This window comes from Equus caballus, unplaced genomic scaffold, assembly GCF_041296265.1.
Source record: "Equus caballus isolate H_3958 breed thoroughbred unplaced genomic scaffold, TB-T2T unassigned-0002706, whole genome shotgun sequence".
Lineage (NCBI taxonomy): Eukaryota > Metazoa > Chordata > Mammalia > Perissodactyla > Equidae > Equus > Equus caballus.
Window position 1 is genome coordinate 73715 of NW_027222387.1, and position 60948 is coordinate 134662.

Sequence of the window (60948 nt, forward strand, 5' to 3'; positions counted from 1 at the left end):
CTAAGCCAGGAAGGTGTTGTATAAACTCTGCAGATGAAGAAGCCACTGCCTCAGGGACTGTTGTTAATACTCCCACAATTTACCCCACTCTGAGTAAAAAGGCTTCTCCTACTCTTTCACTTGCTGGGGCTGCTCCTGCTGGCATGGCTGCCATGGTGCACACTCCAGTGGCTATTCTTTGCTAATCCCAGATAAACCAATTTTTGCCAGAGAAATAACTGGCTGTCTATTTCATTTAAGGGCTTAGAGACTTGTGAATAAGCAAGAGATGTAGAGAAAACATTTGATACAATCCAACTCCTGTTTGTCATAAAATTTTCTAGCAAGTTTGAAATAGATGGAAACTACTTTCTTGTTGAAGGTCATCTACAGAAAATGCACAGTTGACTTCATGCTTAACAGGGAAAGACTAAATGATTCTCCCCACAATAAGGAACAAGGAAAGGAATACCACTTTCACTACTCTTATTCAACAAAATACTGAGGCTTCTGGCAATAACCGAAGTAAAGGAAATAAAAGCCATAGAGTTTAGAAAGGAAAAAATGTAACCATTCCTAGTTTCATTGTTGTCTGTGTAAAAAAACTCTGGGAATCTACAAAAAAAAAAAAAAAATCAAGAACTAATACATGAGTACAAAAAAAGTTCACCAAGTACAAAGTACAAGATCAACACACAAAAGACAATTTATTTCTACAACTAATGATGAACCTGCAGATGATAAACTTGAAAATGCTGTATTATTTAAAACCACTCCGAAGAACATGAAATATTCAGGCACCAATTCAAGAACATGTGTACAGGATCTGATGCTGAAAATTATAAATACCGATTACAGTGATTAAAGAAGATGCAAATAAATTGAGAGCCTTACTATTGTCAGAGACAAATGCAGCAGAAATTAGTTAAAGTGGTGAAAGCAGATTTTATTCAGTAACAGCTGACAGAAGCTGAGCTGCTACTCCAGATTTGTACGGAAGTGAATCTAGAATTTTAAGGAGGGAATGAAGGAGCAGGGTTCAGGGCTCAGTAGAGTCAAAGAAGTGAAAAAGTACAAAGGTTGGTCAGTGTAACTGTGATTAGACCCACTGTGTTCGTTACTTTGCAGTTATCAAATTAGGATTCTATGCCTCACTCAGAAGTTGAGAGAAAGAGGCTCTATCTGTCTTAATGATCGTATTTCAAAGGAGTGGCTCTTAGGTCCTTTAGAGAATTGTGAGAGATACATATCTACAGTTGTAAGCCCTCTTTAGTAAATACTCTAAGAAGGGGGATCAGAGGCCTATAGACTTGGGTGTTGACTAAAATAAATAGCAAATTTTTCTGTCAGCTTTGAGCTCTCAGGAAGGCATTTTCATGGTGGGCTGGAGTCATTCAGTTACAGACTTATGCAGCTAAGTCCGCCAGAGTTTGGTTGAGTCTCCTCCTGGTGTGGGGGTTTGGAAGAGTTGTTATGTGCTGAGAATTCTGCATTCTCCTGCTGTTACTGGATAGAATAATGAGTACAGGTCTCAATTATCCCCAAATTGATCTATAGGTCTAATATTATTCTAATAAAAATTCCTACAGTTTGTGACAGAGACACCTTTTCTAAAATTTATATAGAAAGGCACATAGCTGAGAGTAGCTAAAACAATCATGACAGGAATAATGCGGCAGTAAACACTTTAACAATATTTAGTATTGCCTTGTACATACTGTAATCACAGCATCATCATTTTCATTGTAGGACAGCTACATAAATCAATGGAACAAGAGTAGAGAATCCAGAAAGGGACCACAGAGTTATACCTTAGTGATCTCTGACACCAAGAGTGAACCTTAATGTAAATTATGGACTTTGAGTAATAATGATGTGCCTATGTATACTCATGTTATTAATTCTATTGAAAAGTATACTACTCTGACGAGGGATATTGACAACAGAAAGGTTATGCATATGTAGGGCAAGGACTATATGAGAACACTGTGTATTTCATTAAATTTTGCTGTAAACGTAAAACTGCTCTAAAAATAACATCCATTGATTTTTTTTAATAGGCAATACAAGAATACCTTGTAGTGATAAAACTGGTCATTATTTTAGCTGTGATGGATACAGAAACTTGCACATCTGATAAAATTGTACAGAACTAAATACACAGGAACAAATTAGTACAAATAAAACTGGAGAAATCTGAATATAAGATAGTGGATTGCATCAATGCCAACAAGCTGGCTCAGGTATCGTTCTATAGTTTTGCAGAATGTTATCATTGTAAGGAACTGGGTAAAGTGTACACTGGAACTTTTGGAGTTATTCCTTACAGCAGTGTAGGAAATCTACAACGATCACACTATAGATTTCAATTAAAAATAGTTGGCAAATGGAAAGTCAGTCTATGTTTTAAGTTAGGAAGTTTCATTAAATGGTCAGTCCCATTACTTTATAAATTGAATACAATGCCAATAAAATTTTAACGAGCTTTTCTGTTGAGTTAGATGAAATGATCACTGTGGAAAAATAAACGCATAAGCTAAGCTAGGAAAATATGGACCAGGAAGAACTCTGAGGAGGAGCTGCTCTATCACACGCTAAAAATATTGCAGAGACTGTAATGCGACAGGAGAGGATTGTTGCATGCACAAGAAGAGGAGAGAGAGAAAGGGAGAGGAGAGAGGGGTGGCAGGGTCGGGGGAGTGGGGGAGGGGTGGCCTGATTGGAAGTTGTTGACATGGGGAAGCCGGAGGTCACTAAGTAGAAGGCAGGCATCCTATGTGATGGTTTAGGGAGCATATGTGGCTTTCTCTGGCGGTCCTGTGTTGAAAGCAGAACAGAGTTTTGGAAACTGGCAGTTACTGACCAAGTGCTGACTGTTCTGTGCTGAATGCTGCAGGGGCTGTGATTTGGCTTCTTGGGATGTTTGCTTCCCACGTTGGGGGTCAGAGTTATACTGTCATATATGATCTGGCCTTTGTCCATTTGTATATTCAGTCTCAAAAAAACAGTTGGTGCACAAATTCATCAGTTAGCTCGTCATTAAAAAATAGTCTCTTGGAAAGTTAAACCTTCGAAAGTTAAAAAGATGAAAATGGTAAAAAGATGAAAAGATGCCAAATAAGTTTTATAGATAAATATGAAGAAATTGAATAAGAATCTCAAAATAAAATGTCCAGCAGTTAAGTATATTTACTTGAGAATATATCATGCAAACTATGTTTCAGTAGAAGGAGTGTCATTTTTATTATCAGCATAGGAGAAAAGATGAGTTATGGAAGGGATTCTGCTCATGCTCAGTTATTTCCTTTTACTTAACATTAAATCTTGAATAAAGTATAATGTCAAGCTGACTCATTTACTCCTTCATTTTAAAGCTGAAAATTCTTTCCTTGGTTTTTAGTAATGAGGTGTAAAGGAGGGGTGAGGTGTTGAAAATAACTTCCACTGAGATTGACAGTAGCAATTGCTCTTGATTTTTTGAGAGTCGTGGGGTCACCCATCAAAGCAGGAATGCTATTTATGTTCAGAAATTAAGAATCTGAATTTTATTAGAAATTTTGACTTTTATACACCCTCAAAAAGTAAACTTAGGAATTTATTTGAATTTTTAGCTCTGTTGAGGTATGAGTAATAGACAAAAAATGCACCGTTTTCTATATGTGTATTGGTTAGTTTGGACATATGCATACACCCATGATATCATCCCCACAACCAAGTGCTGGACATCCATGACCTCCAAAACTTTCCTTGTGATTTTTGTGTGTTTTTTAAGCTTAGGAATTTCATGGATTTTAACCTAATGCTCAGATAAAAAGAGGGAGAAGATGAGGTGTACATTGTTTCATTATGGTACCTTAAGACATAGACTTTCAACATACACATGACTTCTGAAAAGCAACATTTATTACTTTCACAATGAAATATTTTCTCCTATTTCCTTCAAATATATGGCCTTCTTATTCTACCCCCCACCCACTTCCTTTTTGAGTAGGGACTCAGGAGAAATTTCCAATGGTACTAACAAACAGGGTCAAGGGGTGGCTGCCCCTCAGCCTGCAGGCTTTTCCCCTGTGAGCGACCACTTTGCACGTGTGTGAGCCAGTGTGGAACAGGACAGAGTATGTCTGCAGACTGGTTCAGCCTGCTGAGCCCCTTTGCTGCTTCTAACCTATGGCCACGAAAAAGGCTAAATGGAGGGAAATTAAACTTTGATGTGTTGATGATTGAAAAGGAAAGTGCCTTGCTTTCTAAGGGATAAAGTCATTTGGAGGAAAATGAAATAACTATCATAGTTATTTTTTTCCTATCTTATTTTTCCACTGAAGCCACTAGATATTTCGTCTTTCTGACTTCCTAACAGAATCCAGTAGTACTTTCCTTTTCTAAGGCCAATGAACTGTTATGTAAGGGGCTTCTATTGCTTTCCAAACCCTCCCGGGATTCTGTTTATCTACTGTTCGTTTTTCACCCCCTGCTTTTCAGATTGCTTTGTTCACTGTCCTTGTAAAATAAATGTGGCTCATTAAAATAACCAGCATTAATATGTATCTCTTTCACTGCATTTTATTTAAGAAATATGCTGAAGATTTTCTGTATTCTGCATGTGAATCCTTTGCTGAATATTGGAAGTGGGACAATCTCTTCGCATCCTGTGACTTGCAAATTCCCTCTTGTAATGTGTCTTATGATGAACCGAAAGCCTAAATTTTAATGAATCCCAGTTTACCGATATTTCTTTTATGGAGAGTGTGTGTGTGTGTGTGTGTCTCCTTTGAGAAGTTTTTCTACCCTGTGGTCCCAAGGATGTTTTCTTATGTTTGTCTTCTAGAAGTTTCATTATTTTACCTTTCCCCTTTAGGTCAAAGTGTCCAGGAATTGAGTTTTGTGTATTGTGAGGGTAGGGCTCAAGGTTTCCTTTACATCCATATGCCCGTCTCTACGAGTAATAACAGGCAGCATTGGGACAGTGGACACAAGCCTGGGAGTTAGGGGTCCTGTATTCTCAGCCTTAACCTCCCTTTAAAACACCCTCTGAACGTGGGCAGGTGATTTCCCAGTTCTCCCTCCTCTCAGACTCCTTCCTTCCTCTCTTCCTTCCTCCTTCATTCCTCCCTCCCTCCCTCCCTCAATCTTTCCTTCCTTCCTTCCATCTATCCACCCAAGCATCTGTCCAGGTATCAATCTGTCCAACTGTCCTCCTGCCTGTTCGCCTGTTTGTCCTTCTTCTCTCCTTCCGTCCTCTTTCCTCCCATGTCTCAACTTCCCTGGCCTTCCTTGTCTTTGTTCTTCCTGCTTTCCCTGTGACCCTCCATTTGTCCGCTCTTCCTCTGTCCATCCAGGTATCCTATCTGTGCCTCTACTTATCTCTTTGTCGCGTCTCTCTCTTCTTCAAGCACACTGTCTCTCTTGGGTTCATCTCACTCACAGGCTCGAACATCCCTCTACTCACACAATCCCTCCTTCTGTCACTCACATTTATGGCTCACCTGTGAATGGTTGTCCCCGGGACAGCCACTGTTGGAATGCAGATGAGCCTGTGGGCTTCACCCACTGTGTGGGGTCTCTGTCTCTCCCAGGCTGACAGCCCTTTCCACAGCTCCTGAGCCGGGCAGCATGTTCCTGCCTACTTCCTCATTGCTTGAGCAACCAGAAGACACCACAGGCCTAGGGGGCCCTCTCCCTTCCCCAGAGGGCTCTCCATTGCCCTCAATGACCAATTCTTACTGGGCAGCTGGGAAGCAGTGTGCAATTCTGCTTTGAGGGCAAGCATGTTGATCACAAGGATTATACCAATATTTCAATCTGATGCAGCCCACAGAGAGCCCTGGTCTTGTGAAAGTCACAGAAAATTCTAATACAAGGTGGGATGTTTGAGGAGAAGCACCTGGCATCCTTTGGGTGGGAAGAGGGCTCTCTGGAGGAGATTTTGCTTGGTGGGGTCTTTAAGAAGGAGTAGAGGTTATATAGGGAAATAAGGTGTGGAGCATGTTCCTGGCAGAGAAATTGCATGAGCAATGGCCCTGTAGGCAAAATCAGCATAGTGTACAGGAGAATTGTAGAATTTGGTTGCCTGGCTTACAAGCCTTAACTCAGAGTGAATGCATCAATGCTGAAGAGAAGAGTCAGCAGGAGTCAGATGTGCAAAGGGCTTTGAGTGCCAGGTCAAGAAGTTTGAACTTAACCCTGAAGGACTTAGGGAGCCATGGGTGATGCTAGAGCAGGAGTGTTCTAGTGAGATCTTCATTTCAGAAAAATGCTTCTAATGTTCAAGGCAGAGAACATCCTTTAGACAATGCATCCAGTGAGCATGTTAGGGTGTTGGTTCCCGTGAAAAGATCAGACCTACCTGGGACGTGAATGAACAGAAGGAACGCATTGAGGAGCAATCTGTAAGTGCAATTGGTGTTACTGGCAGGGGAGGGAGGGAGGAGCTGAAGAAGATATGCTGGCTTCAACGGGCCAGGCACAGCATTGGGTGGTGGTTCCACTGGGAGCAAAGGCAACAGGTACTGAGTTCAGGCTTCTGGTCTGGTCTCAGGCCAGCTCTCAGTGATGGCCATCTCTCTCCCTCTCTTCTTGCAGCCAAGGGCACGACCTGAAGGCCTGCCTCAGCTCCACCCATCTCCAGTATTTGACAGACATGAGCAAGGGCTCAGCCACATTGAACTCCACTGAGAGGAGTCCTGCAGCACCTGATGAGACCCTGGTGCCAGCAGCTCCCGGCAGGGTAGTCCCAGCCAGCCATGCCCCCACCTGCTGTCTCCTGCTCGTCCTCCTTGCCTCCTCCCCACTTGGATCCTTGTTCAAGAAGAGCAGCCTGGGCCCCTTGTCTTGGGCTGTAGACTGATCTCCCTCCAGGGAAGTCCCTTTTCTGAGCATTTGAGAGTCATGAACACTTTCGGTGACCACCCCGAAGTTTTCACTCTTCCCACTGACTGCCAATTTGCTCCTCCCTCCCTCTGGCCCCCATTATCAGAGGATTCCAGGACATCTCTCTAGAGTCCCCACATTCCTCTCTCCCCGGGCCTGTGGAGGAAGGGGCAACCTCAACATGGAAGCTGTCTGCACCTACCCCACCACCCTGACCCCATGGCTCATGATGGAGAGTCATGACAGAGACCCCATGTGACAGAGAGCATTCCTGGGTGCTGAACCAGCTGATCCACCATGTGACCCAGGGGAGCCTCTACTGCCTGGTCAGGGACAGCCTTTTTGTCAGTGGTGAGTGTTCCTGCTGAGCTGGATTGACAGTGAGCGTTACTTATGCCTGTTCTGCTTTATTTCCTCTCTAACATGTCAGCCCAGGTTCTGAGTGGGGGACACAGAAACCGCATATGTATAAAGTTTCAACTTACAAACGGAGACTATGTAAATGGATTTATTTGATCCCAATAAAAAAAAAAATGTGAACTATCTCACTATTAATTTTTATATAGGTGCCTGGACAAATGGTAATATCTTGGTTATAATGGGTTTAAATATACTATTAAAATTAGTTTAACTTGTTTATTTTTACTTTTAAATGTGAGTATTTAAAAAAGTTTAAATTTCATAAGATAGAGTGTGAAATTCTACTGTTGGACAGCACTGTTCAAGACATGAAAATAAAGCCCAGAGAAGTGGTTAGAGACAATTTTTCCAAGGAAAGGAGTCAATCTGACCCACGTGGCAAGATGCAGAAAACAGTCTCATACACACATACACACACACACTTAGAAAGCAAGACCAACATCATCATAGAGTTGAACCACTACTTCTCAAGTGGCAAGAGGTTGCAGTCCTGCATTGCAGCCAAGATCCCAGAGAGGTTTTCGGTGGGTGTGATTGAAGGAAGGGGCCCAGGTAGGGGAAACTTGAGAAGTGACCTCACTTCCTTGGAGACAGGCCCCAACAGAACTTAGCACACTGGTCTCCAGGCGCCCACATTCTAGACATAGCATCTATTGAGCCCACTTGAGGTAAGGCGACACTGAAGACAAGAGGATGTTCTCCTGTTGTCTCCCGAGTTGTGGAGGCTCCGGCTTCCAGGAAATCAAGAGAAAGAGACTTTTCAGTCACTATAGACACTGGCTTGGCCCTCACCTGCACCGCCTCTGTCCAACTGGCAGGAGGAGCACTCAGGTAACACAGGGAAAGCCAACCGGGTTAGGCCACAATTGGATGCCACCCACACACACCACTTTGAGCCTCCTTGTGTGTCGGGGGGGAGTGGAGTGAGGGACAGCGCTGTGGAGCGGGGACCCACCGGCAGGCATGAGACATTTGCTTGGCCTTAGAACCCTGGCAGTGTGTCATGTTCCCAGCCTAGGTGGTGGCTAGCAGGATGGGAGGTGAGTGCTGGGGACCAAGCTCCTCTGCCCATAAGTTAGTCTGAGCCCTCCCGGGTGTCATCTCATTCCCCCCTTGGCTGGAGGTCTACGTAGATGCTGCTGTGTACATGATCTGTGCCAGGGTTTCCTCCTGTGGCCAAGTCGAGGCAGGCCCCTGAGACCTCCCCTGCCCAGCTCTCGGGCACTGTCTTTGCAAAGGATGCATGCAGGAGACGGTTGAAGAGCTGGCAGGTCTTCGGGTACTCCCATCTCCCCTGGACCGGGCGCAGCTCCACCCCGCCAACAATAGTGACCAGGGCTGCTCTGAGGTGAGAGTGGGCACAGAGGGGTCTTCCCACCCAGAACCTGAGATGACCAGGCCCGGCCCAGAATCCAAATTCAAACTCAGGTTCTCCTGCCTGTCCTTGGCCGATCATTCCCTCCATTCTCTCCTATAGAGCCTCTACATAGGACAACTGAAAACATGCACACTTGCTCCCCTAGTTCAGAGATATATGATACAGGGAGAGAGAGATGGAAACATGAGGAGGGAAGGAGGGAGGGAGCTGAAGAAAATGAGTAAGAAGGAGGGGCAGAGCTTTTGTTCTTAACCCTGGGTTGCGTGCCATCCCATCACCTTGGCTGCATTCTGTTCAGAAGCCAGTTCCTGACCACTGTGTGTTCCACAAGGATGCGCACAGCAGAAGACAGTGAGCACCGGGAGCCGTGGTGGAGGCTGCCCACCACATATGACTGAAGCCTGAGGCACTTGGGTCTGATTCTAAGTCAAACAGGAGACCATGCAAGGTTTCATGCCAGTGAATGGAAATATCTGAATTTCCCCTAATTTCCACCTCTTAAAGGTGCAGAGCTGGAACCCAGGCCTGTTTTTGAGGGCTACTCCACACTACATCCCACCCCTTCTTGTCATTCATTCATCTCTAAGTGTGTGCATCAGACACATGGTAACCAGACCACAGGTGTTGTCGCTATTGTCTGTTCTACACCTGAGGATGTCCGAGGAGATATTTCTGGCATTGTCCCCATCGTGCAGGTTGGGTGATTGAGGAGCCTAGGCCGATGGCGTTTCCAGAGACACAGAGCTTGTAGGAAAAAGAGGTCGGAACTCAGCTGCATGTCCTCAAGCTTGAACCCTGCTTTCATCACAGGGTCCTGTGTTGGGATCTGTGCTGGCTATTTGTGTACAGTTCTGGAGGTGACATGGGCAGGAGGTGAGCAGCCAAGATCCCAGAGGGTTTTCGGTGGGTGTGACTGAAGAAGGGGCCAAGGTAAGGGAACCCAGAGGTAGTGACCTCACTTCCTTGGAGACAGACCCCAACAGAACTTAGCACACTGGTCTCCAGGCACCCACATTCTACACATAGTGTCCTACGGAGCTCACTTGAGTGGAGACGTTCAACAGAACAGCATGTTTTCCTGTTGTCTCCCGAGTTGTGGAGGCTGTGGCTTCAGGAAAGCCAAGAAAAAGAGACTTTTCAGTCACTATAGACACTGGCTTGGCCCTCACCTGCACCGCCTCTGTCCATTTGTCAGGAGGAGCCCTCAGGTAGCACAGGGCAGGCCAACAGGGTTAGGCCACAACTGGGTGCCACCCGCACACCCCTTTGAGCCTCCTTGTGTGTCAGGGGGGAATGGAGTGAGGGACGGCGGGGCAGAGCGGGGACCCACCCTGGGCAGGAGCCGTTTGCTCGGTGTTGGAAGCCTGACAGTGCGTCTTGTTCCTAGCCTAGGTAGTGGCTAACATGATGGAGAGTGGTGCTGGGGACCAAACTCCTCTACCCATAGGTTAGTCGAGCCATCCAGGTATCATCTCATTCCCTCCTTGGCTGGAGGTCTATGCAGGCAGCTGCTGGGTACCTGATCTGTGCTGGGGTTTCCTCCGTGGCCCGGCCGAGGAAGGCCCCTGAAACCTCCCGGCCCGGCTCTCGGGCACTCTCTTTGCAGAGCAGCACACAGGAGGTGGTCGAAGGAGGCTGACGGATGGCTTCGGTGCCTCCATCTCCCTGGACAGGGACCAGCTGCACCATGCCACCATCAATAACCAGGGCTGCTCTGAGGTGAGAGTGGGCACAGAGGGGTCTTCCCACCCAGGCCCCTGAGATGACCAGGGCAGGCCCAGAATCCAACCTCAAACTGCTGTTCTCCTGGGACCCTAACAGGGCTGTCCCCATGAGTGTCCCACAGTCCCAAAGGAATCTGGACTTCCGCTCTTCCCCACCAGCTGCATAGGAGGTAGGAGGGCAGTCTTTGCATTTCCCTAGGAAGATTAGAAAAGGTTGTTGTCGTTGTCACTTCCCAATAGGCCCTGAGTATCTTTGAATTTTGCCTTTTTTGGAAAATGGAACCTCGACAACGAGGGTCTGCCAGCACACACACATCCCCTTTAATGTAAGAGAAATAACCATCAGCGTGTTTGGAAGTCAAGGGATTCTCAGAGTGTGTCACTGCCTTGTACACTGTTTCAGACCTGGGAGGGGTGGGGTGGCTGCATAACGTTTCCCTCCAGGTCGGGGCCACTGAAGCCTCAGGCAGTTAGAGGGGCTGGCCCTCGGCCCTCACTTTGGGCGGTTCTTAGCTCTGACCCACAGGACCTAGAGAAGCCACTTGGCATGCCTAGGCATACTGCTCTCCTCTGTGGAGAGGGGGTGTCTGTTGAGGATTCACTGGGCTGGTGCTCTGCACAGAGGGAGCTTTGTTGTCCCCTCAGCAAACAGAAATGGCCTCGAGGGAGCTCAGTGTGGAATCCTTCAACACACCCAGTCAGATTGTACTGTGAGAGCCCAGAACCTTGCTGAGTGTGGGAGCTCATGTGTCTCCTGTTGCAGATGTGTGGGAGGGGCTAGGAGTTCCTGGGTCAACTGCAGACCTTGATAATCCTGGTGGTTTGAAGTGGTGGTCCCTGACCTCATCCTCTCATCCCACCCAGAGTGAATGGAGTCCACTCTGTCTGTCACTGAGGCCTGCAGGATGCGTGCCCTCCAGGCAGGCGTGATGCAGAGGCTCTCAGAGTCTGTGCTGCCAGCCTTCCCCAGCAGAGTCCTCTGCCGTGTCCTTCCACCTCCCTCTGCAGCTACTCCCAGGCTCCAGCACAGCCCACCAGGTGCTGGACCAGCTGTTCCCCAAGGAGTGACTTCCCACCTCCTCCCTCAGCACAGTGGTGACTCTGCCCACTGCCAGCTGTGTGTCTTGCCTTACAGGTGTCCTTGGCTGCTCTCTCTGAGCCTGGAGTTGGCTCCTCTGAAACGTGGGGTGGGAGAGGATGTACTTGCTAGGCTTCTCCCAGGAATGAATGGGATCAGCCCTCCAGGTGCTGCCCTGGTGCCCGGCTCTGCAGAGAGGGTGGTGGGCCATGCTGTGGTTGCTGGTGGTGATTATTTCTCTGTTCCCCACGGAAAGTAGTCTTCGTCTCCCTTCACTGGCTTGTGGCTTTTTGAGTTTGGAAAAGCACCTGGAGAACACCCTGTCAAGGAGTTTGAGATGCCATCCAGCTGGTCCTGGTGCTTGTCCTTGGTGTAGCCACTTAGGGATCTCTAGGGCCACAGAGGGGCCACAGGCCCACTCAGACACCTGAGGTGGTTCTGGTTGGAGTTCATTTAACAATGGCTATGAAGGACGTACTGTGTGCAGGGCATCTGGACACACTAAGGGTCACTCAATAAATGAAACAGACAGCCTCCCTGGGTCACTCCCTCTCTAATCTGAGAGTCAGTCACACTTGACATCATTCCCTAGGTCCCATCTCCCCTCCATCCCGGCCGATGCCCTCATCCCCTTTGGGACACATGGAGGCAGCTTGGCCCATTGTGTGCAGGATGCTGGAAGACAGCACCTCCCAAAGTGAGTGGTCTTTGGGTGCAGACGGAGGGCCACCTGTCTCTAGCAGAACGGGGGTGCGGGGAGAGGATGGAAGGCTGTGGCCGGGTCAGGCCTGGGAGAACCCTGCATCTCACCCATCTTGTGATTCCCATGGGAGGGCTGAGTTCTGGTGGCTTCCCACTCCAGCAGGACTGGACTCAGAGCTATGCATGGGTCCCAGGCCCCTGAGAACCGGAAGGGAGGCTGGGCTGGGGCTACCCTCCTAAGACCCAATCCCAGCAGAGTCCCAGGTCCTTCTGCCTCCCTTTCTCCACATCCACCCCTTGTGAGCACCACCACCAGGTCCATAGTAGGAGGTGTGTGAGCCAGCTGCTCACAGATCTGCTGGAGTCTTCATTCCAGTGGTCCACTTGCATGGAGGGCTGGGGTGGGCTGTGTCCAGACCCTTGGGGAGGAGAGTGTCAGTAGGAACAAGAGACTCTCAGACTCTGTGTTCGGCCTGCTGGATGAGCAGGCCTGCCACTGCCAGGACAGCCAGCCAGGGCTCAGGGCTGGGATAGATCCTCTGGAGGGAGGGGATGGCACAGGGCCCAGATGCTAACAAGGCTGCCTTGGGCGGGCAGTGTTTAAGGAAAGGCCGGGCCACTGACTCTCTGGCACTCTGCCTCACAGTGCCTGCTCTATTTCCTGCTGGGGACCTGGCTGGGCCAGGACAGAATTGCAGGGAGCCCCTACAGTTTCCATGCTGGACCCTGCAGCTGGCCACTCTGCACGTCAGCTTTGGTGGCTCACATGTGGAGGACCATGCCTACCTTCTGCCAGGACACCTGGAGCACCTGAAGGCCATTGAGGCCAAACAGAAAGGTGAGGGGACTGGAGTCTGAGAAGACTGTCTGTGTTGAGGTTCATGGTCTAGAGTTCCCTTAAAGGCGGGGTGGAGTCCTTCCTATCTTTGGAAAGGCACAGAAACTGTCAGGTGTGTGGGTGAAACTTTCTCCTTATCCTGCTGCAGAGCCAGCTCCAAAGCTCCTGCCACATCCAGAGCCAGAGCCAGAATGAACCGCCCCTGGGCTACAGCCATCTCCACTTCCCAGCCCACCGCAGCGGAAGGCTGGAGCCAGCGTCACCTGCATCGGACCCTACAGGGCTGGAGGAAGGGGCACCATTAGCTTCAGCCTTAGTGCCAGCTCCTGAACTAGAGCCCACTGGACCCTGGGCTGTGACCACAGAAAGCCCAGCTGCTGGAGGAGAAGCCGAACATCTTGGACTTACCTCCCCGGCTGGTGGCAGAAGGCAGCTGACAAGGATGGAGGCAGTGAGCAGTGGGGGCTTGCAGGGCAGGGGGCCCTGCCTTCCTGTGCCATGAGCTGCCCCACACCTGCCATTCCCTGATCCAAAATCTGATGATCTGGGTTCACATTCCTGCTCCCCCGTTACCAACACTGCGACTTGGGCACTTTCTTAACCCAAGCACTTGCTGTCCCCCACGTGCCTGGCAGGCTAGTACTAAGACTTTTCCTGCACGGGGTGGCTGTGCCGATGAATGAGGTGGAACAGAGGGAAGTTGGGCAGGGTCTGGCCCTTTGGTGCAGGAGGGAGCTCACTGAAGTGCTGCCAGGTCCTTGGGCCGATCACGCGTGTGCCCAGGGGCCTTCAAATCCTCAGCACACATCAGGCATGTGATGTGTACTGACTCCAGCAGAGACAATCACATAAAGCCGGTGCTTCTCCCTGCCTCGGGGGAATGTGCATGGGAATGGGGGAGTGGGACCCGAGGGGGACTGCGATGGGTGGGAAGATGTCCCTTGGGGTGGGCTGGTGAGGGCTGTTTTCCGGAGCTTGGAGGAAGTGAGATGGGGCTGGGAGCAAATGCCCTCCCTTCTGCACAGCACTGTGTCCCAGTCATCTTGTGCTGACACCTTCAGTGGACACAGACAAAACCCAGAGTCCACACACCTGCTCAGAGATCACATCCTCTGCTTCCTGAGCTCCTGCTCTGTCCTCAGCCCGCCTGGGACTGTGGAGGACCATGGATGCCAAGCTGGGGGTGAGGCAGTGTGTGCTCCTCTGAATCTTCCTCAGGAGCTGTTCAAGAAATTGGTGCCTGCCCACTGCCTGGGCTCCATCTGGTCCAAGCGGAGCCGCAGGGACCACAAATTCCCTGGCACCCACCATCCGTGACACTGTGGCACACACGAACACCTTGGCCAACAGTGTCATCGCCATCGTGCCTCGGGGCCCTGGGCATGACAGCGCAGGACAGGGCCAGGATGGTAGAGCTGTGGATTCATGTGGCCGAGGTAAGTCATGGGAGGCCCATGGAGGCCCTGTCTGGAGTCATGGGAATTGCCTCTTGTTTCTCAGCTGTCGATATTGAAGTCTGTGGTCTGAGTCCTACTTTGGCCTAGACACTCCTGCCAGGGCCACTGACCTTGACTTGAGGTCCTGGTGGTGGCAAGCTCACACTTCCTTCCTGTGCTCCTTCCTTGTGTTCAGCTAAAATCCTTGCGCCTGGCAGTGTTACTCCTCAGGTCCCAGGTGTGCCCTCCCTGGGTTTCCTGGGCATCTGTCTCATCCAGGACAGGAGAAGTCCATGAGGGGACAGAATCCAGAGCTGGAGAGCTCCAGCCCCCACTCACAGCTCAATCTCTTCCCTTCCCTAGGGGTGCCTAGGCCTCAGAAATTCCGCATCCTTCCACACGATCTTTTCTGCTCTGCAAACCCTGCCATTAAGCGTCTCAAACACACCTGGAGGACAAGTGTCCAGGTGGGTAGGCTGCCCTCCATCCAAGCACCACGAGGGAGGTGGACCCTGCACCCGGCATTGGGTCGCCATGGCCCCGCAGTCAGCTGAGACCACCTGGGAGACAGTGAATGCCTGGGACACAGACTGATCTGGATGCATAGGTCCCTGAGCCTCTCAGGGCCCTTGGAGCCAGCGGTTCTGCCCAGGAACTCATTTCCTTCAATATCAGATCCTGACTTGAGCCCAGTTGGAGATTCTCAAGTGTTTCCTTTGCAACAACAGACATCTCCATCCAACTGAAACCAAGAGTGTTCAAAACTGATCTGTGTGGTAGATACGGGAATGGAGGCCCCAGGTGACAACAGGAGAGGCCCCTCCCCAGTCCCATGAGGGACCTCGGGGCTCAGAGCAACCCAGTGAAATCCCTCATCCAGGCCCCAGGCTGTTTGGGTCTTCTGGGATGTCAAACAAACGGGATTTGCCCTTCGACCACCCCCATAATCTTTCTTTCTTTCTTTCCCCACTCTCCCCCAGGGAGAGATCCTACACCTTTAAGAAGTGGTGCAGGGGACAGCAGCACGTGAGCAAGAGACTGTTCCTGAAGGTAACCTGGGGCTGGAGATCTGGGAGGGGCCATGCGAGGGGGCGGGGGAACATCCTGAGGGCAGCCTAGGAAGTGAGGTATGGTGAGGCCATCCCTAGGGTTAGAGACCCCTGTCGGTGGGGCAGGAAGGAGATGCCGCACGGCCACCACCAGCACCCTCTGCCCTCTCCCTCCATGTCTCAGTTTGGTTATTGTCGGGACACACTCTGGGAGTGCAGAGGTCAGGACCGTGGTCAGTGGTGGGGCAGGGAGAGGGGTGAAGGCAGCGGGGGACAGGGACCTGCAGGACAGAGACTGGCCTCTCCTCAGTGGGTCCTTGAGCAAGTCTCTGCCCCTCTGTGGGCCTCGGTCTCCTCCTCTGGGAAATGGAGGGAGATGACATGGTGCAGGCCTCACGGCAAGGTGATACCGTCCAAGGGAGGACAGGAATGGGAGGAGATTTGTGCTGGCTCCTCCTCGAGCTGAGGGGAGAGCAGTGATGACAATCAGATGACAGGAGTCCTCAGGAGAGCCCTGGAGGCAGGTGGAGTTCTCCCCACTCTTTCCTGATGAGGAAAGAGTCTCAGCCTGGGCAGGCCCAAGGTCACACAGAGTGAGTCTTGGAGCCAGGACTGGTCTAGAATCAGAGCACCCTGGAGGTGGGAACAGCATAGGCAGCAGGGGACTGGAGCCAGATGGCCAGGGTCTGAGGTCAGGGCAGGGGACATGTGGAAGGGAGCAGGGCCTCTCTGACCCTGTCGGCACTGACAGGAGGCGACCTCCGTGTTGGCCACTGCACAGAGGGGCCGCCATGGAGCCCGGGAGAGGCGGCGGCAGCAGGTAGAGGGTGCCTGGGGGGGGTGCAGGAGTCAGAGGAGAGAGTGCTCCCCCTCCCAGCTAGAGGCCTGCCCCAGGAGGGGCCTTCCTCCTCCAGCACATCTGCTGTGGCTGCCGAGCCTGATGCCTGCACTGGCAGTGAGCAGGAGGAGGCCTGGAAGGGCTGGGAGCAGGGTGGTTTTGGGGTAGGGAGGACAGGGGCCACACCCCTGGGATTGGCCACACCCAGCCCTGGGACGTGACTGGGGAGTTTGGTGTTCCTGGAGGGGAGGGGAGGAGGGCATTGTGTGTGGTGGGGGCTCCTGAGGGTCCTAGGCTGTGCGTAGGAGCCTGGGGTGGGCAGGTGGCTGGGGTAAGGGTTTCAGGGGAGGGTTCATGGGGGCACCTGAGTGCTGGAACTCATCACCATCCCCACCTTGATGGAGCAGGGTGTCATCCCCTCCCTCGAGATGATCTTCAGTTACCTGGAGCTGCTGCATGATGGGGGACGGATTATTATGTGGAGGTGAGTGAGCCTGGAGGTCGGGCCGTGGGATCAGGCTCCTGAGGGTTTGGGAGGGAGAGAGTCCTGCCTGGGCCTGGGCTCTACTGCACTTGGAAGGTCCTCTGCAGAGCCTCCCAGCCTCCTGTGGAAGCCAGGGCATCAGGCCCATCTCAACAATGAGTGATGGGAGGCTCTGCCCTGAAGCTCCTCATCAGGCTCCCAGGGCTGCTGAGGCTCAGAGCTGCCTGGCTGTGTGGCACTTGGGAGGTGGTGTCTGAGCTGGACTCAGCCTCTCCCTCTGGCCCTGCCCAAGAGGGAAGAAGTCGGGCCCCTCAGTCAGGAAGCACATCAGAGGCTGAGCTGTCCCTTCCTGCCTGGGGCCCTCAGTCTCCCCATGTGTCATCAGAGAGGGTTAGATTACAAGGTCTCAGCTCCTCTGCCCCCAGATCTGGAGCCCAGAGCCTGGCCAAGATCCAAGTCCGGTCTCTGGAAGGGCCTGCCCACTGGCAACAGTGCAACACTGGAAGAAGGGGTGGGATGGGGGCTAGTTCTGGGCTAAGGGCTGTTTCTGATGGACTTTGGCTGTCTGCCTTCAGGGCAATGTGCTCAGCTGTCGGAATGAGGTAAGGAGCTGCGGCCTCACTGTGGTGAGTGTGGGTGTGTGGGAATGAGAGAGCCCCCCTTTCATAACAAGCCCTCTAACTCAATCCTGGGGTCGGACATTTATTTACAGAGTTCAATATACAGAGCTGGGGATCCTATGGTGTTGGCGGGTGGGGAAGGGCTGGCATCAATGACCCCTTCCTGGTAGAGGATCTATTTCGGGCCAACTGTGAGAACAGGCACGTCCTGACTGGAATTGCAGGGGAAGGGAGGTTCCCAAGTTGGCAAAGGCCCCACACTGGCTCCTTGTCCCCCTCCTCACCCCCTCCAAGAGCCTTGCAGGGTCCCCCACCCAGGCCATGTCTCCATCCTGTCCTTCCTCTGTCCCAGAGATTCAAATTCATCAAGGACATCGAGATGGTCCAGAAGGCTGCAAATCTGTACACCGTGCAGCCCGATGAGTATTTGGGGGCCTGGTTCCAGGCCGTGGAGCCCCTGAGCGGAGGCGAGGTGAGGCGGGGCAGGAGTTGGGTGAGGGCAGGGCAGACTCTCTCTGCAGACCAGCTCCAGAGCCCATGGCCGTGGCTCCATGGTCAGCCTCAGATCTGGCTGCATGGCGACCCCTGGGGCCCTGGGACTCCAGCTGCTGGGAGGCTGGGAGGCACAGCTCAGGCGTGGCTCCTGGGGGCCACAACTTCACTCTGTCCTGTAGCTACAGCCTGTCCTGTCAGCTGGAGCCACGATACCAGTGGACCAGAAGATTCGACTCTTCTTCAAAGACAGAAAGAGCCAGTCATCTTCCCGCCCAGGGCTGAGTGAGTGTCTGGACTGGCAGTGGCTGAATCCAGGGGCTCAGTACAGATTCAGGCCAAGTCTGGGCCAAGGGGGAGTCAGACTGTGGTGCTGGGGCCCCAGCTCCACCGCTGAGCAGTCCTGTCACGGGCGATTCCCCTCGCATTTCTGGGACTGGTTTGTTCCTCTGTGAAGTGGGTGACACTAAATATCAGCCCCTGTGTCAGGGACATGGGGTGCTGTTGGCTGACTGAGCACTCAGCACCGGGGCTGGGGCTGGGGTACAGTGGGTGCGGGGAGGGGGAGAGTATGCTGTGTTTCTGGGGGAGGCCCCTAGGAAAGTCCTCTCTCTATCCAGACACTGCCAGGCCCCCAAAATAGAGCCCAGCGGTGGTGGCAGATGACGCTCCTGAGACCAGCTGAACTGCAGCAGGGGACACAGCAGGGACACTCAGGTGCATGGGGCCACCTCCAGAGGCTGATGTGAATGAAAACTTTGTGATCATTTCCTGGGGTCCCTGAAGGCAACAAGGGAGTGGACGATCCCCATCTCCCTCACATTTTCCCTGACGCTATTTCCCTCTTTGGAGGGGCCATGTTTTTGTTGTCAATGATAAATGCTAAGTTTGGGTATTCTATTAAATTTCTGATTTTTCTCTGGGAGTGGACATGTGATCCTTTTCCTCTCTGTGCTCATGAAAATGAGATCCAGAATCTCACATTCCTCTTGAATTCAGAAACCTCGCAGAGTCCTCCGCTCAGGGCATGTGGTGAAGGGAGAAGGGCCAGTGCCGTCCTGGCTGCTGAAGGACAGTCCCGTGTCCCCCTCCTCAGAGGACAGGATCATTGCAGTGTGGTTCACCTGGTCCTGGAGCAGAAGCGGCCCCTCCGATCTCCCGGGGCTGAGACGTTGGAGGGACTTTCTCTGTAGCAGAACAACAGCCACGGAAACAGGGGTGTCTTTAAAAGTAGCACTTGCTTGGGGCCAGCCCAGTGGTGCAGCGGTTCAGTTCCCATGGTCCCCTTTGGCCCCCTGAGAACATTTGGTACAGATCCCGAGTGCGGACCTAAGCATCCCTTGTCCAGCCACGCTGGCAGGTATCCCGCATATAAAGTAGAGGATGATGGGCACGGATGTTAGCTCAGGGTCAGTCTTCCTCAGCAAAAATAGGAGGACTGGCTGCAGATGTTGGCTCAGACCCTAACCTTCCTCAATAGCCAAAAAGCTGGCCCTGGCCTGTGCCTAGCACAATTCCTGCCCAGGACCGTGGCTGCCTTGCTGCACTTGGAGGGACGAGGGAACATTTTCCCAGTTCCTCTTGCCCAAATGAGGAACTTGTTTTCTGATTCAGTCCCTGGAATTGCATCCACTTTAAGTGGGGAAAATCCTGTAAAACCTCAAAATGTGCACGTGGAGAGAGGGCGAGGCTAGAGGAAGGCCCTGTGCAAAGGGGACTAAGGGCAGGCAGGACCCTCCCTCTCTAGGCCCTCTAGGGTCTCCCTGTTCACCTTTGACCTGGGCTTGGTCCTCCTGGGATTCCGGTCCATGACTCTGATTCCCACTTCCTGCTTATTTTTCTCTCCAAGGGGAAAGATTGGGGAGGCAGATTTTAGCGCCACAGCCAGGTCTCCCTCCACGAACCTGGTGCTCCCTGAACTAGGATTTTCAGAATCCCTGCACTTCCGCATGCAATTCTCTCTTAGGGCAGAAATTCCCTAGATGCCCCCAGCCTTTCTGTCAGGTCCATCGTGGCCACTCCTTCCAGGCTGGATCTGATGGATCCCAGGTGGGCTCTGGTTTTCCAGGATAACAGACCATCATCCTGACCAGGAATGACCCCACAGTGTTCCTTGCTGCGGAGCGGCCCTCTGGGCCTGTGAGGTACTCAGGTCCATGGTCTTGGACAATCACCAGTTTACACACTCTGGTGTAATTTGACTGGCGTTTCCGAAAGTGGTAGCTGGGCCCGAGCCCATGAAGCACGCAGCCCCTGGGGTGACTAGGGTCTTTTCCACAGTCTTGTGCGGTGGTTCTGTCATTGAGGTGTGAACCTTTCCTGTTGGGAAGTTGGAAAGATGAGGCCTAAGAAAGGTGTGAGTTGGGGGTCCTGCGAACAATGCCACCAAACTAACGTTCTGTCGGGTGTGCATGGACACAGCCTCACCAAGTATAATCTGGAAATGCTCCCCCGTGTGGAGTGTCCAACAGACATGGGTCTGGCTCAACTGGAGAGAGGCCGCCTGAGAACCAGCAGCTACGGGGTGACCACCCGGCATTTCGAGCTTCATCCCCAGGAAACACCATGTAAGCAAGGAGCAGATGAATCGCTTGTCACTTCTGAGTTATCCCCTCCTTCCTGATCACTGCAAGTGTCACTCAGACACTTGGCAGGCCGGACTCTGCCAGGAGGCTGTCTCAGGACAGCAGAAGCTGAGGATCAATCCTGGTTCCCGGCAGCCCAGGCCCTTGCTGATGCGGCACAGCCACCCAGAAAAGACTTGCCAGGAAGGTGGGGAAGGCTGTGCTGTCCCTCCAGGGGAGAAAGAGTCGTGGCAGGTCCCAGGGCTAGTCCAGGGCCAGGATGAAGGCACGGGTGTCCCACGAGTGTCTCCTCCAGGACTGGGGTGCTCCTGAGAGCTGACCCGGCAGGTAGCAACATTCAGTAAGTCACGTGGGTACAGCTGTGGCAGAGGAGGGACAATTTATCCCATCTTTGGGTTCCCAGTTGAAGTGAAAGTTTGCTGAAGTCCATGAGTAAAGCAGTTAGAAAATCTGGGTGACATGTTAATTTTTGAAGGAAAGTATGAGTTACCAAAACTGGCTTCCCAAGAGCTAACTAAAGGGGAGAAGAGAAAATAACAATGTGAATCTCTTGAAATCCCTCAGGTGCATATAGTGTCAGAGAGAAATCGTCAGAATATTTGAGGAACTGGAAAGCAGGGTTCTGTTTAAACTGTTGCAGGTGTAAGGTGGGGATGGGTGCTTGCATCTCGTCTTCCAGTGTAAGTGAAAACAAGATCACATTAGGAGTGAACTCAGTCTTTCCAAAGTGGTGTAAGACATGGGATTGTACCTCACTCACGTCCCTCAAGAATCTCTTGCCACGTGGTCCATTCATTGATGCATCTTCCATTTACAGGAGCTAACAAAAAATCTGTCCCATTGACAGCCATACCATCCAACTAAATGCCACCTCACCCACTCACAGTGTCCCGCAAGCCTCTCTTGGTGATCTGTCTCATCACAGTGAGGGATTCATGCCAGAGTATTCCAGAACCTTGGGAACCATATTCATACCACCTCAATTGCCAAGACAGGAGGGTCTCTGAATGGGAAACCTGACTCCTCCAAACACTGCCTTTCCCTTGGTTCGCCTTAGGATTTCTCCCTGAATGACATGATTGGCCCATTCACTGACTGCTGCCCCCTCGGTTTTGGTGGCTCTGGAAGAGGTACCAAGATGTACTGGCCTTTCCTTCACCATTGAGGAGACCAATGAGAACCCTTCTTGACTCCTCAACCTGCCCTTAGGTTTTGATGTGTACACTGCCTGTCCCAGTGACCACAAGACCTTGGAGACCACTCTGACTCTCCTTAGGGAATTGAACTCTCTCTAACTACAACCACCAGACTAGAGCAAAACTGGGGCCACTGTTTTAGGAACAACTTCAGCATTTGCAGCTAAGGTTGGAACACTTCTGGAGATCTACCAAAGCCCCTGGGTAAGAGGTCTGGATTCTAGAGAGATTCTGGTCTTCACCAATCAGTTCTCTCATCCAATCATAGGGAAAGGCAGAAGCTCTACGTATGTCATCCCAAGGACTTCTCAGTTTGTGAGATTATTAACTGGGTTGGGAGGGAAGATGAGGGTGAAGGAGAAGTGCCATGGAAACATTGAGACTCAGCCCAGGGTCATGCTCAAGGCCAATGCATCCACCGCAGCTCCTGGGAACATTGGCTGAGGACAGCTCACAGCTCTTTCCCTCACAGGATGTCGCCCACAGCATAGGGAACCGCCTAACCTTAGGACACAGCCCTCTCGAGGGACAGCCAGAGGCCCATGTCTGGCTGATAAGGGAATAGAAGCCTGGTCTCAATTTGGGACAACACCAAGGGCTGTCCCAGCTCCAGAGATCCTTGAAGGTTGGCAGAGACTCAGTGGCAACTGTCTTGGCCTTCAGCTTCTCCTTCAACTATCCCCACCTTGCTAACTTCCCATAGGGATATCTCCCCAGAACGCTTCCCTAAACCTTCCACATGGAATCCTCCCCCTCACAGTCTCTTTTCAGGGCCCCATCTGTGACAGGCAGTAATCAGGAGACATTAATGCAGAACACAGCAGCATGAGATTCGGCCAGTATACTGTTCTGGAAGAATGATCTGTTAGACAATCTGAGAGGAGTGAGTCCTTCCAATCTCCAGGATAACTTAGGTAATGCTCAGGTAGCAAGTGACAGTGAAATTCATGACTAAAGATGTATTTCTCCTCAGATTTATCATACATTGATAGTTGAGGTGAAGGGACCCCCTGCTTCCTAAGTCACGTGGGGCAAGGCTGATGGAGGCCCCATGATCTTGTTGGTACACCATCTGAAACTGATGCCTTCTTCAGTTGCCACCAAGGACAGAAAGAGCACCTAGGGTCTTACACCTCCTCTTTTATTCTTTGGCTTAAAAGTGATGCCATTGGTTGGAAGGTGCCACATATCCTTTCCAAAACCAAGAGGTCTAGGAAACATAGTCTTCTGTGTGCGAGAGTGAAAGCAGAAGTGGATGCAGCACCACACTCTCTTTCTTTTCACCAAAGGATATGATTGCTTTCCCTCTCACATAGAGAATTCACTCACCCTCTTTCCCAAGGAGGACATCTGAAGACCCGGTAGACTCAAAACCCTAGCCAACCCATGGGCCTAATGGGACAAAGACTTCAGGGGCCACACATGACAAAGAATACAGAACTCGCAGGAGTGGATCAGAAAATTCACTAAAGAAATGAACAAGGACTATTGTAATAAGCAGAAACAAGAAACGCTGGGGATAGGAGAACCTGACATCCTCAATTGTCACATCATCCTATTCCAAATACTCAGTCTCCTGCAAGAAGTTTGCAGAGCTTTAAAGGACAAAAGAAGGATGGCTCTTACAGAGGAAAACTTAATGATTAGAAGGGGCCCTTGAGGAAGCACTGAGGGGTTACTGCAGGAAACTTTTGTCTGCTTGTTGCTATTCACATTCCTGTGCTGAGCCTGTATGTTGTAAGCAGCCGCAGGGATGCTGAACAGCTCTGTTTCAGGGTAAGACAGAGTCAGAGGTCATGGATACCAGCACCTGATTTGTCTGTTCTCTTCTGTCTTTCTCCATGACTATATCTACTGTCTCATCTTGCTTTACAAGCAAAACCTGGGAAAACCTACCAAAGCAATTGTTTTGAGTTTTCTACCAATAGTACAGAAAATATGGCTGTTACTTTTGGTGCTGAAATAATTTTGTGGAGCAAATTTCAACCTGAATTTGAAGTTTGTTTTAAAAATAGTTAAACATAGAATAACCATATGACCTGGCACTTCCACTCCTAGATATTTACTAAAATCAAACACAGGTATACAACCAACAATTTGTCTAGGAATATTCACATCAGCCCTGTGCATAATAGTCCAAGGTGGAGTCCATCAACTGATGAAGGAGAAACAAAATGCAACATCCATGCAATGGGATATGAATCAGCCATGGAAAGAAGTGAACTGCTGATGTGTGTATAATCTTTAAAAACACTATGCTAGTGAGAAAGAAGGCAGACACAAAAGGAGAAATCTTTGTGTTTCTATCGTCTGAAAAGTCAGAAAAGGCAGATCAATAGATAGAATGTCCCTTCCTGGTTGCCAGAGGTTGGGCATAGGGAGGAATGGGGAGCGACTGCTTAGTTTATATGCGGTTTCCTTTAGGATGATGAAATCTTGTGGTCCAGACAGCAGTGATGATTGCACAGCACTGGGAGTGTCCTAAACCCCACTGAATTGTGGGTGATTCACCTTTTCACAGTGAATTTGCGTGACGTGAATTTTACCTTAATTTAAGAAAACAATACAGGACTGTTAGCTCCCACAACAGAGTGTCAAGAGCCCCTGTGGCTCAAGGATGAAGGGCTCTATCAACAACCTCATGACTACTCCAGGAGTGGTAGATTTTCATTTTCTCTCATAGTGAGAGTGTTCAATCCATTGTCTAAGACTATTCGATTCTTGGCCCCAAATGTCCAAAGACAGTGAGAGAAAATATGCCCTGTCATACCCCCTTTTCACTAGACAGGGCTTTCCTTCCCAGAAGCCCCAAGGGAACTTTCTGGGTCAGGGTTGCAATCCAGCCCATCACTAAGCTACACTTTGAGCAGTGACAGGATTACGTCCAATTCCTTCCCCACTGTTCTCAGGTGAGAAGAAAAGGTCATGTCGCCTGAGTCATGAGATGGGAAACACCCAAACCAAACTTAGGTTCTAGCAAGAGAGAAAGCCATCAGTACACAAATAACTCCCTGTTCTAGGATTTAATTTTCTTATTAATAGACTTTACTTTTTAGAATAATTTTAAGTTTACAGAAAAATTCAGCATGGGGCTGGCTCCAGTGGCATAGTGGTTAAGTTTGTATGTTCCAGTTTGGTGGCCCGGGTGTCCCAGGCTCGATCCCAGGTGCAGACCTATGTACCACTGATGAAGCCATGCTGTGGTGTTGTCCCACATACAAAATATAGGAAGATTGGCACAGATGTCAGCTCAGCAGCAAGTCTTCCTCAAGCAAAAAGAGGAAAGATTAGCAATACATGTTAGCCAGGAGTAATCTTCCCCAGCAAAAAAAAATATATATATATACAGCAGACAGCACAAAGTTCCAATATCCTCCCTCATACCCCAGTTCACGCACACTTTCCCTTGTCATCAATATCTTTTGCATTTGTGAGATACATTGGTTATATTTGATGAGCTAACACTGATACAATATAAAGTAAATAGCTTATATTAGGGTTCACTCTGTGTGTTTTATCTTTAATGAGCTTTGAAGACTGTATAAGGACATCTATCCACTGTTACAGTATCACACAGCATAATTTCTCTGCTCTAAAAATCCTCTGTGCTCCTCTATTCATTCCTCCCCTCCCTCTGCCCAAGTCCCGGTAACTACTGAAGTTTTTACCATCTCCTTAGTTTTTGCCTTCTCCAAATGGCACATAAATGGAATCAGACAGTGTGCAGCCTTTTCCAATTAGCTACTTACTAAGAAATGTGCATTTAAGATTCCTCCATGTTTTTTTCCTGGCTTGATAATTCATTTCTTTTCTATTGTTGAATAATATTCCATTGTTTGAATAGACAACAGTTTGTTTATCCATTTACCTCTTGGAGGGCATCTTGTTTATTTGCCATCTTTTCCAATAATGAATAAAGCTGACATAAACATTCAACTGTAGGTTTTGTGTGGATATATGTTTTCAATTCATTCAAGTATATATCAAGGAGTGAAATTGCTGGATCTTAGGGCAGAATATCTGGCTTTGTAAGACACTTCCAAACTCTCCTCCAAAGTGGCCGCACTGTCTTTGCATTCCCAACAGCGATGGATGAAGCTTCCTGTTGCTCCATGTCCACTTGCCAGCATTTGCAGTTGTTAGTGTTCTGGGTTTTGGCCGTTCTAATAGGCCTGTACTTGTATCTGATTGTTATTTCTAATTTGCATTTCCCTGATGGCAAGGATGTTGAGCATCTTTCTGTGTGCTCATTTGCCATCTGTGTATGAAAGGGCAGAAACAGAATGGACTGCAGGAAAAAGAGATGGCTGGGATGACAGGAAAAGTGGAGGCAGAGACAATCTTCAGAGACTAACTAGGCACTGACTATGCCCTCTGTCAGATAAATTGTGGTCTACCTAACGTGAGTTTTGAGTGAAAACTCCATAGTATCTGGTTGTGCACACATATATCTTATTGACTTGAGTTTTTTTATATATGTTTTTACTGAAAGATGCTGTAAGCCCTATGTATAAACAGGTTGCTGTACAGCAGGTGATGACAGTGTCAGAGATGATGAGAGTCTATCTTGAGTGGATGATGTCTGCCATGCAAGCAGCATGTGTTGCCTATCACCAGAGGCAGAAACCCAAACACTTCTGCCACTGCGTCTTAGTAGGTCTCCAAGGAAAACACAATGCAGCCAAGCACTGGGTGGAACAATGCTTTACTCACACAGAGGAGACAGAGCAAGATCAGTTTCAGTGGTAGGCAGTGGTCCCCCATGGCCAGTGGGTTCCTCCTGGCAGCTGAAATGGCACCCAACTGTACACACACACATACATGCTGTAGAAGAAAGACACAGCCCTCTGCAAGGGACAAGTATAGCAGTGGAGTTGGCCAGCTGCCATGTGACGCCCAAGCTTAAGCAGAACGAAGAAGGAGAACACATTGAGTCTGGAATGGGAAAAGATAGTCCCACAAGAGGCAGCAAGTCCAGCACAGGCTGTGCAGACTCCTTACCTCTTGGTGAGGAAGTGTTCCCCACCCAAGACTCCTTCTAAGTGGCCTAGTGAGGGTCCACAGACCACAGGCTGGATTGCCTCTCCCGGCAGTGTCAGTGGCAGCCAATGCCTCTCCCATTATGCATTTTCATTTTGCATTTGCCACCAGAGAGCCCTGAGAGGAGCTACATCTCTTTTATCTCCTTGGAGACACTTCATTCCTGAGAGATTTCAATATTCTTAAAAACTACAATGGGTTCATAATCTAATGATTTTTATATTTGTGTATGTAGCATGCGCAGTATCCCTCTCTAATGTTCAGTTCACTTGCAACACTGGAGGTGCTTACTATTATATTTCTATTTTAGAGCTGAAGATTCTGAGGTCAAGAAGAGATTACATAACATCTACGAAGTTATCACGTTTACTAAGTGCTGAAGCCATGTTACCAGGTCAGACAAGCTTCCTTCAGAGCTGACCTTTTAACCTCTAACGACTTCTTGTAGAAAGAAGAGTAAATGCAAGTGCTTTCTCAAGATCATTGATTGCAGGAGTTCTTTGAAAAGAAAACAAAAGCAACGCCTTCGTGTTAGGAAAAACCTTACAGTTCTCCTTTGCCAGGTGTCTCATCTTAATTTTCACACGGAACACCTCACTTCACCAAATCTGTGTGGGTTTCCCCACACCAAGCAATCCGTGGACACCAGCTGGGCGTTCTACAATTTAACCTAATTCTGACACTCTGTAGCTGGAGATAGCGTCAGATCCCACTGGTTGAGGGCTCCAGTCCCATGGCCACTGCCCCCCACTTCAGATCACCAATGGCAAGTAGTAGGTCCCCAGGTTACCCACATTTTCTGTCCAATTTAACTACAAATCAGAGGTTACCACAACTTCCTCCTCAGGTTCGATTAATTTTCTAGAGCAGTTCACAGAACTCAGGGAAACATTTATATATGTTTACCTGCAGTTTGGTGAAGGATATGACGAATGATACAGATGAACAGCCTAATGAAGAGACACACAGGGTCAGGTTGGGAGGGTCCCAAACATGAGAGCATCTGTCCCTGTGGAGTCAGGATGGATCACCCCCACTGTAGGTAGATGTGTTCACCAACCTGGAGGCACCCCAAAGCCCATAGTATTGGGATTTCATGGAAGCTCCCTCACATAAGCATGACCGATTATTAACTCGACTTCCAGCCCCTCCTCTCTCTCTAGAGAAGTTGGAGGAGAAAGGGGGATAAAATCCCAAGCTTCTAATCACAACCTGGTCTTTCTGGTGTCAAGCCTGCATCCAAAAGCCACACAGGAGCTCACCCAGAGTCGCCTAGTTAGAACAAAAGAAGCTTCTATTGCTCTTGGCACTTAGGAATTTACCAGTGTTCCAGGAGCGCTGTGTCAGGAACTGTGGGCAGAGACCTATCTATATTTCCTATTATCTCACAACGTTTTTTCCATTTCACATTACTGTCTCCAGATACTGACTGTCGATACCCAGCACATGTTTGCACCCTTCTCTGCTGTATTAAGCCTGGGTGGGCTTGACTGCTCCCAGAGGCCACAGACGGGGAAGCATCCGTAATCTGTAAACGCCTGTTCATGAGTATCTGACTACAAATACTCTGCTCCTCAGGCATATGCAGACATGGATAAGCTGCAGCCAGAGGCTCAAAATCCGGAAAAAAGAAGGGGCTATTAGAAGCTGAATCCCTACACTAAGGATGGGGGGGAAGAATTACCCTCTATTCTTCTAGGTTCTTCTGGCTGTTCTAAGAGTTAAATTGACATAAGACAGAAAAAAGGAGAAAAAAGAAAACAAGTTTAATAACGTGTATGCATGGGAGAAACCTAGGAAAACTGAGTAACTCACCAAAACTGACTGAAGCCACCACCTTAAAATTACAACTCAAGCTGAAGATGCAGGATGTGTTGGCGGTGGGGGTTTGGGACTTCAGGGTCAATTCACGTGGAGATGGAAAAGTAAATGTTTGGTAAATAATTGTTGCCGTACCTGGCAGAGACTTTGGAGACAGAGAGGACTGTGATCCACCGGGCCTCTCTGGGTTCCTCGCTGTCTGTCACACCTCGTTCATATCACACTGTAGTTTCCACGGTAGGAGCTCCCTCCTGGAACAGGCCTTTCCATCTAGAATTCTTTTAGGCAGTTATGGGGAAGGTCAAAGTCTTTGCTCTTCGCAGTCAAACCAAAGAGACACATTTTGGGGTAGCAAATTCTGCTCCCCTACAGTAGTTAGATTCATGAGGAACTGGAGCAAATGGGAAATGTAAAGTTCTCAAGGAGACCCACATTTTAGTTATCAGCATTATTACATATTTAAGTATGTAATGCATACATAGCACAACCATTCAAAAGGTAAAGGGGTCAACAAACTTTCCTTCCAGTGCTCAGACACACAGTAGTTCACTTCAGAGAGAACAGTGCTTTAATTTTGGTGTGTATCCTTGCAGAGAAGTTACTTTCATATACAAGTAGGCAGATGCTGAAAATACATACACCTACCTATACGTATATAAATATATGGGTCTATACTATGTTAATATGCAATCTCAAATACATATATGCATTTGTAGGTATTTATTTTTTTCTTCACACACATGTGGTTCCAAAATCAGTACATTAGATGTGTCGTCATTTCCCACAGCTTCAAATTAGGTCACAGTATGTGTGGCTGCACCCTAGGTTAAATAACCCGCCTTCTAGTAACACGCATCTAAGGATTTCCCTGTATTCTTACAAGCAGCGCTCCAATTATTAAACCTGCATAAACTACAGTTTTCATCTATGTAGGCTTACATGTAAGCTAAATTTTCAAAAGTGTATTTTCTGGGTGCATTTTCACTTGTGATGAGTTTTCACTTGAGTGTCTTTTCACTTGAAAAATTTCTCATGGTGACTGTACCATTTTACGTTTTCACAGCAATGTGTGAGTGTCTGTTTCCCAGCCCTCAGTTCCTACTCTGACTCCTCCATTCTTCTTGCGCTAATGCTCTACTTTCTCCTCACCTCAAATATCATTCAAAGAGACGTTTTCCCTCTCATCTGTCAAGGCTCCAGCGAGGACTACATTTGTCACTTTAGCCACATTTGTACTACAAATAGGGAGAACACTGCAATATTATTCCTTTTGTAGGTTCAGCAAAATAAAATCTCATTCACACACATATTTCTAAGATTACTTAGGGTGTTCCAATCTCTGACAATGGATAAAAACTAGGCTGAGAACATGATCCAGTACCTCTATAAAGAGTTTAACTGTTTAAAATGTTATGTTTGTGAACACTGAAAGCTCATGGAATGGGAGTAAACATGAGTTGGGAACTGAGAAGTAATAAGAAATATATATATTGATGTCTTCCCCTGGTTCTAGGCACAGAGCTCCTAAAACCCTTGTAAAACCTAAGTGGTGAGAGCAGTAGGAGCATCTTTGTCCCAACAGGTGACTCTGTTGGAGCCTCGGATGACTCCAGGATGGGAGAGAGCGGGTTACCAGAAAGACCAAGTCTTGACTAAGTTTGGAATTTTTGAGCCCCATCCTTCATCCTCCAGAAGGGAGAGGGGCTGGAGAGCCCGGAGTTAATAATTGATCACGCCCACGAGAAAGCCTCCGGAAAACCCCAACAGTACAGCGTCTGGGGAGCTTCTGGGTGAACACGTGGAGGTGCTGGGAAAGTAGCATGCCTGGAGAGTGCATGGATCTGTGCCGGTTCCCCATGCCTTGCCCTAGGCATCTCTTCCATTTCGTTGTTTCAGAGTTATATTCTTCTATGATAAACTGGTAATCTTACAAGTAAAACATATCTCTGAGTTCTTTGAGCTGCTGTAGCAAATTAAATTGAACCCAAGGAGGAGGTTGTGGGAACGTCTGGATCTATAGCCTGTCGGTCAGAAGTGCAAGTGACAACTGGGGCTTGGGATTGCACCTGAAGTTGGGGGAACTGTCTGGTAGGACTGAACCCTCAACCTGTGAAATCTGATGCTGTCTCCAGGTAAACAGTGTCAGAATTTGGGTGAATTGAGTTGCATTGTAGGACAGCCAGCTGGTCCAGGGTCCTGGGTCCAGGAACTCAAAGAGGAACAGAGAAGGAAGTGACATGAAATAGCTGTTCTTTAATAATTCTATTATAAGAATTAATAATATTATCTGAGGAAATGTGGAAATCACACAAGCCAGGGAAGGAGAGACAAATGGCCATAAGATGCTTGTACAATAAAAAGAAATGTGAAAATTTGTTTGTGTGCTATAAATTTTGCTTGTGTGTGTGCATTTTAAAGTATTATAACTTAATATACAATTATAACCCAGTTTCAGCTATCAGTATCGTAACAAAATAATTTCCCCATACAAAAAAATAAACACTTAAACATTTTAACGGCTACGAAATTATATTGAGGGTGTTTCGTTACTTACTTAACCATCTCAATATTTGGGAAATTTAGTTGTTTTCCATAATATGCGATTATAAACGATGCTGGTATTAACATATATTCATACTAAAACATTCTGTATATTTTTTTATTTTCTTACGCTAGGCGTATAAGAGAGCATGAACTGAGAAAAATTTTAATTGCTCCTAATTTATATTTCCACCAGCACTACATAAAGTTTCTTACGTCAGCATTACCATAAGGGATTAGTATTTCTTTAAACAATAATTTTGGAAAGGGAGCCTTGGAATGCAATCACAAAGGTAACCATTGCAGGACAGGAATTCTGAGTTTCCTTCCTATATAGATTTTAAGAACTCTGCCTAAAGCCAAAGAGAAGCCCGATCTTCTTTTCTTTATTTTTTTATTTTTCCCAAGGATTGGCACCTGGGCTAACAACTGTTGCCAATCTTTTTTTTTCTGCTTTTATCTCCCCAACCCCCCGTATAGTTGTATATCTTAGTTGCACATCCTTCTAGTTGTGGGATGTGGGACACCGCCTTAACTCGGCCTGACGAGCAGTGCCATGTCCGCGCCCAGGATCCGAACCCTGGGCCGCCACCGGAGTGCACGAACTTAACCATTCGGCCACGGTGCCAGTCCCTGGATCTTCTTTTATTTTATATGAATTTTTTTTTTCTTTTTACCCCTTTTACAAAAGAAAGATCCAACATCAAGTGATGGAGCCATTGGCCTCCCCAAAGATGTTCACAGATTGCTGCATCCTTTGTCTCTCTTTTCTGGGAGGGGTACATGTGATCAGGCTATGTTAAACAACTTGATCACGAATATCATGTTGAGCTAGCTGATTTGATTACTCCTTCCCTGAGACAGTGCCACAGGGACTACTGGATTTGGAAAAATGACCCGAGACCAAAGGGGATATTGGGTAGGTTCCAGAACTTTTTAAAAATGTCTACTGCAGCGGAATGAATAAGACAACAGAGAGAAACTTTATTAAGCTGGATTTCAGGGTTTCTCAGCCTAGGCTTCCACTATAGGATAAGGTCCTAGCAGAGAAATTTCTCTAGTTAATCCTAGATCACTTAGAAGAACTATTACTTACTTTTGGAGGGCCAGAACTGACATGTTGAACTAGGACATTGGAAGCGGGAAGAGTTAACAGTGGATGTCTGTGGAGTGTGCTGAGGAAAGCTTTGTCTTGCCATGTCTCCTTAATGGACACAAGAAGATTCATACATATAAGGGAACTCCATTTTCCTGTGAACATGTCCTCGCCTCATTGAAATACAGGAATTTTCTATAATTCAAAGGATGGAATGTATCATCAAGAAAATTCTGAATGAGAATCAAAGCAAACAATGCTTTATTTTGATAAAAAACAACAATAATAACAAAAACACTGAAGCAGTTATGCAGGTGCCATATCCCTCTGGTGTGCTGGGTTCCCTGCCCTGGTCTGAAGAGGAGAGTCCTCGCTACGACCTCACACAGCATTCCCTTCTGTATGTCTATGACATCTTCCATGTGTTTACTCCTGGAACACAAGGAGAGATCTCCAACTCAGTGACACCATGCCAGTTGATGCACGCGGCCATCTGGCCACTGAGGGCTCTGACAGTCTTCACTGATGGTCATGACCTCATGATGCATGGCACAAACAATCTTCTCCACTTTGCCAAGTTTTAACATCCTCCACGATTACAGTGTTTAGACAATGAGTTACATGCTTATACGTTACAGTAGCTGGGAGGGGTTTCCTTCCAACTTCTGAGTATTGGAGGAAAAGAAAGGACAACTTTGTGAGTCAGTCAAGCCATAGGAGACACACAAAGGCTGTTCACATTGTAGGAAATAATCAGACCTATTTAAAAAAAAATCAGTCTGTTGAGTGTTGAAGTCATTCTCTCCAACGTTTTGTCACTTGCAGAAATTCTTGTATGAATTCATTATAGGAGAAACCGAGTTTCTTCTGACTTTCTTATTATAATTAGAAACAGTGAGATGAAGGTGCTTAATAGGATTACTCCAGGGCAAGAGGTCCCTCTCTGAAGGGTCCTGTAGATGTGGATTTCCTATACAATAAGTAGAATGATGGGATTTCATCTTTAGTTTAAGAAGAGGTCTTTTCATTAAACATTGTTCTTGGAAACAAGAGGGCGAGATGTTTGCAGTAGCAGGGATAATGAAACTATTTTGAAATAAGCAGAACTTCAAACTGAGGAAACCTAGGGGATTTTTCCAGTGGCAATGAGGAAAGCGGGAACTGGAGAGACTATACCACCAGCAGGGTAACAGGAACCTCACAGCTCCAACGGTGATCTGTCAGCATGAAGGAGGGTTAAGTGGTCTAATCATCAGAATATGAAGAAAAGGACAAAGAAGACACCACAAGTCAACTCAGACCTAGGAAGAGACCCAGAGGCTTCACTTTGGGATCCTCCACGGTTAATAAACCTGTGTGTTCTTTCATAATTGTGAAAGGAGGCTCGCCTCCCCCAACAGTCACATTCAATTTCCATTATTAAGTTGACAAAATTAAGAATTTTTCTTTCTCCTCCAAAGCATACTGACAAATAAATGCTAGATTTGCTGAGGCAGGATTCCTGTTTTGAGATCCACAGAAAAAAGAGCCTGAGTGAATTGTAGCTCTGTGAAAATAATCTTTGAAAATGTCAGTTAAGCTTATTTTAAGTACTGAGGCAATCAGATCGTAACCTACGGACTCAGAGGTCAGTGTGAGCTGGTCATTGACTTGAAATACATTTACAAAGAACAGTTACACTTGTCCTGAAAACAGTGTTTGTGCTTTCACTTTTTTAGAATCTGAATTTGGAGAAAAACCTGATTGACCAAAATTATAACTTTAAGAACTTCATGAATAGAGAAATTTCTTTCTTTTCACCTTCCTTTCTTCTATTTCATTTTCATTGTGAAATATACAAACACAAAAATGGATACATATTAGACAAGGAGAACTGATCGGTGGTTGCCAGAAAGGGGGTAGGGGGAGGGCACAAAGGGTGAAGTGGTGTACCCACAACATGACCAACAATAATGTACAACTGAAATCTCACAAGGTTGTAAACTATCATAATCTTAACAAAAAAATGGATACATATAGATGGTTATTAAATAAACAACTGTGTGACATCAACCCAGGTCAAGAAATAGAGTACTACTACCACCAGTAGGTCTCCTGCATGCCCCCTACTGTTGCTAGACTCCTCTTGCTCCCAGGGTATCGAATATCCAAATTAGTATAATAACCCTCCTTGCCTTTCTTTATACTCTTATCATGTCTATTTCTATGCCAAAATCCATAGTCTGATTTTTGCCTGTTTTTTTTCCCTTGTGTAATTAGGGTAACATATATATACTGTTGCATCTGATTTCTTTCATTCAATATTAAGTATTTAAGATTCATACTCAGTGTTGCAAGTTAATCCTATGAATACACCATTTTGTTTATTCCTTCGATTGATGGAGGTCTGGATTAGGTTCACTTTGGCAGTTACAAATGATGCTTCTGAGACGATTCTTCTGTGTGTATATATATATATATATATATATACACACATATATATATCTGGTTACCATTCGCATGGATTTACTTATGGTATTAAGCAGGGATCATAGGGTAACCATATCTTCAGCTTTACTGGGGATATTGTCATTTTTTCTTCAAAGTCAACAAACCAATTGATAGTCCCACACTGTAATTCCCATATCTTCACATTCTTGCTGACACTTAATACTGTCCAGATTTTAATTTGAGGCTTCTGGCGGGTGTGTGGTGATGACTGTGGTGTAAATTTACTCAGCCTTTTCCTTTCTGTAATTCTGTCCCTGGTCAAGATTTGTGTGTGGGGGACAGGGTAGGAGAGAACCCGGGATTCCTACATCATCCTACGTGAAAATGTTTGTGGGGCACTGATATCATTTATTTCTTTCTTTTACTTGTGTCAAGTGCATGTCCAGTAGTGTGGCCAGGACACAAGGTCATTTCTCAAGGACCCCACGGAGTCTAAATATTAAACTCTAAATATTAGGTCTTCTTGTTTCCTTTGAAATAACTTCTTTTGTCCATCTGATAAAACAACCTCAGTACTCTTTTTAAAAACAATAATTAAGATATAATGACATATTATATTAGTTTCAGGTGTACAACATAGCGATCTGTGTATATTGTGAAATAGTCACCACAATAAGTCTAGTTAACATCCATCACTATGCATAATTACATATTTTTTCCTTCTGATGAGAAATTTTAGGATCTATTCAGCCACTTTCAAATACACAATATAGCGTTAACTATAGTTAATATAAATATAAATAGAGTCAACAAGTGCGTTACATCCCCAAGACATTTATTTATAGCTGGAAGTTTGTTATTCAACCCTCTTCATCCCTTTCACCCCCATCCCGACCCCCACCTCAATTACTCTTGAGGGAGCATAAAATCCTCATACTGACTAATCGTGGGTACTTCCAAATTATTTGTCGGCTTCCACCCAGATCTTGCATTGAAAATCTCAAAGAGAGAGTTCGATTTTCTTTCCTTCTCACTGCCTGACCTGACCGAAATGTCATGCATCGCTACTGGCCTATTGCTACATCCAGGAGAGTCACTTGAGGAATAGACAAAACTGGAGGAAAAAACACATGGATAATTTATCACTACATTGTCATCACAAACATGGAATTCACCAATGATGCCTAGGAAGAAATTGGGATCATTTATGGAATAGTGTAAAGAAAACGTGAGCGTCTCAGCTGAAGAGAAAGAAGCTACAAAAAATAATTATGAAAAAGATGGAGCAATAAAATGCATCAGGAGATTCAGGAGCATAAACAGAGTTAAGGGAATAAAATGACCCATATTTTCTTAGTTACTCATTATGGAGAGCAGGATCAATTCCTAAAAGGTCAAGTAATTCTGATTCTGATGTATTTGATGATAATATTTATTACTAATGGTAATTTGTATTTTCAACTATATCATGTAATGCTGATAATTTGCATATATAATTTATATTTCTATAGTTATTGCTACTCTCCTCTTAGACTAGTGACCATTATTTTGAGCGACAAAAACACAGTGCCTTGAGATTATCTGTCTGTTCATTACATGTGTTAAGTTATTGAATTTTGTCTTGCATCAATTTTTATTTCAATAATTGATTGTCATTTAGATGATTCGGATGTTTACACATAATTATCAAGTCAAATCTCAGTGTTATTTAGCATTTCTCTCTTCAGTTAGTTTGGAAAATCTGTCCCTAACTTAATATTACAAAAACATATGCAGGTGCATCTCCAGATCGCTTTTACATTTAATTATTCATTCCATTTTGACTATTATAGCTTAGCCTAGAGAATTAAGTAAATGTGTATTACTTCACTCCTACACACTGTTTAACGCATGACAGACACTGCATTGTACATCCCAGGCGGAGTTGGGATAACCACATGCTGTCCCCAGGCTGCAGCCGCCTGGGGGACTCGCCGGGGCCCCGCCTCAGAGCTCACCCATGGCCTTCTGCTTCCCAGGCCCCGCCGACCTCACGCGCGGCTCTGCACCAACCCTGCTCGGCTGCCTGGGCGCAGCAGCCGCCTCTGGACCGAGCACGCGCACCAGCGGCCTCCGCGCAGGCTCCGTGCCCCGCGCACGCGCCCTCGCGTCGCGCTCCTGGTGGAGACCTGCGCTCGGGCCGGGCTCCGGGCGGTTCTCGAGCTGCCGTTCCAACGGGACTTCCGCGCTTCGAGCGGCCTTTCGGACGAGCCGCGGCGCCCAGAGATGTTCAGGTTGGAGCGACACTTCCCAGAGGGTAGCGGTCACTCCAGATCTTCGGCTTCCATTCCGTGTTCGCGGTTCTCCCTCTTTGCAGGGTGAGTGGAGCTCATTTGTGGATGTGTTAGCACAGGATGCGGGAATCCTGTGAAGCGAGTCAATTCGAGCCCGACGTGAACCAGGAGGGCTGGCGGAAGCGCTCACAGCCTGGAGGCGTAGTAGGGACGCCAGTCCTCACGGGACTCTCGGGCCTGAAAGGCAGAGGACGGTGTGTGTCTGTGGGGACAGACGGGCAGCGTGTGGCGGGGTGTGTGTGTGAGAGGGTGCGTGAGTGAGCGGTGGGGCGCCTCCGTGCCGTGGGTGTGGCTGCGAGGCTGTGACAGGTGCGTGGCTGTGCTGGGGTGACGGGGATTTGGTGCATGTCCTTCACCTGTGCAGGTGTGATGGCTGTGGCTCTGTGGCTTCACTGTCTGGTGGCTCTGGGCTCCCTGGCGCTTCTTCCTCTTCTCTCTCACAGCTGCTTGGCTGCAAGAGGGAAGTAGGACATTGAGCCCTAAAGGGAGATTTCCAGCCAGGGGGCACGAGGTCAGTTTGGGAAAGCCTGGGAGTTTTCTACTTGGGAGCTCTGAGGGGCAGCTACTGTCTCAGAGCCTGGGGTTCCCAGAGCTCCGACCCAGGAACGTGCTGTAAACCCTATTCCCGTACTCAGGCTCTGTCCTCTTTTCCATCCGTTTATGTGTATGAGCAGGGCGGGTGTGGACCTGGAGAGTGTCGTGTAAGGAAGTCATTCTGTGCCCCAAGAAAAGCCTGGTGCCTCCTGACTTCCTCCTCAGTCCTGCCATCCCAAAAGAAGAACCATGAAAAGGGAAAATAATTGTTTTACACAAAAAAGTCAACATTGAGGATAGTTTTTTTTCCATAACATCATTGATTTTAAATTATTGATATAAAAAAACTTAACAAAACTTTGCAATAATATCTGATTTTAGTTGTCTTCCAAAAACATTTCCAAATACTGATTGAAATAGAAGAAACTAAGGAATCATTTTATTTCCCCACGTCTTTCTTTGCTGCTTCAGGGCACTGAGAGTCTTACTGATGTTCTCACTTATGAGATGCTTGATCACATCAGCTTCTTTGGGCAGGTTGTGATTCACAAATGTCTCTTTGATTCTGCTGCATTTCGGTGGGAGGAAATTTCCTCCTCCTCTTTTCTAGAAACTCTTGATTTATGAATTAAAAATGCATTCTCAAGCAAAAGTCCTGACTTTTTCCCTGTTTTGTGAGCATTATCAGAGCAGGGCTGATAAGCACAATTTTAATCTAAGAATAATTGTTTCTTTTATAATACCCAATTAGAGGGCATGCAATGTTCTTCAGTAAAAATATCTAACATATTTATATAGGATTACAACATGTTATTAAGTTTTTATGTAGATTATATTTCTCCAAGATATTCATGCTTAGTAAGTGATCTTCACACTCTTAGTTTTGCTGATGAACAACCCAAGGCATTAAAATGTCATGAACTCTAAGAGCAGTTACGTTTAGAAAATCTGAGAACAGAATCTGTCTTAAGTTTCAACTGGATCCCCAGTTATGAGTGCGTATTTTACACTTGGACCAGTATCATCCTGATTAATAATGCTGTACCTGCCATCATATAGCAGAACCAAGTTAATTAACCTGTTCCGTTAGATTTGTGTTTCTGGTTTTGGCTGTCATAAACTAAGTATTGAACATACTTGTACGTGCATTTCTTTATCTCAGTATTTTCTTAAGAAATGTCTAGAACTAGAATTTGGGGTAGAATAATCAGATTTTTAGTAAGTGCTTATGATATGCCAGAGCATGCCATCTTAGTATTCGGGGTGATAAAAGACTCAAATGACATAGTTGACACTTTTACATTCCTTCTGGTAAGTAAAGTAAACCCTGAATAGGAATAGATGCATCGAAGGCCACTAGGGAGATTCAGATAATGTGACTTGGTGTTTTATACGGCAGTGATGTCATTCTGACTGCAGTCACCACTGTCGGGTTGTGATTAAACTCTGATGACCTATGAGAGCACCGTGATGGTAAGGAATTTATGTTGTATTTTACATTACTTTTTAAGTTAGAGATAAGATTCATGATCATAAAATTCACTGTTTTTTGTTTTGTTTTTTGTTTTTTTGGTGAGGGAAGATTGGCCCTGAGCTAACACCTGTTGCCAGTCTTCCTCTTTTTGCTTGAGGAAGAGTGGCCTGAGCAAACATCTGTGCACATCTTCCTCTATTGTGTATGTGGGGTGCCACCACAGCATGACTTGTTGAGTGGCGTAGGTCCATGCCTGGGATCCAAACGTGTGAACCTGGGCCAACAAAGCAAAGTGTGCTGAACTTGACCACTATGCTACTGGGCCAGCCCCAAAATTCACCTTGTAAAAATGTACTCAAAAGAAAACGTTTTACTATATTCACAAGGTTGTAAAAATCAGTACCACTATCTAATTCCAAAACATTTTATCACCTTAGTAAGAAACCCTGGCCTTGTTAGCTGTCACTTCCATCCTCGTCCTCCCATACTCTGGAGACCACTAACACGTCGTCTGTCTCCATGGATTTGCTGAGTCTTGAAATTCAGTCTACGTGGAATCATGCAGTGTGTGTCCTTTTATGTCTAGCTCCTTTCACTAGCAGAGTTTTTCAAAGTTCGTCCATGTGGTAGATAGCACATTATTCTTTTACTTTACTTTGGAAAGTATACATGGCATTACATTTGCCATTTTAACCACTTTTCAGTGTACAGTTCTGTGACAGTAAGTGCATTCACATTGTTGTGTGACATCAGCACTGTCCACTTCCAGGACTTTTTCATCTTGACTGAAACTCTGTCCCATTAAACCCTAACTCCCCATTCCCCTCTCCGCCAGTCTGGCAACCACCGTTCTCCTTTCTGTCTCTATGAATTTGACTTCTCTAGGACCCTCACATAGTAGAGCAATCGTGCAAAATTTATGCTTTCATGACTAGCTCATTTTACTTAGCACAGTGTCCTCAAGGTCATCCACGAGGAGTCGGTATCAAAATAGCCTTCAGTTTTATGTCCGTGTAATATTCCCTTATATCCATAAACGACATTTTCCTCACCCATCTGTGGACATTTGGGTTGCTCCCACTTTTTTGGCTGTTAGAAATGTGAACATTTGTGTACCAGTTTTTGTGTGAATGCATACTTCCATTCTCTTGGGTATATAGCTAAGGGCAGAAGTGCTGGGTCACACGGTAACTCCTACATTACATTTTTTATTCTGATGATGGTGGTTGCTGAGTGAGACTGATGGGATAAGATAATTGAGCAGCTTTCTGGAAGACGTGACTCACAGGGTGGGAAAGGGTTCCGTACAGAAAACTTGCAGAAGGATGTAACCCGAGACCAGAAACAATACATATTAGCTATACTCAGGGACTTGACCATCTGTCTAGACAGTCATCCAACAATGAGCATGCCTAGAAACCTGAGAGGAGATTGTGTCACTGGTAACGGAAAGAAACAAAAAACATTTAGTAAAACAACCCAAATTTAGTACATTTCTCCAAGACCTACTAAAAAGAATGAACTTTCCACATTTTAGAAAACAGCTTCCACTTAACACACAACAAATTTTCACATGCATAGATATTTTAAGAAATGGCCATTGAATCAGCAAGTTAATACATACTTAAACAAAACCCCATCAGGAACAAAGATAAGCACTGTTAATATTTGAATGTACAACTTTCTAGCTTGTTTCTGTCTATTGAAGTCTGATATTTTTCAGTCATTTGATATTGAGATACACATATGTTCTTCAAATGGTATCATATTGTACCTAGTTTTATAACCTGATTTTTCTACTGACAGTATTTCTGGAATGTTTTCCATGTTCACGATATTTTTCCTGACTTCACGTTTATTACATGAATATGTCGTAATGTCTTTAATCGCAGTCAGTTTTTCTGGAATTGGAATACTGAATACTTCCTGACCAGTTCTATGTCTTTAACCTCTTCAACCTCACGGACCCCAAGGCCATGAGGTAAGGTGTGGTTGGATGGCGGGCTCCTTTTCAGTCCTGGAAGGTGTGAATGGAGGGACGAGGACCTGTTCAGGGCAGGGCTGGCAGCCTAGTCTCAGGTGCAGAGCAGCTTCCCCAAAGTGGAGGACAGGCCAGAAAACTGTCTGCTGAAGTGTTTGGGTTTCTGGGGGTTAGGGAAGAGTTTGGGGTTATCTACAATCCTTCTAATCTTTTCATATTGTGTTTGTACAGTTAGTGGTATGTAAAATGGAATGGAGGAGCAAATGTTACTTCCTTTCATGGTAACCCTAAATTATGCTTATGGTCTCTTTCCTTTCCCAGCTCTGGATTCTCTTTGTTCTTTCCCAGTAGAGGATCCCAAGGAGGACTGATCAGTTTTGGTAGGTGCAAAACCATGGTATGTGTAAGTTAGTGTTTCCTTCTCGTTGAAATAGTGAGACGTAAACGTTTTCATTAATTGTTCTAAGAACCCCATTTGATTATGTGCTTCCCAGTTCCTCCCATTCCAGTGAACTGAACAATGGTTCCAAATAACCTAGTCCTTCTTATGTGGCCCAGTCTTTTCCAGCCAGTGTTTATGTATTACTGAGATATTCTCCTATGTGCTCAACTTAGTAATATTAAGAGCTATAATGGAGGAATGAAGAAATTAAGTCCTGTCAAGAATATTTGAGCTTCCCGTGTCAGAACTGTAGCTGGAGGAGAGATGGAGATCCCATTTGGCCAAGCAGGGAAAGACTCTGACATTCTCACAGACGTGAGTTTTCTAGATACATGTGATAAAGCCCAGCAATGAACGGTCTCTGGAGGCTGAGATCCAATGCTCTGTGAGGTTTTGGAATTGAATAGCAATATGATTTAGGACTTGAAATTATATGGATCATGGTCCTTGTAAGGGATCCTGAATGATAAGTATGACTATTTTATTGCTAACTAGGATGCAATGAATTTGAATGAATTTGACACAACTCTGGATCATGCTACATTAGTATCCTCTAACTCATGAACCACAGAAGTACTCAGTCAGGGATTGCTAGTGGCCATAAAAGAGAATAAAATCATAAGTCTTAAATTAACAAAGAGCAAGAACTGAAAAGACCTTAGATAAGTTGTCCAACTTAATGTATAGCATCGTAATATCTAAACATGTTAATTCTATTATAACCATAAATTAGAGTGCTATGCAACAATTCAAAAATATTTGTCAAAATAACGAAACTACATATGATAGAATTTAACAAAGACTCTGAGTATTTAAGATATTCTTTTGCTTTTTTTAGTGCTGTTTTTCTATCTGTTATGACAAACTCTAAGTTTCAATTGGAGAATTTTATGCTTTTACATTTAATGTAATTATTGACAGTTAGATTTAGGTCATCCATTTTACTATGTTTTTCTTTTTTCCATTTGGCTTTTGTTCCCCTTTCTCTTTTTTGCTTCTTTGGGGTTAATAATATTTATTTTAAATTCCATTTTAACTTGCTTTTTTCTATGTGTGCCTATTTTTAGTGGTCACTACCTATATTTACATATATATATATATATATATATATATATATATATATGTACCTGTATATACAGTTATTTTATTGGGTCCTATTGGCTTTCAACCTTGTATACATTTCAGGTGTCTATCATTAGACTTCAGTTTCTCTTTAGACTGCATTGTGTTCATCACCAATAATTCAGTTTTTATCCGTCACCATACATATGTGGCTTTACCATTTCATCCTCCCTCATCCCTTTTCCTCTGGTAACTCTAATCTATTCTCATCTATGTGTTTGCTTATATTCCATAGGAGTGAAATCATACAGTATTTCTTTCTCCGTCTGACTTGTTTGCTCAAGATCCATCCATCTTGTCTCACATGGGATGAGTTTGTCTGTTTTTATGGGTGAGTACTATTCCATTGTATATATATACAACACTTTCTTATCCATTTGTCCCTTGATGGGCACCTAGGTTGCTTCCACATCTTGCCTATTGTGAATAATGCTGGGTGAGCATACGGGTGCATATATCTTTTTGAATTATTGATTTCATGTTCTTTTGATGAATACCCAGTAGTGGGATGGCTGGATCATACAGTATTTCTGTTTTTAAGTTTTTATACTATTTCACAGTGGCTGCACTGGTTTGCATTCCCACCACCACATGAGCATTCCTTTACTCCACATCCTCTCCAACATGTGCTATTTTTGTCTTGGTAATTATAGCCATTTGACTGGTGTGAGGTGATACCTCATTGTCATTTTGATTTGCATTTCCCTGATGATTAGTGATGTCAAACATCTTTTTATGTACCTGTGGGCCTTCTGGATATATTCTTTTGAAAAATGTCTGTTCATATCCTCTGTCCATTTTTTTGATTGGATTATTCTTTTTTTTGTTATTGAGGTGTGTTCTTTATATATTTTGGAAAGTAACGCCTTGTGAGATGTATGATTTGCAAATATTTTCTTCCCATTGGTAGGCTGTCTTTTCATTTTGATGATGGTTTCCTTTGCCTTGCGGAAGCTCTTTAGTCTGATGTAGTCCCATTTCTTTATTTTGTCTTTTGATTCCCTTTCCTGTGGAGACATGGTATTCAGAAAGATACTACTAAGACCTACACCAAATCTGTACTGCCTATATGTTCTTCTAAGAGTTTTATGGTTTCAGGTCTTACATCCGTCTTTAATCCATTTAGAGTTAATTTTTGTGTATCATGTGAGACAGTGGTCTACGTTCATTCTTTTGCATGTGGCTCTCCAATTTTCTCAACACTGTTAATTGAAGAGACTGTCCTTTCTTCATTGTGTGTTCTTGGCTTCTTTGTTGAAGATTTGCTGTCCCTTGATGTGTGGTTTTACTTCTAGGCTTTCAGTTCTGTTCCAAGGATCTGTATATCTGGGTTTTTTATGCCAGTACCATGCTGTTTTGATTACTACAGCTTTGTACTATATTTGAGTTCAGGGCATGATACATCCAAGTGTATTTTTTCCCCCTCAGGATTGCTTTGGCTATTCAGTCTTATTTGTTTTTACATATAAATTTTAAGATTCTTTTTTATCTTTTCATGAAGAATATCATTGGTATTCCATTCAGGTTTGCATTAAGTTTGTAGATTGAGCTGTAGATCAATCTGTAGATTGATTTAGGTAATATGGACATTTTAACTGTGTATTCTTCCAATACATGAACATGGAAGATCTTTCCATTTCTTTGTCTTCTTTGATTCTTTCATTAATGTCATAGTTATTGGTGTATATGGCATTCACCTCCTTGGTTAAATTTATTCCAGGTATTTTATTCTTTTTTGTTGCAATTGTAAATAGGATTATAGTCTTGACTTCTCTTTCTGCTGGTCCATTATTAGTGTATAGGAATGCAACTGATTTTGTGTGTGTGAGTAAGACTGGCCTTGAGATAACATCTTTTGCCTATCTTACTCTTTTATTTTCTCCCCAAAGCCCCAGTACATAGTTTATATCCTAGTTGTAAAATCATTCTAGTTCTTCTCTTTGGGATGCCACCATGGCACGGCCTGATGAGCGGTGTATAGTTCCAAACTGGCAAACCACAGGCCACTGTAGTGGAGTGAAATGCAAATAATTTTTGAATGTTGATTTTGTACCCTGCAGCTTTACTGTATTTGTTGATTATTTCTAATAGTTTTTGTTGGATTCTTTACAGTTTTCTGTATATAGAATCATGTCAACCGCAAATAGTGATAGTTTTAATTCTTCCTTTCCTTTTTGGATACCTATTATTTCTTTTTCTTGCCTTACTGCTTTGGCTAAAATTTCCAGTACTATGTTGAAGAAGAGTGGCAAGAGTGGGCACCCTTGTCTTGTTCCTGTTCTCAGAGGAATGGCTTTCACTTTTTGACTATTGCGTATGATGTTGGTGGTGGGTTGGTGATATATGGCCTTTGTAATGGTGAGGTACTTTCCTTCTATACCCATTTTATTGAGAGTTTTTATCAAAAATGGATGTTGGAAATTGTCAGATGTTTTCTCTCCATCTATTGAGATGATCATGTGATTTTCAGTCTTCATTTGTTAATGTGATACATCACATTGATGGATTTGCTAATGTTGAACCATTTCTGCACCCTCAGAGTAAATCCCACCTGATCGTGGTGTATGATCCTTTTTAATGTATTGTTGTATTCAATTTCCTAATATTTTGTTGAGTACTTTTGCGTCTATGTTCATCACTGATATTGGCCTGTAATTTGCTTTTTTGTGTTGTCCTTGTCTGGTTTTCATATCAGGATAATGTTTGCCTCAGAAAATGAATTCAGAAGTGTCCTGTCCTCCAATTTTTCAGAATAGTTTGAGAAGCATAGGAATTACATCTTCTTTGAATGTTTGGTAGAATTCACCAGAGAAGCTGTATGGTCCTGGACTTTTTCTTTGGGGAGGCTTTTGATAACAGTTTCAATCTCTGCTTGTGATTGGTGTATTCAGATTCTCTATTTCTTCATGATTCCGTTTTGAGGGGTCATATGGTTCTAAGAATTTATCCATTTCTTCTAGGCTATTCAGTTTGTTGACATATAGTGTTTCATAGTATCTTCTGTAATCCAATGTGTTTCTGCAGTGTCCACTGTAGTTACTCCTCTTTAATTTCTGATTGTATTTATTCGAGTCTTCTCTCTTTTTTCTAGAATCTGGCTGAGATATTGTCAATTTTGTTTATCTCCTCAGAGAACCGCTTCTTAGTTTCATTGATCCTTTCTATTGTTTTTCTACTTCCTGTTTCATTTATTTCTGCTCTGATTTCATTATTTCCTTCCTTCTCCTGACGTTGGGCTTTGTTTGTTCTTTTTCTAGGTCTTCCAGGTATAGTGAGGCTGGTCTATCTGAGACCCCACTGGCTTTCTGTTGGCTCCCATAGGCGTGGGTGCTGCTGCCCCATCATGACCGGTGATGCTTGTCCTGGGTTGTCTGAAGGTGCTGGTTGCACTGCTGCCAGGGGTGCTGGGTTCACAGGTGTCACTTTCCCTGCCAGGGACCTGGAGAACTATATGTATCTCCTGCTGCTGCTGAGCTGGTGTTGGGGGGGTGCCACCAGTGGGGGCTGGGTCATCAGTTCTGCTGTGTTTCCTGAAGGCTCTGTCACACATTCCACCTGCCAGTGTTGGGGCAAAGGGGCTGTTTGTTATGCCCAACTCCATTTGCTCACAGTTGTGTGGGCCAGGCCACCTCCACTGTGCCAGCAGTCACACAGGCCAGGGTGCCACCATCCATGCTCCACTGGCAGTCATGTGAGCTGGGCTGTCCTCACCACTTGTGCAAGCCACTGTGTGAGGATCCACAACCTGGATTGCTGCTGCTCAGGGAGGGTGGTGAGGGCTTCTCCTAGCACTGCTTACTGGGGGGTTGAGTCCACCCACCTTCAGATGTATAGATGCATGGATCTCTTAGGCATCCTCTAGTGCTGTATAGGAAATCCTCTCTTGGTCAGTGCATGTCCATTTGGCTGTAACTGAGAGGGGAGAGACAAGGGGGAAAATTCCACCATGATGCTGATGTCACTCATGTTGTCTCACTTTTTTGAACTTTACAAAAAACCAATTTAAAAAAAATTATTGTGGTCTAAATAGTTTATAATATTGTGAAATTTCAGTTGTACATCAATATTTATCAAACACCATATCAATGTGCCACTGCACCCCTTGTACCCACTCTCCTGCCGCCACAGTAACCACTAAATTGTTCTCTTTGTTCATAAGTTTGTTTATATTCTACATATGAGTAAAATCATATGGTCTTTTCTCTCTCTGTGTGGCTTATTTCTCTCAACATGATGCCTCAAGTTCCATCCATGTGGTTGTGAATGAGACAATTATGTCTTTTTATGGTGGAGTAGTATTCCATAGTATATATATACCACGTCATCTTTATCCAATCATCAGTCATTGGGCACTGGGGTTGCTTCCACATCTTGGCTATTGTGAATAATGCTGCAGTGAACATGGGGTGCATACGTCTCTTTGTATTGTTGATTTCAAGATCTTTGGATAAATACCCAGTAGCGGATAGCTTGGTCATATGGTAATTACATTTTTAATTTTTTGAGAAATCTCCATTCTGTTTTCCAAAGTGGCTGCACCAGTTTGCCTTCCAACCTACGGTAGATGAGGGTTCCCTTTTCTCCACAACACTCCAACATTTGTTATTTTTTTGTCTTGGTGATTGTAACTGTTCTAACAGGCGTAAGATGATATCTAACTGTAACTTTGATTTGCTATCTCCCTGATGATTGGTGATGTTTAGCACCTTGTCATCTGCCTATTGACCATCTGTATATCTTCCTTGGAAAAATGCCTGTTCATATCCTCTGCCCACTTATTGATTGGGTCATTTATTCTTTCATAGTTCAGTTGTGTGAGCTCTTTATATATTATGGAGATTAATCCCTTAACATATATATGATTTGCAAATATTTTCTCTCAGTTCCTGGGTTGTTTTTTCATTTTGATCTTGGTTTCTTTTGCCTTCCAGAAGCTCTTTAGTCTGATGAAGTCGTGGCCACTTGTTTATTGTTTCTTTTGTTTCCCTTGTCTGAGTGGACACTATGTTTGTAAAGATCCTTTTAAGGCTGATGGCAAAGTGTACTGCCTATATTTTCTTCCAGAAGTTTTATAATTTCTGGTCGTACATTACAAGTCTTAGATCCATTTTGGGTCTATTTTTGTCTATGGAGAATGATAATGGTCTACTTTCATTATTTTAGATGTGGTTCCTTAGTTTTCTCAGCACCACTTATTGAAGAGGCTTTCCTTACTCCATTCTATGTTCTTGGTTCCTTTATTTTTTATTTATTTATTTGTTTTTGAGGAAAATTAGCCCTGAGCTAAAGTCTGCTGTCAATTCTCCTCTTTTGCTGAGGAAGAATGGCCCTGAGCTAACATCTGTGCCTATCCTCCTCTACTTTATATGTGGGATGCCTACCACAGCATGGCATGCCAAGCGGTGCCATGTGCACACCCAGGATCCAAACTGGCCAACCCTGGGCCACCAAAGAGGAATGAGCAAAGTTAACCACGGTGCTAGCAGGCCAGCCCCTCTTGCTTCCTTTATTGAGGATTAGCTGTCCATATATGTGTGGTTTTTTTCAGGGCTTTCAGTTCTGTTCCATTTACCTGTGTGCCTGTTTTTGTTCTGGTACCATGCTGTTATGATTACTGTAGCTTTGTAATATGTTTTGAAATCAGGGATTGCGTGCCATCAGTTTTCTTCCTGTTTCTCAGGACTGCTTTGGCTATTCTGGGTCTTTGTTGCCCCATACAATTTTAAGATTCTTTGTTCTATTTCTGTGAAGATTTTCATTGGGATTTTGATTGGGATTGCATTGAATCTGTGGATTGCTTTAGGTAGTATGGCCATTTTAGCTATGTTTATCCTTCAATCCAGTTCATGGAATATGTTTCCATTTCTTTATGTCATCATCAATTTCTTCCAGTAATGTCTTATAGTTTTCATTGTATAGGTCTTTTACCTCCTTGATTAAATTTATTCCTAGATATTTTATTCTTTTTGTTGCAATTGTAAATGGGATTGTATTCTTCAATTCTCATTAGTTCATTATTAGAGTATAGAAATGCAACTGATCTTTGTAAGTTTGTATTGTACCCTGCAACTTTGCCGTAATTTTTTATTATTTCTAATAGACTTGCATCTCTTCTCTATTCTTTTTTTTTAATTTTTATTCAGTTAATGATGGGTTACAATCTTGTGCAATTTCAGTTATACATTATCGTTTGTCACTCGTTTTGTAGGTGCACCCCTTGACCATTTGTGCCCAATCTTTCCCCTGGTAGCCACTAATCTGTTCTCTTGTCTACATTTTTAAATTCCTCGTATGGGTGGAGTCATAGAGAGATGTCCTTCTATAACTGGCTTATTTCACTTAACATAATTCCCTCAAGTTCCATCCATGTTGTTGCAAATGGGACGATTTTGTTCTTTTTTATAGCTGAGTATACCATTGTATATATACACACCACATCTTCTTATCCAACCATCTGTTGATGGGCACTTAGGTTGCTTCCAAGTCTTGGCTATTGTAAATAGGCTGCAATAAACATTGGGTGCATAGGACTTTTGATTACTGACTTCAAGCTGGGTAGATACCCAGTAGTGGGATAGCTGGGGGTTATGGTAGTTCTATTTTTAATTTTTTGAGGAATCTCCATACTGTTTTCCATAGTGGCTGCACCAGTTTGCATTCCCACCAGCAGTGTATGAGGGTTCCTTTTTCTCCACAGCCTCTCCAACATTTGTTACTATCAGTTTTAGATATTTTGTCATTCTAATAGGTGTAAGGTGATATCTTAGTGTAGTTTTGATTTGCATTTCTCTGATGATCAGCGATGATGAACATCTTTCATGTGCCTATTGGCCATCCATATATCTTCTTTGGAAAATGTCTGTTCATGTCTTCAGCCCATTTTTTGACCAGGTTGTTTGATTTTTTGTTGTTGAGTTGTGTGAGTTCTTTATATATTATGGATATTAAGCCTTTGTCAGATATATGACTTGCAAATATTTTTTCCCAGTTATTGGGTTGTTTTTGTTTCAATCCTGTTTTCATTTGCCTTGAAGAAGCTCTTTAGTCTGATGAAGTCCCATTTGTTTAATCTTTCTATTGTTTCCCTTCTCTGAGAAGACATGGTGTCCTGAAGATCCTTTTAATACTGATATCAAAGAGTGTATTGCCTACGTTTTCTTCTAGAAGTCTTATGGTTTCAGGTCTCACCTTTAGGTCTTTGATCCATTTGAGTTTATTTTTGTGAATGGTGAGAAAGAATGGTCAATTTTCATTCTTTTACATATGGCTTTCCAGTTTTCCCAGCACCATTTGTTGAAAAGACTTTCCTTTCTCCATTGTATGCCCTCAGCTCCTTTGTCGGATGCTGCCCATAGATGTGTGGTTTTATTTCTGAGCTTTCAATTCTGCTCCATTGATCTGTGCACCTGGTTTTGTACCAGTACCATGCTGTTTTGATTACTGTAGCTCTGTAGTATGTTTTGAAGTCAGGGATTGTGATGCCTCCCATTTTCCTCTTTTTTCTCAGGATTGCTTTAGCAATTTGGGGTCTTTGTTGCCCCATATGAATTTTAGGATTCTTTGTTCTAATTCTGTAAAGAATGTCATTGGGATTCTGATTTGGATATCATTGAATCTATAAATTGCTTTAGGCAGAACAGACATTTTAACTATGTTTATTCTTCCAATCCATGTACATGGAATGTCTTTCCGTCTCCTTATGTCATCATCCAATTCTCTCAGAAAGGCCTTTTAATTTTCATTGTATAGGTCTTTCACTTCCTTAGTTAAATTCACCACGACGTATTGTATTCTTTTTGTAGCGATTGTGAATGGTATTGTGTTCTTGGGTTCTTTTTCCTGTTAGTTTGTTATTAGAATATAGAAATGCTACTGATTTATGCAAATTACTGTTATATGCTGAAACTTTGCTGTAGTTATTGATTACTTCTGAGAGTTTTCCAATGGATTCTTTGGGGGTTTCTATATATAAGATCATGTCATCTGCAACAAGCGAGAGTTTCAATTCTTCCCTCCCTATTTGGATTCCTCTTATTCCTTTTTCTTGCCTGATTGCTCTGGCCAGGACCTCCAGTACTATGTTAAATAAGAGTGGTAATAGAGGGCATCCTTGTCTCGTTCCTGATTTGAGGGGGATGGCACTCAGTTTTTGCCCATTGAGTATGATGTTGGCTATGGGTTTCTCGTATATGGCCTCTATTATGTTGGTCGTTCCCTTCTATGCCCATTTTGTTCAGAGTTTTTATCATGAACGACTGTTGAATCTTGTCAGATGCTTTCTGTGTATCTATTGAGATGATCGTGTGGTGTTTATTCCTCAGTTTGTAGATGTGGTGTATCACGTTGGTTGATTTGCGGATGTTGAACCATCCCTGTGTCCCTGGTATGAATCCCAGTTGATCCTGATGTATGATCCTTTGGATGAACTGCAGAATTCTGGTTGCCAAAGTTTTGTTTAGAATTTTTGCATCGATGTTCATCAGTGATATTGGCCTGTAGTTCTCTTTTTTCTGTGGTGTCCTTGTCAGGCTTTGGTATCAGCGTGATGCTGGCCTCGTAGAATGTCTTAGGAAGTGTTCCATCCTCCATAATTTTGGAATAGCTTGAAAAGGATAGGTATTAAATCCTCTCTGAAAGTTTGGTCGAATTCCCCAGGAAAGCCATCTGGTCCTGGGGTTTATTCTTTGGGATGTTTTTGATTGCTGTTTCAATCTCTTTCCTTGTGATTGGTCTGTTCAAATTGTCTGCTTCTTCTTGAGTGAGCTTTGGGAGATTGCAGGAGTCAGAATTTATCCATTTCCTCTAGGTTATCCATTCTGTTGGCATATACTTTTTCATAGTCGTCTCTTATAATCTGTTGTATTTCTTTGGAGTCTATTGTTATTTCTCCTCTTTAATTTTTGATTTTGTTTATTTGAGCTTTCTCCCTTTTTTCTTTGTAAGTCTGGCTAGGGGGTTTGTCAATTTTATTTATCTTCTCAAAAGACCAGCTCTTTGTCTCATTGATCCTTTCTACTGCCTTTTTCGTTTCAATAGCATTTGTTTCTGCTCTGATTTTTATTATTTCTCTCCTTCTGCTGACTTTGGGCTGTGTTTGTTCTTCCTCTAATTCGATTAGGTGTAATTTAAAATTGCATATTTGGGATTTTTCTTGTCTGTTAAGATGTGTCTGTATTGAGATGAATTTTCCTCTTAATACAGCTTTTTTGCTGTATCCCATATGAGTTGGCATGGTATGTTATCATTTCCATTTGTCTCCATTTTTTGATTTCTTGTTTAATTTCTTCAATGATCCATTGCTTGTTCAGTAGCATATTGTTTAGTCTCCACATCCTTGTGCCTTTCTCAGGTTTTTTCTTGTAATAAATTTCTAGCCTTCTAACATTATGATTGGAGAAGATGCTTGTCATTATTTCAATTTTTTAAAATTAGTAGAGGCTTGCCTTGTTTCCCACGTATGATCTATCCTTGAGAATGTTCCACACGCACTTGAGAAGAATGCGTATTCTGCTGTTTTTGCATGAAGTGTTCTGTATATGTCTATTAAGTCAATTGTTTTAGTTTTTCATTAAGCTCCACTATTTCCCTGTTGATTTTCTGTCTGGATGATCTGTCCATTGATGTGAGTGGGGTGTTGAGGTCCCCTACTATTATTGTTTTTTTTTTAACATCTTCCTTTAGGTCTGTTAATAGTTGCTTTATGAACTTTGGTGCTCCTGTGTTGGATGGGTAGATATTTATAAGCATTATTTCTTCTTGATGAAGTGTCCCTTTGATCATTATATATTGCCCTTCTGTGTCTCTCTTTACCTGCCTTATTTTGAAATCCGTTTTGTCTGATATAAGTACTGCAACACCTGCTTTCTTTGCTTGCTATTAGCTTGAAGTATTGTCTTCCATCCCTTCACTCTGAGCTTGTGTTTGTCCTTGGGTCTGAGGTGTGTTTCCTGGAGGCAACAAATTGTTGGATCTTGTTCTTCAAATCCACTTTGCCACTCAGTGTCTTTTATTGGAGAGTTCAATCCGTTTACATTGAGGGTGATTATTGATGCACATGGACTTAATGCTGTCATATCTGGTTTCCCTGCATTACCTTTGTTTCTGGTCCTGTGTGTTTTAGCCTACCCATTGACTTCTGCAATTTCTTATGCTGGGTTTCTTAGATTTTTCCTTATTTATATTTCGTGGCTCTGTTCTGTTTTTTAGTTTAGTGGCTACCCTCAAATTTGTATTTAGAGTCTCATGTATAATATAGTCTATTCTCTGGTGGTCTCTTACTTACTTGGCCTAGACTGATTTAGTCCCTTTCCTCTTCCCCTCCTATATTATTATTTTCATCTCTTATTCCAACTTGTGTTATGAGTTTGTAGTCAGAGTGATAAGATCGTCTTTACTTTGGTGGTTTCCTTACCTTTATCCTAATGCTATAGTTGAATATTTGCTATCGTATTCTGGTTCTAGCTATCTGTCTCCCTACTCTGTGGCTTGTGACCTCTTTCTCACTTTTTTTCTTTTTTCAGGTATGAGAGCCTTCTTAAGGATTTTTTGTAGTGGAGGACTTTTGGTTACAAATTCCCTTAACTTTTGTTAGGAAAAGATTTAATTTCTCCCTCACATCCTGAAAGATATTTTTGCTGGATAGAGCATTCTTGGCTGAAGATTTTATCTTTTAAAGTTTTGAATATGTCACTCCATGCTCTCCTACCTTGTAAGTTTTCTGTACAGAAATCCGCTGTAAGTCGGGTAGGAGTTCTTTTGTAGGTTATTTTCTTTTGTCTTGCTGCCCTGAGTATTCTTTCTTTGTCTTTCATTTTTGCCATTTTTATTACTATATGCCTTGCAGTAGGTCTTTTCTACATTGACAAATCCAGGAGATCTGAAAACTTCCTCCACACACATTTCTCCCTCAATCCCTAGATTTGGGAAGTTCTCTTCTATAATTTCATTAAGCACACTTTCTGCTCCATTTTCCTTTTCCATGCCCTCAGGAATTCCGATGATTCTTAAATTCATTCTCCTCATTGAATCTGATATCTCTCTGATATTTTCCTCATTCTTTTTAATCCTTAGTTCTCTTTCTTCCTCTGTCTGGAGCCATTCAGCCTATCTATCTTCGATTATGCTAATTTGCTCCTCTATGGTGTCTACATGGGCATTCAGGGAATCCGTATTCTGATTTGTCTGATCCATCGTATTTTTCATCTCTAGTATTTCTGATTGATTCTTCTTTATAGTTTCAATCTCTTTTGTGAAGTAACTCCAGAAGTCATTGACTTGTTTCTCTTTCTTTCCCTCTACCTCGTTGAGCTTTTTGATGATAGCTACTCTGAGCTCATTTTCACTTAGTTTACCTATTTCCAAGTCCTCAGGACTTAATTCTGTGTTTTTATTGTTTTCCTTCTGTTCTGGAGCTTTTATAAATTGCTGGATGTTAGAGGAGCAGTTTTTGCACATGATGGTAGTATTCGTTTGCAGTTACAGCCTGTCACCACTAGATGGGGGTTGAGAGCCACACATTCTGAGCTCTCCGCCTTCAGGCAAGATGGCGGCAACCAGTGCAGGTTGGGGAGCAGGGGCCCTTTCTCTCACGCACCGATCTGGATTCTGACCAGCTCTCGTTCTCTCGTCTCCCGGTGCCCTGGCTTGATGGGGTCCCCATGCACAGAAGCTTTCCCCTGTCAGTGGGTTTCCACTGTACCAGCTGCGGGAGTCCTGGACGATCCCCGGTTGTGCAGCCCCTTCCCCACTCCTTCCCTCACCCACAGCAGCGATCCCAGTCTCTGAGGAGGGAACGAAGTTCTCTCCTACCCCGTTCTAGCTCCTCCAAGGCCGTCTGCAGCCTCTCCATCCTCCGTGGTCTTGTTTCTGTAGTTCTCTGATGGTCTGGCATTAGGATTATTGGCTGAAGTTCAGTTTTCCAATCCTTTGTTGTAGTTTGGAGTGGAGAGAGTCCCAGGTCAGCTCACCCCGCCATTTCGCTCTGCCCCTCTCCCTGTCTTCTCTTTTCTTGATCATTTCCTTCCTTCTGCTTGCTTTTGGTTTTTTTGCTCTTCTTTTATATCTTCTTAAGGTGAACAATTAGGTATTTATTTAAAATGATTTTTTCTAATATAGGTGTTACAGCTATAAATTTTCCTCTGCATCCTCGTTTACTTGTTATCAGTTGTGGGATGTTGTTTTTGTTTCATTCATTCCAATTATTTTTAGTTTCCATCGTGATTTCTTCTTTGACATATGGGCGGTTTAGAAGCAGGTAGTTTAATTTCCAAACTTTGAGATTTTCCCACATTTCTTTCTGTTGATTTTTAATTCAATTATATTGTGATAGGAGAACTTGACATTATTTCGGTTCTTTTAAATATATTGAGTGATTTATAGCCTAGCATATGGTCTGTGCCTCTATTCTATACGTGACACCATTCCAATTGGCAGATAAGATTGTTCATATTCATTTTTTAATCTAGTTTTTCTCTCCATTATTGGGAATACAGTGTGACAGTTAAAAAATTATTGACTCAGCTATAAGTTCATTCATTCTGGCTGCTCTGTAAATACACTTTTGCTCTGTAATCACACACCCATCCTTGGGTTATTTTGTGGTGGAGTATCTCCTTGGCTCCTGCATCACTCAGAGCTTCCCCAATGCCTGGTGCCAGCAGCTCACACTAATCAGCAGCTTCCATGTGTGTCTCCCATTGAGCAGTTTTGCAGTTAAGTATCTCTGGTGAGATGTCCCGTGGACAGCTTTACGCAGCACCCTAGGGGGTGGGCTTCTTGAAGATCCATTCTCACAGCCTACGTGCACTGTCCTTTCAGTAAGTGAATGCCTTGCCCTCTCCCACAAGGTCTGCATCTCATTCCTGTCAAGTGGATCTTCCATGGGCCCTCAATCTCAGCCCTGTTTAGTGTTCCTTATATGTCTAGTCTTATATTCTGTAGCGTTCTGTTTACTTACTTGCTAATCTCTCATTATTCTAATTTGCTTATGTAAGTATTAATTAATAGTCATTTATAGTAACAGTTTCCTGTTCAAATTACTGTGAGGTTTCTCTTTCTTCATTGGACCCAGCCTGAGAATGGCATATTAAAGACCCCAGCCATTGTTGACAATTTGTTTATATCTTCTTTAATTCTGTCAGACTTTCTTCATGTATTTTGTTGCTCAGTTGTCAAATATGTTTATGTTTATAATTGTTAAATATTTATGTAAGTTGCCCTTTTCCTCCTTATAAAATATTCCTTTTTGTCTCTAGTGACGTTTTTGACATCAAAGAGTATTTTGCCTGATATTGATATAGCCACTTCAGCTATTTTGTTACTATTTGCATGGTGTAATTTACTATGATTTTACTTTGAACCTGTTTGTCTATTTGAATCTAAAGTGTGTCTCTTGTAAACAGCATACAGTTGTATATTGTTGTGTTTCGAAGATTGACAATCTTTGGTTTTTTTTCCCTGAACATAATTGGCCCTGAGCTAACATCTGTTGGCAGTCTTCCTCTTTTGCCTGAGGAAGATTGTTGCTGAGCTAACATCTGTGCCAATCTTGCTCTGCTTTAGTGGGATGTGGCTGCAGTGTGGCCTGATGAGGGCTGATAGGTCCCACCTGAGATCAGAACCTGCAAACCCTGGGTGACGGAAGCAGAGCACATGAACTTAGCCACTATGCCAAAGAGCTGGCCCCAACCATCTCAGCTTTCAATTGGAGTCCTTCATACATTTCAAATTTAATTCAATTATCGATGTTGTTTACTTTATAACTCCCATTTTGCTGTTTCCTATGTTTTATGTGCTTTTGTGCCTTTTTTACTGCTTTTATATTAAATATATTTTTTCCAGAGGAACATTTTACTGGTTCTCTTAATATCCTGAATTATTTTCTTAGTAGTTATTCAGGGAGAAGACAATATACATCTTAACATAATACTCTTAAGATTAATATTAATTAACTTCCAGTAAGGTTTAGAAACTGTTTCAATATAGCTCCATTCCTCCCTGCCTTTGTCCCATTTTCATATATATATTACATCTTTATATAGGTCCAACAATACAGTTTTATCGTTTTGTGCAATCATCTTTACAATCAGTTAAAAGAAAGAGAAAAATGCATTTTCAATGTTATCTGGCCTCCATTGTTTCTGAAGAAGTCAGCTTCAGTTGCTTGTGGTTCCCTTGTACATAATGAGTCCTCTTTCTCTTGCTTCTTGCAAGATTTTCTACTTGTCTTTGGCCTTCAGTAGCTTGACTATGATGTGTTAATATGTGAATTTCCTTTTGTTTATACTGCTTGAAGTTTGTTGACCTTCTTGCATTTCTAGATTGGTTTTTCCTCATTTGGGGAAATGTTGGGCCATTATTTCTTCAAAGAACTTTTCTGCCCTTTTCTCTGCTCTCCTTCAAAGTAACTATTATACTCCTGGAACTTGAGTCATGTGTATTCTTGCTATGCTTGACTGTTTTCCCAGCAGGTTGTGACATTCTGTTAATTTTTATTCCTTTTATCTTTGTTTCTTCAGACTGGAAATCTCCATTGACCTATCAGCCGGGTCACAAAATCTTCCTTCTGACGACTCAATTTGCTGTTGAGCTTGTCTTTGGAACTTTTCATTTCAGATATTCAACACTTTATGTCTTGAATTTCTGTTATGTTCTTTTTAAAAAGTAATCTCTCTTTATTGATTCTCTATTTGATGAGCCATTGTAGACATTATTTTCGTTTGTCAAATATGGTTTCATTTAGATCTTTGAATATATTTATAATAGCTCTTTTAAGTATTTTTTTCCTGAGTCCAATATCTTCACCTCCCCCAGAAACAGTTTCTGTTGACTTTTCCCCATGTATGGTTCACACTTTCCCATTTCTTTGCAGGTCTCATTTTTATTGTTGACAACTGGACATTTTAGATAATATTGCACCAACTCTGGATTTAGATCTCCTACTTCTCCCGGAATTGATATTGTTGCTTTTGTGTACCGACTTGAGTAATTATGTAATCTGTCTCCTTTGCAACATGGAGAGGCTGATGTCTCTGACCAGTTTATTATTATTTTTTTAATTCTTTTTTCTCTTCTAAGCCTGGCTTCATAGAGTCACTTCTGGGTCACCATAGCTTAGTGGTCAGCTGATGAATGGCCAGATGTTGCCATTCTACCCCTTGACAATGGATCTGAGTGTTGGTTGGGAAACACATTAAAATTCCCAGCTTTTAGCAGACAAAGAGAAACACCATATGATTTCACTCATAAATGGAAGATAAACTAACAGACAAAGAGAACAATTTGGTGTTACCAGAGGCAAGGGTGTTGGGGGGAAGGCACAAGGGTGAAGGGGCACATTAATATAGTGACAGACATATAATAATGTACAACTGACATTTCACAATGATATAAATTATTATGACCTCGAAAAATAAAAAATAGATCCTTGACTTTTTACTTTCTGCAGGGCCTTCTCCTGTCACCTCTTTGCATACTCAAGACCTCATATTCAGCCAGAGATGAACAGATGGCTAGGGTTCTCACAACTTTATGCATACACCCAACCTTCCAGACCGCCACGAATATGTCAAATTTTATTAAGAGCTTCTCTGGCTTTCTCATTTCCAGAATTGTCTTGATTAACCTCTGGTTAGTCTCATGATACTGCACCCTCAGACCATCTGTGTTAGCTATCCATCCCCAATTGTTTGCACTGAGGTTCATATTCCTTTTGCACAGCACCTCCAGGCATGGGGTTTTTCCATACTCCATTCTAACTCATGGCAGTCTCCTAGAGCTCAAAGGTGCTGGTTTTCATACCTTGTTCAGCTCTGGTAAAACAAAGCCAGAGGGAGATGGGAGCATCCCTAGGCTAAAACTCTGGACACTCTCATCGTCCCTTCCTAGAGTTCAGTAGTTTTGCTTGAATAAATGCTTCTTGATTCATTTATGTGTTTGCTCAATTTTCATAGTGTGAAAGTAATTGTTTTAATAATTTTATGCAGTTTCATCATTGCTTTTTGGGGAAAATTGCCAAGTTACTCATTACACCATTCTGAGGGTCCCACTCAGTTATCTTTTTACTAATTTAAAAAATAAGAAAAAAATATACTTACACACATTTTTATCATGTTGAGAACATTTTATGAGAGTCCAGAATGGGTAAGCTGGGTGTCCAGGAATTCCTCTGCTCAGAGACTCCAGCAAGTCTTCCCAGTGGCTCATCTGAGGGCACAAATGGTTTCACAGACCGGGGCAAAAAATGACACTATTTTAAAACAAAATTTCAGATCAATCCTTGATTTTGATACCTTTTCATTTGAAAACCGAATTTTCTCCCCTTCACAAATTATCACAATGAATAATACCACTTATTAGTCATTCATTTTTCCCTTAACCTCTTTCTTTAATACCTATTGTGATGTAACATGGAAGACATAAATTCAAAAGGGGATCCAGTACTCGATTACCGGAATGTGTGAAACGGTTTTAACATATTATACTGTAGTGATTGATTTTATTGAGAATTATTTTAGTAGCTAGATGGGAAGAAGCCAATGTTCCTTTTGAGAAATATTCTAAAGAAAAACTAATTTGGTTGAAAAAGTTCTAAATAAGGAATTTGTATGTTGATTGTCCATAGGTCTACAATAAAAAATGTGTAATTACTTATGATTTGGTAACAGTGAAGAAAAGTGAAGTTGTTTACATTTGTATTGCCAAAGTTAAATGCAAATAGACAATATTAACTTTGGTTAAAAAAAAAACCTCTAAAACACAGATAGCAATGCTAAGAACACAATAAATTAGCAAGTGAAAGGGATTTAAGAAGAACTGAGTTAGAGACTGAATGATGTTCACTCTCAAGAAGTCCACCCATTTTATTGAGCAAAAATGTCCTTGCCCTCTGTAATGGGTTGAATTGTGTCCCCCTCCCCCCATAAAGGATATGTTGCCCTGCTAACTCCTAGCTCCTCAGAGTGGGACCTTATTTGGAGACATGGTCTTTGCAGAGGTTCAGTTTAAATGAGGTCACAAGAGTGGGCCCGAATCCAATATGACTGGTGTCCTTATAAGAAGGGGAAATTTGGATGTGTATGCACATAAGGAGAGTGCCAGGTGAAGATGTAGGCAAAGATCAAGGGTGTATCTACAAGCCCAGGAACACCAAAGATTGCCAGCAAACCACCAGAAACTAGGAGAAAGACCTGGAACAGGTTCTCTCTCACAGCGTCAGAAGGAACCAAATCTGCTTAAACCATGATCTTGGACTTCCAGCCTCTAGTGCTGTAAGAGAATAAATCTGTGTTGTTGAAGCCACCCAGTTTGCGGTGCTTTGTTAGCAGCCTGAACAAGCTAATACACGCTCATTCTCTCACTCATACAGTGGGGGTTAAAAATAAAAAACAACCCCAGCAGAGTAAACAGCAGCAGCAGCAGCCTCCTGAAGGTTTACAGCATAGAGAGACGGTGGAAGAATGAGTGCCTAGGCTCTCTTCAGCTGGAAACAACCCCATTCTTCTTCAGAGAGCTGCTCCTACCACTGATCAAGAGCCACAGCCCTGTGGTTTCAGTAAAAGCTGCCAATCACTTTCCCTCTCATCTCCAGGTGACAGATGATCTGCATCTTGCTTTGCCATCCAATTAGAGCTTGGAAAAGGGATTGAGTTCCTCCTAGAGGAGACATCAGAGTCTAGAGCTGTTGGCTGCCGTGTCTTCCTTACTGTGAAGGAAGCTGATCTGTCGTGTGAAGGAACAGAGTCAACATACAGAAGGAAGTGGACTTGAGTGGGAGACAAGGAGAGAAGCTGATGGTGTGTGAGAACCTGGTCTCAGCCATCCTCAAAGCTCAGCTGCACACAACCTTTCCAGCTGTGTCCTGTCCTGCTTGTGGTTTGTTCATATGAGCACTTGCATTCCTCTAAGCTAGTTTAGTTGTGTTTCTGTTCTTGCAAGTAAACAACTCCACGTTAATATACCACTGGAAAATTAAGTGGATTTTAGTATTCCTATATGCCAAAAGTGTGGTTTGGGTGTCTTGAGCAGGTGCCTAAATTGATATCACAGATTTAAAGGGTTTGAAAACCATAAGCGTTATCATCTTAAAGTTGTACTCAATGCATGTTTTCATTAGATCAAATTATATAGTGTTGGAATTCAGAGTTACTGTTGCATGGGGAGTCAGGTATTAGTAATTCTGATGACATAACTTTATCTCTCTATATAAATTTTTTACAAGTTATTTCTTTAAATCTTGCCCTGTGTCTTTCTAACAAGTCGCACTGACATTGAATCAGAAGGAATATTGAGTTGCAATTTTAAATATCACTCTTCAGCCAGGGACTCACTGAACTGAGACAGACGGTATCTGGGTATTATAAATTCACCTCTAGACTCTTCCAACAGGGCTTGTTTTTCTGCCACAAGCTTGTACCTCCTCCAATTAAACCTGCTACTGCCACAACAT

The 60948-nt window shown here is 44.2% G+C and overlaps 2 long non-coding RNA genes across 2 annotated transcripts; both read left to right on the forward strand.

Annotated features, from left to right (window-relative positions):
* Positions 1–14364: 14364 nt before the first annotated feature.
* Positions 14365–16774, forward strand: LOC138922828 (uncharacterized). The gene is made up of 4 exons (XR_011435946.1): positions 14365–14425; positions 15406–15475; positions 16226–16294; positions 16720–16774. It is a non-coding gene; the product is annotated as an uncharacterized lncRNA (long non-coding RNA).
* A 24469-nt stretch (positions 16775–41243) lies between these two features.
* Positions 41244–60549, forward strand: LOC138922824 (uncharacterized). Its single transcript, XR_011435943.1, has 3 exons — positions 41244–41319; positions 42739–42834; positions 60091–60549. It is a non-coding gene; the product is annotated as an uncharacterized lncRNA (long non-coding RNA).
* Positions 60550–60948: the final 399 nt, after the last annotated feature.